Raw genomic sequence first — 72,089 nt, forward strand, 5'->3', positions numbered from 1 at the left:
TGACCTATAAAGGAAGTGTTTTCTCATTATTGAAGGCAGGCCCATGATTGACCTTTAATTTCTTGCATCCGCTTCATTGAACTCTGGTGGATAAGTCACTCATTTACCATACCACATTTTCTTATTTTTATATGATTCATCATTCAAAGGCAATTTCTTTTATTACTGTAATTCAGAAATTATCCAAACTTTTTAGTAATGCGAATAATGTGACTGGGTGAGTATCGCAAAAATAAGAAATCATATTTTGATAACAGAAACATATATATATATCATGTTATGATATATATCTTTATGCAGTTTTTTTTTGTAATCACAATAAGTTGTCCATTCCCTGAAAAATCTGAATTTACAGTATATAGAAGTGGTCTTACCATTTAGGCCTTGTTGTATTCTGTTTATCTTGTTTTGCGCTCATTTCTATTGTAACTGTTTATATTTTTCATTATTTTTCTATATTTCTTGTCCTATAAAACATAAAAAGGGTAAAAACTATTATTAAACATCAGTTTGTGTTTTTCTTTATATGCAGTTATATTTAAAAAGAATGGAATATTTGTGCTTTTTCATTTCACAAACTTTTTGCCAGTCATGACTTTCGCAGACTTTCACCCTGGTCAATAGTTTAAAAACAAACATTCCCATACTTTTTCTTTGTGTTCGTACTAATTTTTCATTTGACAAAAAAGACATGATTCAACTATTCTTCTATAATTTGTTTCGCTTGACTACGTTAAACTCTGAAATATTGTTAACAGTATAATCAGTATGTGTCTCACTCGTCAAAATTTCAAATTAATATATAAATAACCAATAAAAATGCTATGCATGGCTCAGCTTGATACAAACGTACAGGTTGAACCCAGAACAGTTTGGGCAAGTATGGACACAACATTCAAGCTCGATACAACTCTGAATTTTAAATTTTTATTGTGATTCAATAGTTGATGCAGCATAGGTTTCTGACACAGAATGAATGTGGTCCAAGTACTTAAAAAAATTTAAATTGACAATTAACCTCTAAAATGGCCCAATATTCAAAATCTCAATACATGGTTAGATGCAGCATATCAACATGATCAAAGAACCCCAATAATTCATTTTTTGATGAAATCAAATAAAGTTAAATTTTGGACCCTTTAGAACTCAATGTGGACCAATTTGATAATGGGACAAAATATGAAAAATCTTAACGAATGGTTAGATTCAGCATATCAAAGAGCCCCATATAATCAATTTTTGTTGAAATCAAACAAAGTAAAATTTTGGACCCCGATTTGGACCAACTTGAAATTTGGGCCCATAATAAAAAAATCTAAGTAAATATTCAGATTCAGCATATTAATCAGAACACCAAGAATTTAAATATTGTTAAAATCAAAATAAGTTTAATTTTGGACCCTTTGGACCTTAAGGTAGACCAATTTAAACAGGACCAAAAAAACTAGGAATCTTAATACACAGTTAGATTTGGCATATCAAAGAACTCCAATAATTCAATTTTATATAAAATCAAACAAAGTTTAATATTGGCCCCTTTTGGCCCCTAATTCATGTTATTCCTAAACTCTGAACAAAAACTCTGGTCACAAACCTTGTGTTTGAATTTCACAGATTTCTATTAACTTGTACTAAAGTAATTAAGCGGAAACTAAATGTCCTGGGACAACGACGACTACATGATAAAATTGAGAATGGAAAAAGGGAATGTGTCAAAGAGACAACAACCTGACCATAGATTCAAGGGTTGGAATCCTTTTCTTTTACCGACCAATGCATTTGAATGGGAGATATAGTTGGAACCCCTCTTTACTCATGGTTGGGACCCCCTTTGAAAATGGCTGGATCCGCCCCTGAGAAGCATTATTATAGAAAAATCTATAAGCTTTAACTCAAAATAAGGATCATTTTATTTTTAAAGGGCAGGCACAGATCCAGAGGGGGGTTCAAGGGATTGGAACCCCCCTTTTTTTGGATTATCAATGCATTTGAATGGGGACATGTAATTGGACCCCCCCCCTTTTCCCCTTTTGTCCTGGGTTAGAATCCCACCCCACCCCTTTTTAAAATGACTGGATCAACCCCTTAAGGGTCTATAATTAAGTTTGACAACATCAGACATACTACTTTAACAAAAATAAATGCCACATTTCATCCAATTTAATTTCATCTCTTACTTGCTATTTCATCCATAATATTTAAAGAAATATAAATTTGGGAGTACATGTAGTATGATTTTAATTTGCAAGTTATTAACTATCCAAACTAGAGACCTAATCATGCTAATAGAGTAGATATACTTGACTAATTTAAATCAAACTTGGGGTGACTGGGAACAAAGATTTAAGGGAATAGATGCCAGTTTACCTACAATGACCTAGTTTCATAACAATAGCATACATTAATAAAGACTACATGGTCACTCTTATGTTTAAATTTTGGGTGTTCATTTTTTAATGTTTAAAGCTAACAATTTCAACTACATACAAGTATCAAGATTTGATCCTACATTATTTGAATATTGAAAAAAAATAGCTTTTTAAATTTGGATCTAACGTTATATATAATTGTGTATGTCACATGGGTGTATTTTAATGTAAAGCATCCATCTGAAAAATCATTAGCCGTCTCATATTAATTTCAGTTCTTCAAAAGGCAAATTTATATGAGCTTATGCTGAAAATAGAGATTTCTTATTAAGGAGAAATCCCTGCCCCCCTTTTTGTGTGAAAATTTTTGTTGATTACAGAAACATGACTGAGGCAACCATCCCCCATCTGACCCCCCCCCCCCCCCCTCCAAATAATTATGACGTCTTGAAAGGCTATTATATTTTTTTTATACGTCGATGTTAGGCGTCAAAGAAAAAATATATAATAGCCTTTCAAGACCTCATAATTATTTGGACTACCCCCCCCCCCCCCTAATCACTCAGGTCATTGGTGAAGAGTTGTCACACAAAATAAATGATACCAAATATTCATATGAATATGTTTATATGTTTTTAGCTAGTGTAAGTCAGTCAGGAGAGGAGGCATCGATTTGATTTGTAGGGTGAAAAATGTGATTAATCTTGTTTGGTAAACTTGTGCTATAAATAAAAATTACCAATCCATTAAAAAATCCGTGAGCCCAATCTCATCCAATGAAATAGATTATTGTCTGTTTTCGAAGTTATATGGAAGTAAGTTAGTAGTCCAGATAAATATGACGCATTGCAAGGCATTTTTTCTGAGGAGAAGTGTAGAATGGGGAATGGAACCAATAAATTGATCAGATCCGAAATGCCCTTCCCAGTGAAGGAGCACCTATTATTTTGTAGGTAATTATTATTAGTGTCGGTGGTCTCACAAGTAAATCAGAGTGAATATTGCATGCACATTAAAATTAGAAGAGAAGAGACAATTAACAACTTGTGGTTTATTAATTTTCTCGCAGTTATTTACGGTAAATCAGCTATATAGACATAGGAAGATGTGGTGTATGTATATATAACACAAAACAGGTGTTCGGTTCTAGTACTATATAGTGGCTATAGTATATGACTTTTACATAACAATTATCAATTATATCTGTATTCTGTGGCGGGTCGAAGGGGATGGAATCCGGGATTGGACTCCCCTAGCTTTTTGTGAGCAATCATTGCATAAATGATAATCTCGGGAATCCTCTCAAGTTCCTACAGAAAAAGGGAGAAGGTTTGGATCCATTAAAACGTTTAATCCCGCTGCAAATGTTTGCACCTGTCCTAAGTCAGGAATCTGATGTCCAGTAGTTGTCGTTTGTTTATGTTATATATACGTGTTTCTCGTTTCTCGTTTTGTTTATATAGATTAGACCGTTGGTTTTCCCGTTTGAATGGTTTTACACTAGTAATTTTGGGGCCCTTTATAGCTTGTTGTTCGGTGTGAGCCAAGGCTCCGTGTTGAAGGCCGTACTTTAACCTATAATGGTTTAATTTTTAAATTGTTATTTGGATGGAGAGTTGTCTCATTGGCACTCACACCACATCTTCCTATATCTATATACAAGGTGATAGGACGTTCCGTTGGAATAGGTTACCTGTGCATCAGGAAAAATATAAGAACCTTAAATATATGTGAACAGGTCGGTAAAAACTCTCTTTTGACACATAGGTAGTGCACTGTTGCATTGAACACCAATCAAAACGCTAACAATATGTGAAAAGATAACGTTTTAACCTACACAATATATGAATAAGGTATACACTTTTGAAATCTAAATTATATGAAAAGGGTGAGGTAACAGAAACCCAGCGGCAATGACACCCCTTATTTAATGGAGACATGTAGTTGGAACCCCCTTTATTATGACTAGATCCGCCCATGATTTTTACATGTAAATCAAGCCTCGGGTATTTGTTGGCATAACGTACGGTAACCACGAAAGGGGGAGGGCTAATTAAAAGCACGAGGAATTATAAATATACAATTCAACAGGGGTAGAGTGCATGGAGGAATGGGAATTAAAATTGTCTCTTCACGATAATCGAAAAAAGTATCTTGCACGTTATTTTCATCATCTTGTCTGAAACACTCTGAATAATGAGCTTTAAGGCGAAAACAAGGCATGTGAAATACTATAATAACATACACGTCTTTTTTTATACGTTGTATGGACAACCCCATAAATCCCTCAAACAATTTGCTTGATTCATGTCATATAAAATAAATTACAGCGCGGAAAGGTATAAACTTTAATTTAATATCAAACCTATTTTTTTTTTTATATTTTTCAATAAATTTAAAAATCTTAATTAGGCATGCGTGAGTTCCATTTCATGAGACCTACACAGATGTCTATAAAACAAATTAAAAATGATAAATACAGTTTTTCAATTCTTTCCGGCATAGATTAAAAAAATATGTATATAATCTTTATACGAGTTTGGTTGAATTATTTCACTTCATTATAATGATAAATCTTTTAGTTCTTAAATTTTTGATTAAAAATGAATTTATCATTTTGATATCTAACGATAAACTTTTTAAATTGAAGTGACATGGTCAGTAACCTAATTAGTTGCATGGCTGATTACCATCTTACAGGTGACCCAGTAATTTTCCATATGACAGTAGCGTGTGCCCTCGGGGTTATATCGGGGTGTGTATAACTTATTTTCTGGGGAACATCCTGTCCACGTGTAGTACTTAGCATATATTGCAACAGATGACATTAAACAAATTTTCTTTGTAGCATCGGAGGCAATTTCATGTTCGCCGACCACACAAAATATTTCACAAAAAAGATATGATAAAATCAAAAGAAAAAGATAAAGAAATATTAACAAATAAAGGTGAAATTGAGTAAACGGGGATTCGTGTTTTTATGAGCTTATTTTCAGTGGACAACAATAAATGGAAGTTTTTAACGACCTTGTGTGACCTATAGTTGTTGATGTTTGTGTCATTTTGGTCTGTTGTGGATAGTTGTCTCATTGGCAATCATACCACATCTTTTTTTTAATATTGACTGGTTATATACATGATATAATATATATAGCCCTTGCACGGTCGGTCCAGTGGACATATTTCATACTAGATAACTTATACAGTAATTCTTTTTATATATATGACAATAATTGTCCGATCTGATACACGTACCTATAATGTACAGAATTTTGAACAGCTTCAAATATATGGGGTCCGTAGAAACACCGCAAAGGACCTCCTTAGTGCACTAAGAACAAAAATGTGCACTAAGGACCTGATGGAATGATACAACTGTCACAAAGGGTATGGCATATAGAAATAGACTTTGTAAAAGGAGAAGGTCCGGTAAGACACCTTTTAGGCCCCAAAATATAGCAGCTTTACAAAATTGTTAAAAGTAAACTTTTAGTTATTTTTTGGACAGTAGAATGCTTCAGCTTCATAAATATGGGCTTTTTTTGACAATACATGCATGGCACATATATCGGATACTGGCACCATAAAGTCATGCTAAATGGCAAAAACCATCTGAAAAGTGACATTTTCCGGCATATTTGCTGGATTTTTCATATTTGAGCTTGAATCGGATCGTTTTTAATGACAAAATCAGTGAAAATCTTCCACATACACTAATAAATCAAATAAAATAGACACTTAAGTGTTTCAAAAGTGGTCAAAATCTTTCGTCAGATGAACCTGAAATTTGAGGCCAAAATCGGTCCTAACCGGACCTACTCCTTTCATAATTTTAAATTATATCTTTTCTATAATGTTTTCTCGGCACGTACCTCAAAATGTTGATCGTCACCTTTAGTATAATCGGTAGAAATTCATGTTCGCTCAACCTTGAACCATGAATAATCTGCTAGTATACTGATTAAACATGTACTAGTATATGGTATTTCAAATTGTTCTCTATTTTTTTTCATTTATTTGTTTCTGTCGTATTTATTCTGTCTGCTATATTTTTTACTTCTAAAGTAATACCGTATTTTCAACTCTTTTCAGTTTGGGATTTTTTCATCCTTTTAATTTTATAAAGACAAATAATTGTGAACACTTCACGGAAAAGTGAGGATTGATATTTGGTTGCCAATACTTCATTCATTTTTCTAATGTCAGGAACTATGCCATTTATCAATATTTCGATTAAATAATTAAACTTATAGAATTATATATATATATATACACTTAAAAGTTTATTTAGAGTAACCATATGCCGGATGAACAAAAAGTGTGCCATTTATTGAAAAACATATGGTTTGGTATAACAAGAAAACTTCTCTAGTGTTCTAAACATTTCTCACATAACCCCTCCCTCCAAACCCCCACTTCAAGCTCTGGATCCGCGCTTGCCCATGGTGCTTATTACATTATAAAATAAAATGGTATTCGTCTTCAATTGTTGAAATAAAGATGAATTGTTAAAAAAAAAGCATTGACACCAGTTTAAAGTTATCGTTCATAGAAGACAGTTATGATTTATTCTATAATTCTCTTTTTAAAACGTCAAATAAGTTTACCTCTTGGAGTTTTTCTATATTACTTCTGTAATCGGATTTTGAAGAACCCCATGGACACCACATACTCTCAAATGTCTTTCAAGGAATAATGATAGTATGTAAACTCTTGTGTTGTTAGTAAGGAAATAAAATATCAAAAGCCTTTGTTTCTCAATTTGTATATTAATAATAGAGTTTGTTAATTAAAAAAAAAGCTTGCTTAGCAATTTCCTTAAAAACTAAATATATATAACAAAGGCAAAGTTTTAAAACACAAAATTTATTTTTTATTTTTCTTTCATAAACTTGAAATTATACCACGCTAAACCGTTAGGTTAACAACCATTGATTAATCAATAAGTAACGATCAAAAGACAATTGTCTATTGGATTAGGTTGATTGAACATGATGATTCGGGAATCTGCAATAAACCGTTGGTCACGTGGCGAGTGGCACGCGTTTATTAAAAAGTCATTTAACTTCAAAATTACAAAATCTATTGATACCTAACTTTATAGATATGAGGTTTTTAATCATACCCTCTTATATTCATGCTCGCTGTGATCTTAAAACATCGTTTTAGTGTCCTTAATGCAAAAACTTTCTTCTTAGTGCACTAAGAAGTCTTTTGCAGTATTTCTACACACCGAAATATATGGCCTTATTATTGGTAATATACCATATTAGTGTCACTAATGGCTTAACGTGTTACCAAATTAAGAAGAAGAAATAGGCTCAAAACCGCATTTTTAACTTTAGATTTTTTTTCAATCCCAAAATAGAGAAGAGGTCCGGTATACAGACTAATTAAAAAGTCCAGATGAGAAGTTTAACTTTTAACTGTTTCTTGACGCATGCAATAAAAATGCAGTACCTGGTTACAGTTGCTCATTGAGAAATTATCATCTTTCGATTAAATGATCTTCAATCTATATGCCAGGTCTTCATTTTAAAAGTTATAAAATCTAAATGTGAAGTGATCTAAAATGTTCAATATTAATGAGTATTTTCGCTGTGAAATGAATCTAAGGTCGTCTAAAAGTATATACATGTGTATTTGACCCGACTACTGACTACATAGTAAACTATTCATTATGTATGTATAAGGGGGTCTGAGCGAGACTCGGGATTGTCGAGGCGTATTTTTTGTTGTGCCGTGAAAAAGCGAAATGAAGTTTAGCGGGACATGGGAAATTACAAAAATATCAGAATTGTTCACTTATATAGTGTAAGCGTAATGGCATCATGCGGGAATCTAAAAAAATAAAAAGTAACTAAGCGGGATCCGTGAACAGAACCCCCAATGAGACCCCCATTAGTTGTGGCTTATTTTGGTTCTTTTTAGTTCGTTTCTTTCCCCTACATTACTTGACCGTTTTTGTAAAACAACAGCACTCGAGGTCTGACAGTATTTTACAAAGAAATGCACAAAATATTCAAAAAGAAGGCCTTGAAAATTTAAATATTGGTATGCACACATACTCCCCTGTCAGCACAGACAATTATATTTTTGTAAACGCGCCAAACTCGTTTCTAATATTTATAATAGAACTGAAAAGAAAATGGAAATGGAAATGGGGAATGTATCAAAGAGATAACAACATGACCAAAGAGCAGATAACAGCCATAGGTCACCAACATGTTAAACTACATGTCCCCATTCAAATGCATTGATCGTCCAGTAAAGAAAGGGGGGTTTCCAACATGTCCAACCCTCAGCCCCCTGGATCCGTGCCTGTGAGGCATGCTTTAGCTTGCCATTAAACAAAAATGTATACAGTAATACTAGTTGAGTGATAATGGACGTCATACTAAACTTTTCAATACAAAGAAAAAGAAACTAAAATAAAAATCATACAAAGGTCACAAAGGCCATAACTTCTGGCTCCTGAATAAGAAAAAGTGCAAAATGCAGTGGGGATAAAAGCCTTTACTGTAAATTCCTGAAATTACAATTATATAAATCATCTCGCATCTTTGTGCATTTCTTGAAATTGGTCATATTAATAAATGCATGCAATATTTTCAGAAAATTTCAATATATAGGCTTTTTTTAAAAAAGTCAATCTTGTGCATGATTATCAATGATTATACTCGCACAATTAACACATGTGGTTCTCAAAACTCAAAGGTGTCTATGCTATTTATGACAACTTTTATACCCCCGCTTTCAAAAAAGGGGGGTATACTGTTTTACCTCTGTCTGTCAGTCTGTCCGTCCGTCCGTCAGTCAGTCAGTCAGTCAGTCCGTCCGTCCCATGAATATTTTTCTTCGCATTTTTCGCAGGAACTACAATCATGACAATACAAGGATTTCTGAAATTTGGTTTCAGGGTTTATCTAAGTCATTTATACCGTGTGATGCGTTTTCAGATTGATCACTTGTCAACTTCCTGTTAACCAACACTTGTATGATTTTACACATGATACTGAGCCAAGTTGAAAATTTTCGTCACATTTTTCTCAGGAACTACAATACAAGGATTTCTTAAATTTGGTTTTAGGATTTATATAAGTCAGCTATACCGTGTGATGCGTTTTCAGATTCATCACTCGACAACTTCCTGTTTACCGAACACTTGCATTTTTTTACACTATTTATATTATCCACTTGCGGCGGGGGTATCATCAGTGAGCAGTAGCTCGCAGTTTCACTTGTTAATAAGTATAAATTTACAAAATATGTTTAGAACTATATGATTTTTATGTTTTTAAGCATAGATATAGTAGGTCAGGATCTGCCAACTCTCACTGACTGACTGAGCACATAAATTCAACACTAGTTTTTTGGTGTTGCTTAGTGTTTTGTTTTGTTTTGTTTTTCTTTTCTGCATCTTATGTTTTGCCTTGGCATTGTCAGTTTCTCTTTCATTGGCTTTGGGTTTTTTGTTATGTTAAATAACAAGTCACATATAATCATGATAATTAAGGTCCTTTTTAATTTTTAGGGATTTTAAATTTTTAGTACGTATACTATTAATAATGCTTTGAGCAATTTTAATGAAACTTGGTGAATTATTTTTGTATAACATAAACATGATAATTTTCCTTTTAATTTAAAAAAAAAATCTGATTTATGTCATTGTACTATCATGACTTGGGATTAGGATAGTCTCAAGAATGCTTTCACAAATTTTTATGAAACTTTGGTGAATTGTTTTTATATCTTGACATAAACACCCTTTTTATTATTATGACCCAAAGTGGAGGGGGCATAATGTTTAACACTTGATCGTTTGTCCATCTGTCCCAAAGTTGTTTTTTGTTCTCTTACATTACTTTAGTTTGCCTCAAACAAATTCAATTAAACTTTTACAAAAGCTTGTTATCACAATACTCAGATCAAGTTTGAATTTTGGTGATGTCAGTGTTACTGTACTAGAGTATCAGAGTTATGCCCCTTTAGAAATTGGGAAAATATACTGAATTTTTGGTTTCCTGTTTTCTAAACTTTAGTTTGTCTCAACCAAATGTTATGAAATCAATACACAATGCTTATAACCACAAAATACAGATTAAGTTTGAATTTTGGTAGTGTCTCTTTTACTAAATTCTATAGTTATGTTCTTTAAAAATGGAAAAAAAAATTTCAGCCTTCTAACTTTAGTTTCCCTCAACCAAATTTTATTAAACTTTAAAACAATACTTTTTATCACAATTTTAATTAGATCAATTTCAAATTTTTGTAGTAAAACTTTTACCGTTATGTTCCTTTAAAACTTTGAATAATATGCAAGCTGGAGTATCATTCCCTATTTATCATGTATATTTTTTTATAAGATGCAGAGTTAAGGAACTTTAGTTGTTGCAAAGTTATTTAAAATTTGTCCATTTTCAAAATCTTTGAAAGGTTTTAGAAATTTATGTATTTGTTAAAAAAATCGCAGCCTTAAACTTATAGTCACTTGAGAGATCTATAAATTGAGCCAAATTATATACATGTTTTATGTCAATGAATACCACTGTTTGTGCATGTTTTTTTTTTTTTGGAGGGCGGGGGTCTTATTTGCGCAGTGCTCATAGTTTTTTAGTCGATCAATAAAATTCATTTAAAGCTTACAGACCAGCTATAAGGGCAAGAAGCTTATCAAGCACTCATGGTTTAGATTTTTATTAAACACACATTAATATACATATAAATGTACATTAAACAGAAAAAATATTGATGCAATATGTCATTCAACTTTTACTCTTTTATGTATAGGACAAGAACTATAGAAGGTACAGAGAAATAATATACAGCAGAAATGATAGGCAATGTAAAATTTGCAGAAGCCAACTAAACCTAAATGGTAAGGCACCTTTTAATTTTAAAAAGTTATTGAACTTGAAAGATGATTACTAGTATCATGATTACTATAAAAATTCAAAGATGTGGTATATTAAATATGAAAACTATCACGGCTTTGAGAAAGAAATTGTAGGCCTGTTACGACCTTCAATAATGAGAAAATCAATACCCTATACTATAGTCAAAGTATAAAAGACCTAAAGATGAAACATTGAAACAATTCAAACTGTAAAACTAATCATGCTAATTGCCTAGTTTATAACAAAATAAATTACAAAAAATAAATATGACCGGTATGAAACAACAACAACAACAACCACTAAATTTTAGTGTCAGACTAAACTGATAAAAGCTACAGGCTCTGAACTTTGGACAGGCACAATAGGAATATGGCAAGGTTATATAAAAATAAGATGTGGTATGATTACCAATAAGACAACTCTCCACCAGACAACCAATGATGTAAATTTCCTGCAAACATGGACTTGACTACTGTAAATCAACTAATTTTTCGTGAATACTTTATCTTGCATTTTATACTTTCTAGTCAACATCGCAGTTATTTATTTTTCTCGAGTTCAAGTTTACTTAATGTATTTTAATAAGGAAAGATACACATGAAAAACATTTATTGCTGTTTCTCTCTCCATTTATAACATTTTATTTGCTTTTTTTGTGTATTTATAGGTGATCAGACATCTCGGTTTTCATGATCAATAGGTCATTACTGAAGAGGAAACTTTAAGTTGAAATTTATTTACATAGTGCATAATTGGATTAATTTGAAATGGAATGTGTGCTTTCCTGCAAAAAAGAAATAGGAAATTTCAACATGTGATAATGACCATATAAAACAAAATGGAGTTCTATCATAGATACCCGAAAACACTATTGCATAAAAGCAACAACATATCTTAATCAAAAGAAAGGAGAATGCAGAACAAATACTATTTTGTTGTTGAAAAAAGGAACACCAGTTTTATCCACTCATTTACATCGCTCCCTCATATCAAATATACAGAAGAAGATCATTGAAGAACAATTTGCAAAAATGATTTCTCTTAGAATTGAAGGGAATTGTTTAGTGAATGGAATAATGTATTCACTGAATTCTTACATAGTGGATTGAATAACTGTACACAAGCTGACACAGAAGAAATTCTAATTTAAAATAACACGAAAAGTGTTTATTTTATTATTTAATCTGCAAATATATAAATATTTTTTTTAGAACACCACAAATGATATAATGACATTCAAATTGGTTGCTTATTATTGTATCGCATTGAAACAATTACAAAGAAAACAGAAGCATTTGCTCCAAAAAAATTATAAATCAAAGTTAAATTTATATAAAAAGTGTAAACAATACCTAGATCTAAACAGTCAGACTGTATTATTTTCAATGTCATTAAAATTTTGAGTCAAACATTTATTATTAAATTTTTAGATATCATTTGCATCAATTCTACAGTCTTTTAATAATTATATTCATACTGTTTGTATACATGGTGTAGTGAAGAAATGTTTAACAAGTAAAAATAAGGAAAAACATTTCCTTAAGGGAAATTTGATGTTCAGAAATTTCCTTAGAGGAAATTTGAAGAACAATGATTTCCTCAGAGGAAATTTGTTGTCTTGAATTTTCCTCCAAGGAAAAGTGTTTGTCAAAAATTTGCTCACAGGAAAAAGTATTTCCTCAAAGGAAAATGTGAAGCTACAAATTTCCTCACAGGAAAAAGTATTTCCTCAAAGGAAAATTTGAAGCTGCAAATTTCCTCAAAGGAAAAAGAATTTCCTCTAAGGAAAAAGAATTTCCTCTAAGGAAAAAGAATTTCCTCTAAGGAAAAAGAATTTCCTTTAAGGAAATAGAATTTCCTCAAAGGAAATAATTATGCAGCAAATTCCCTAAGGGAAATCATTTTCCCTTGAGGAAAAAACAATTTCCCTTGAGGAAAAATCTTTTTCCTTCAGGGAAATTTGATTTCCCTTGAGGAAAAGTACTTTTCCTCTGAGGAAATTGTTGAAAAAAGGGGCATAACTTTTTCAACAGTGGTGCTAGAGCCAAATTTTTTTAGGACAAATATCAGGGAACCAATACCAACCAAGTTATCAACTTTGTTTTGACTTAACTCTAAAAATTAAGGTGACAACTTTTGCACTCAGCGGAATTGCAAACTTGTCCCGGAGACTGTTTAATCAACTCAATAATATTTCTAATCAATCAAACATGATTATCGGTTGTGTCTATATACCACCTGAAAATAGTAAATATGCGTCAAAAGATGCTTTCGATGAAATAGAAAGGGAGATGGTAACACTTAGAGATGATGAACAGTTGTGTTCACTTATTGGCGATTTTAATGCCAGAACCGGAACCCTGATTGATTTTATCGTTCCAGATGAAAATTTGGTAGAGGTTTTAGATGAAAATTTAAACGACGAATTAATTGATTTTTTATATGATTACCAAAATCTAATTTCATTAAAAATTCCACTTAAAAGATTTTCAGAAGATAAAATGCGTCCAAATTCTCAAGGTAATAAATTAGTAGATTTTTGTAAGAAAAATAATTTGTATATAACAGCGGGAAGGATCGGGGAAGATAAGGGTATAGGAAAGGCTACCACGAAAGACAATAGTTTAATTGACTATTTTATAGTTTCGTCAAATCTTTTTAAGAATATTGAGGAGTTCAAGGTTATTCCATTTGATGCATTATTCTCTGATGTACACAATCGCATACATGTAAAACTAATAACAGAGGCCAATAAAATAGTAGAGGAAAATAAATCACATAAAAAGACCTCAATAAAATGGATTGAACAAGATAAAAATAAATTCACAGAAAATGTAAGAATGAACGAGAAAAAAATACTTGATTTGTGTAATGAATTGGAATCTTTCAAAAAAGATGATCATGACATAAACGGAGTAATAACTAGTTTAACAAATTTTTATTCTCAGACAGCTACAGATTCTTTTGGAACTTTTGTAAATAAAAGTCCTATGAAAAAAGCTAATGGGGTCAAAAAGGGTAATAAACCATGGTTTGGTAAATCATGTAAATTGAAAAGAAAACAGTTTCACTCGGCAAAGTATAAATATAATAAACAGAAAAGTATAAATAACAAGAATTCACTGAAAAGAGCAAGTAAGGAATATAAAAAAGAAATAAACAATTGTTTTCAAAAATACCAGTTAAAGACTGAAAAGGAGCTTCGTAATATATCAAAAAATGACCCGAAAGAATTCTGGAAAGTTTTAAATAGATTCTCTCCGAAAAGAAAAAAGGAAAGTTCAATTTCTCTAGAAGTAATGTATGACCATTTTAAGAAGCTCAATGTGAGTGACGTAAATGAAGAGGGAGAGTTTCAATTACCTAACTTTCAGACTAATGAGTTTGATGAAATTTTAAATGGGCCCATTACCGATGAAGAAATTATCAAAGTCATTAAGACTCTAAAAAATAATAAAGCCGCTGGATATGATGGAATAAGAAACGAGTATATTAAAAATTCAGTGTCTGTATGTTTACCTCTTTACGTCAAATTGTTCAATTTCATTTTCGACACAGGGATAATACCCGAAATTTGGTCAAAGGGAATAATAAACTCCATTTATAAGAATAAGGGAGATCTTAAAGATCCGGACTCTTATAGAGGTATAACACTGGTATCATGTTTAGGAAAAGTATTTACAGCTATACTAAATAACAGACTAGACAAATTTGCAGAAGAAATTGAACTTCTTTCAAAATGCCAAGCGGGATTTAGGAAAGGTCACTCCACGCTCGATAATATTTTTAGTTTATATTGTTTGATTCAACTTTATCTACTCTCTGGAAAACGTTTATTCTGTACATTTGTTGATTTCAAGAAAGCCTTTGATACGGTGTGGAGGATAGGGCTGTGGCAAAAGCTTATTTCTAGTAACATAACAGGCAAAATATTCAACTCTATTTATAACCTCTATTCTAATATTAAATCATGTGTTAGACATAATTCGGATTGTTCAAATTTCTTTCCGTGCGAAGTTGGAGTTAGACAAGGTGAAAACTTATCGCCTTTTCTGTTTTCTCTTTTTATTAATGATCTAGAAAACTATTTTATTCAGCATGATATAACATGCTTAGAAAAGGTGAATGAATACTGTCAAAGTGAACTTGGCATGTATATTAGAATTTTTTTATTACTATATGCTGATGATACAATATTACTGGCAGAATCAGCTGACGATTTACAAATAATGTTATATAAGTTTGATGAATACTGTGTTAAATGGAAACTAAATGTAAACATCGATAAGACAAAAGTAATGGTGTTTGAGAAGGCGAAGCGCAAAAATAAATACAGATTTATGTTAAGAGGCGAGGAGTTAAAGCTCACGGACAGTTATAATTATCTGGGATTATTAATAAGATATAATTGTAATTTTAATTTATCAAAGAAAAAACTGGTTGAACAGTCACAAAAGGCACTGTACGCATTGTACTACAAGTTAAGAAATGTAAAAATTCCCTCAGATCTGCAATTTCGACTATTTGATTGTATGGTTTCTCCAATTTTACTTTATGGCTCGGAAATATGGGGTCATGAGAATGTTGACATGATTGAAAAGGTACACTTAAGTTTCCTAAAGAAGATACTGAATGTAAGATCGACAACACCAACCTATATGGTCTATGGGGAAACTGGCAGATTCCCTCTTATCATTAATATAAAAACTAAATTACTTTGCTTTTGGGCAAGATTAGTGCAAAGCGGTAGTAGAAAATTATCCGGGATTTTGTATCAGTTAATGTATAACCTGCATACTTCAGGCCAATACTCATTTAAATGGATATCTTCTCTAAAACAAGTACTAGATGATACAGGATTTTCTTTTTTCTGGAATGCACAGGGTGGTATAAAAAGTTCAGATATTAAAAAAGAAATAAAACAAAGATTAGTTGACCAATTTGGACAGCGTATATTCGCTGATATGACAAACTCGTCAAGAGGGGAGTTTTATGCGTCATACAAAACTATTTTTTGTTTAGAACAATATTTATTGAATCTTAAAGTGGCAGATCGTTATATATACAGTAAATTTAGATGTTCAAATATCAAAATCCCTATTGAGGTTGGTCGGTGGAAAAATACACCAAAGGATGATCGTATATGCCGCCACTGCGATTCAAATACAATTGGTGATGAATATCATTATTTTTTTACATGTACCAATGAACAAATTATGTCATTAAGAGAAAGGTATATACCTACATATTACACAAAGAATCCTTCCCAATTAAAATTTATTGGGCTATTGTCACATTGTAATGTACCAGTTCTAACAAAACTGTGCTCGTTTTTGAGACATTTAGATAAGATATTTTCATAATTTGTACTGTATGACAATGTAGTATTAAAATACATTTTTATTCACCCTACAATTCAAATTATTTCAAAACAAATTAACCAATTATTATATATTTTAATTCTATTGTATGATATCGCTAATTTATTTATTGTTTGTCTTGCTTGCAAATGTATAATTATGTAATTGTTGATGTATACTTGTTATCCTCTTGTAGCACCATACGTGTGCCTAAGTTGTAATAAATTGTCTTGTCTTGTCTTGTCTTGTCCACGAGAGACCAATATGACACAGATATTAACAACTAGAGGCTACTGTACGACCTTCAACAACGAGCAAAGCCCATACCGCATACTCAGTTTTAAAAGGCCCCGAACTGACAATGTAAAACAATTCAAACCAGAAAACAAGCGGCCTTATTTATGTACAAAAAATGAACGAAAAACAAATATGTAACACATAAACAAACAACAACCACTGAATTACAGGCTCCTTACTTGAATGTTCATAACATACTAAATGTATGTTCATATTGAAATTGATAGAGAATCAAAAAATGGGAATATTGGAAATAAAGGAGGAGGGATAAAAAAAAAACATCTCCTGTCCCCAATAACCTATGACTTATGATACTTTTGCAGAAATTTTCCAGTCATTCAATATTTTACAAAATTCTTCCAACAACACTTTACATACTTTAAACTACGCTCTGAATGCCCGCGATTTCGCGGGTGTGTTCTAGTCTTAATAGTGCAAGTAAATTAGATCGATATATTGAATAGAAAGTTATTTACTTGAACCACTCTGAATTGACGTATTAACGCGATCATAAATTCAAAATTATTTTAAGTAATTACCAATCAAAGTAGAACATAGATGATATAAAACCGATAAAGTTTATTTCAACTTAGTGTAGGCTGATGATGATTTAATTGATTAAAATATTACGTGTGGCAATTCAAAACTTTCCAAATTAAACAATGTTTGATAGAATCAGGACCAAAGAAATTACTTATTTCTATATGACTATGTTGTAGAAACGTGTGTTAATTATCTGAAATACAAAACAATTTTGTATTACCTAAATAACAGGGTTAGTATTGTTACTTTTTTATTTTTTTCATCAGTGCATTAATCGTGTGTGTGTGTTTACTTTATTGTCCAATGGATTTGGGTTCTCTTGTTCTCTTGAGTGGAAACAACTAAAAGGATCTTCAAATTTTCAAATTGGTATCATAATAAACACTTAAGTTAAACTGTACTAAGTAAGTAAAGTAAGTAAATTGTTTATTATAGTGACATGTGTAAGTCAGCATAAATATATAAATTTGTACAAAATATAGTTACATATATAATACACCCGGCCCAATGGACCAATAAGTCACCTTTTACTTTTAGTTCAATATAAATGTTCTAATATCACGTGTAAATTGCCAATTTAAATTTAAATACAGATAATTATAGATTAAGAATTAACGATTGTAAAAGTTCATATAATGATAAATTCATCTAAAGTTTGTAAAAAAGTTTAAGAATGTTAACTAGAGTAAACTGTTTGTTTTCTACGGAAAAGTGACGCTGCTAAGTATTTAGCTATTTTCCTTGGATGGTTCACCATTAGAAATGTTAATTTTCCCTGGTCATCTAGTTGCGTATAGTCAGGCACCATTAATATCTCGCTAAAAACAGTTTGTCTGATATCATTATAAAATGTGCAGTTTATAAGAAAATGTACTACACCAGACGCTTGTATACCATATAACTAATTAGTGACCGATTGAAACGAAACCAAGAAATTTGTAATAGAAAAAATTCTAGACTTTGAAAAATTGTGTATTCATTTTATTCATATGTCAAACGAATCAACATATACCTTTTTGTAATGCGGCTTGAATAAAATATTAAACAATAATTAAAGCGAAATAAATTTTAAGCAAATTTTAATTTTGGAAGATGAATTCTTATTTGTTGAAAATTGGCTTGAACCCTCTTTTTATAACTTGTTGCAGGTAGAATTTTGACTAAATGTTGCACTTCAATAATTATTGACAAGGCAATATCCCAGGAATTCCTTTTACTGCTAAAACTGTACTACTGTTCTATGAGTTTCGTAAAATATGTTATCTTAGAATGGAAAATTCATCTGCACTATCAATTTGTTCATAGGTAGAGTAAGCTTGAGCTACACAAAAGTTAATATGTTAAACTTTTGTGTAGCTCAAGCTACAAAGATATTTTTTGTCATGCATCCGATTTCACCTTGATAGATGCACACGCCCGATGAAGCTAATTTGTTTAGCGAAATATTGCGTGAATAATATATAAAATATAACACCTAATTTTATAACACTCATTTGTGTGTTAAAGTTACATTCTTAGACACTTATATATATATATATATATATATATCCCACGTAATCATAGGTTTGATAACACTGTGCGATGAAAACGACACTTTTTTTATGGACTCCATTTGGTACAAACGTTTTTAAGGTAGTTCAGTGGTATAGAAAAAAAATGACAGAATTTTCTTATACTTTGTGAAATTTAACTTTGAAGTATTGTAAATGAAAAAATGCAAAAAAAATTGGGGGTCACCGGCCATCTAAGAGATATTTTGACCTCTGAAAATGAGTGCAAATAGGTTATATGGAAATATAGGGAAAATGGACAAAAAAACAATTTGATTGAATTTTCAAAGCAAAATAAGTGACAGAAGTTGCTCATTTTTTCATATTGTAAAGCTTGATGTCTCTATTTTATAAAATTGAAATAAAATTTGGGGGTCACCGGCCATCCAAGAGAATTTTTTTACCTCTGAAAATGAGTGCAAATAGGCTAAATATAGGGAAAACTGACATAAAATATCTTTGATTGAATTTTCAAAGCAAAATAAATGACAGAAGTTGCTCATTTTTTCATACTGTAAAGCTTGATGTCTCTATTTTATAAAATTGAAATAAAATTTGGGGATCACCGGCCATCCATGAGATTTGTTTACCTCTAAAAATAAGTGCAAATAGGATAAATATAGGGAAAACAGGCATAAATATCTTTGTTTGAATTTTCAGAGCAAAATAAATGACAGAAGTTGCTCATTATTTCATACTGTAAAGCTTGATGTCTCTATTTTATTAAATTGAAATAAATTTCGCGGGTCACTGGCCATCCAAGAGATTTTTTTTTAGCAAAATAACAGTTGTTGTTTAATGTTCAAATAGGGGTAACCTCTGCGGTTGTATAATGCTGCGCCTTGCGGAGCATCTGATTATTATTGTGCTTAAACCATATTTGTTACAACATATGAAAAGTGTGAGCTAACAGTCCGCTAAGTTTTTATCCATAAGTCTCATTCTGACTCTCTATCTGAAAGGTTTTTATGTGTCAATATTTGTGTTTCAATATAAAAGGAAGATGTGGTATGATTATTGATTGTTAATGAGGCAACTCTCCGCAATAGATCAAATGACACAGAAAATAACAGCTACAGGTCAAAAGCCGTTATCGTATAGTTAACTGTAAAAGGCCCTTCAATGACTAATGAAAAACAATTCAAATGAGAAAACTGAAGGCATATTAATGTACAAAATGATGAACAAAAAACAATATGTGACACAACAAAAGACAACCACTGTCTGAATTACAGGTTCATGACTTGGGACAGGCACATGCATAATGTTGTGGGGTTAATGTTTGGAGGTGACAACCCTTCCCCTTAACCTGGGACAGTGGTGTAAATTGGTACAACATACATGTATGGGATTTAACAATTTGTATTATTCATTTGTGAACTCTACATTTGTAAATCTAGCGAAAAGTAGATTATCACAGATAAATTTGCAGAATGAGTTGCATGAATAGTCGGGACCCTTGTCCTACAAACTTTATGGAGCAAGAAAAATGTGATGAGGTCTGTATGTACATAAAGTCTGTCATAAAATTAAAGATTTCATTATATTCGCATTTTACAATAAATTTTGTAACTGCTGTATTTCACATGTTATTTTTCTTTTCTACTGTAGGATAGTAAGTGGTTCAAATATACATGTATGCCTCTTGAGACTAAAATTACATGCAATAGAAATCAGCCCCCAAAAAAGCAAATGTTAATACAGCTGTAGTATGCATTTTTAAATGTAAATACAATGTATGTGCTAGGGGCCTAAATTGACCCTGAATTATTTCAAGTGTTTTTGGCCTTATACATTTTAATACATAACGTACTATTAAATTATTACATGTAATATACTATGCCATTTGTAATTTCCTTTCTATTTAAAGTACATTTTAAACATACGGGAGGATTCAGAGGCAGCCCTGGGAAAAATTTGGTTAATAATATAGGGAATCACTGGAGCATGCATGACCTGAGCAGGTCCCCTTTTAGGCAGTCAGTGGGCCTCCAGTTATGAAAAATTCTGGATCCCCCACTGGGATAAATTTATACAACAAAAACATTTACGAGGTTTTAAATTGCAGGAAAATATCACCTCTTCATACAAGCCCCCTTTTTCATTCAAAAACCTACTAAACATGCTAAAAGGCACATACTCATACATTTTTATAATTTTGACTTTTGAATAATTATTATACATTCTACATGTCTGATACATGTACATCAAATTAGTCTTTAAAACATTTTGTCTATAATATATATCCTATAAATGCCATGAAACTTGGTCCGTAGGCTTTTAATTTAGTAAGCTCTGGTCACACAAAGTTGGTTAAGATCGGTTAGTTCCTACTATCTTATTAGATAGGAACATAGTTAATTTATTATCCTTTGATTTTATCTTTATTTGCAAAATAAAGACTCTTGTGTGAACATTACCATGCGTTTTACATAAAAATCAATTATATAATCATTTTTATAAATTTGATTACATATCTTGAAAAAAAAAATTCATACACCTTTGAAAAATATGCCTTAAAGAGGAAGTTTTTAAAGATTTGTAATTATACTGTAACTTTTGGTCATGAATGGACCAGTTGGAAAAGGTTAAAAAATGTCTGAAGCCATCAAAAGAATATGACACCCACTTAGCGCAGGTGTAATTTTTAAAAGTTTGCATTTAATGTCTTTAACATATTAAAGAAATGCACTTCGAAATAACTGTGTAGAGACCTAACAAGCTTTTAAATTTAGAAAAAAATAATTTTATGTTAAGACCCCTTTTCCTGATTAGGTAGTAAAAGTTTTGTTTTTCTCTCATGAAGGTTCTGTAGGATCAAATACATTATAGGAGTGTAAGGAAAAGTTTTAAATAATAGAGAATAATGCATGTAATGTTCACAAAACATTTGTACATAAAGAAAATAGACATACATGTTACAATGAAGAAAAACGGGTTGTTAAATTATAAGAAGTACAGAAAAAATGGAAAAAAATAAATAGAGATAAATGGTATAAAGAATTAGATAGGAATGAAATGAAGGACCCTCAATCCAGACCACATCTTTTTTATATAGATGGGTTTTGTTCTAAATGTAACATGTCTAAATTTAAAGTGTGCATGCTTTACCAAAAATGGTTCAACTTGAATCCTGGCAGAATCAACTGCATTCACATTCGAATACACCTTATCGCTAATCTCGGCCGCTTGAACTTTTGACGTATACAACAATCACTTTTCCATTGTGGCGTCAGATATTTTGTATTGTGACGTCAAAATTTTACGGGAACCTGTGTGATATCCAGTAATGACGGACAAATAGCGATAAGGTGTATACTCCAGCTGTACAACAAGAAATTCTGTTTGCATATACATGTATTTATATAAACCCCCTACTTTCATACCTAAATGGTCTGAACCCTATGCAGATGGCATATTTCTCAGGTTCACAAATTTTCAAATATATTACATGATAAAAGTACCATGAGCTATGCCTATGGTTACATTTATAATTAATTTTCAGCCTGAAAAAAGGGGGATGTCATTGTTTTGTTGTTCAACACGGATATTGTTTTGAAATTATTTACGCTTTATACATGTTATTTTTCAGTGGTCGCGAATCGCTCTTTGGACATGTATATTCAATTCATTAGAACTTACTTGTCATTTTACCCCTTTTCATGATTTGTTTACATCATCTTTCGCATGTTTGTTGGACCTTTTCTAGTGTAAGACAAGGGTGAAACTGCTTCATAAGCTACCAAAATAAAGATCGTTATCTATAATTTCGATCTGCATTACAGTATTCATGAAAAGCAGTTCACGTGTTCGAAAATGTGAGTTATTCTCTCTTCATTCTTCTCCTTCGTCAAAAACATGCTCCATATTTATTTTTAGAACAGAAGTACTATTTCAACAATAACAATTATAACTGTAACCAGAGAGCACTAATTTCATTACAAAATTGCTTGTCTCCAGCGGGACTCGAACCCGGGACCTCTGTGTTACAAGGCAGCGCGCTAACCGACTGAGCTAAAGAAGTACTTCCTTAGCTCAACCGCTTACGGCTGACTAAGTATCTACTAAGTTTTCTAAGGGAAGCAATCCCGCCACACTACAATAAATTTGAATAAGTTTTAAAATTGCATTTAAAAGTTATTCAACTCTTGCTCAATGCATTTGAATAAAAAAGATTATTTAAATGATCACATTTTACTGTTATGGAAAATTACGACTATGTACATCACTTACGATATTAATGCGCAACTTTATGCGCAGACGGCGCGAAAATTTAAACCCCCGAACTACCTTAATTTCATGATTCAAAATATTTTCCAATCAATTCCCTCTTGTCTAGACCAAGCAGTGATGTGATCTGTGTTGATAATAGTTAGTCAATTAAGATCTTCCCTAGTGTGGCCACAGGATCTCAAGTGTTGACTAAAAGGAAAGTCTGGTTGCATTCATAGTCACTACGATGGCCGTTCATACGTTTGTTAAATAGCTGTTCTGACTCATAAACAATTAAACTGTTTACGCTATTTAACCTGTAGCAGATACAGAAAATGTGTAGTCTTGCAATTAAAATCGCAAAATAAAGTGTATTCGGTACCAGTGGCGTTACTATTAAAAAGCAAGCAATTCATTGTAAGTTTGCAAGTCGGATATCGCGTGTTTCCAAAACCCTTACAAGAATAGCTTGATTTTAGAGGATAATTCAGCCTTCATCTGCAAGTCTTTGATACTTCTGGGTCAACGTTAAGCTAGCACCGGTGGCTATGTGAAAATCTTCATTAGTGTAGAATGCTTTTCAATTTTTTCCCAGTTTTCGCGGAAATAATGTGATAACTAGTTCAATTTTGGGTGGTAAGTTTGCACAAACAAGACTTTTTTACTATTTTCTATTTTTATTGTAAAAATTCATTCCGACTAATAATTTTAGTACACAAAGTAAAACAAAAATACCGAATGTCAAGGGAAATTCAAAACTAAAAGTACTTTAATGGCAAAAACAAATTTTCAAGCACATCTAACGAATATTGGAAAACAACTGACAAATTCCTGATTTGATTGAGGCATTTCCTTTTGAAAAAAATGGTTGATTAATCCTGGTTTCATAGCTAGCTAAACATTTCACTTGACAGTCGCATATAATTCCTTTATATTAACAGTAATGCCTGAGCTAACCAAACAGATGTAATAGGTAAAAACGTCTTCATGACCATCATTTTTTATTTGTAAAGGGTTGATAATCATATAAATTGAAGTATTCGACAAATATTGTCATTAGAAAGATTGACGATGAAATTACCACACATTGATAACACCGTTTCCAAATAATTACTTAGCTTCTTATTTCATATCTTGTTAAAACAATTGATATGAAAAAAATACTAGCCCTGCCTTTCATAAATTAATTGTTTAGAAAGGTTCAAAAGATTAAAAATGTTCTACATCGCTTAAATTATCCAAAACCTTACATTCAACAACTGAGATAAGATGGCAAATACAATCCTTCCGCTGTGCTTCCAACAATCATTTGTTCGGGGTAATTCCTTTCAATGCTTTGCAAAATGTTCAAAATTGTGTTACTATACTTTACAGTTTTCTGTCGAAGCTTCACCAACGGTAATGCTGTACCACCTGCATTCAGTACAGATGACAGTTGCTATGACATCTCCTTAAGATTCATAACTGAAATAATTAAATGTATATTCATTTAAAACGTTAAGATCACTTTGATAATTAATTATAGAATTTCCATTTATATAGGAATGTTTAGGTCAATGACATAAGAGACAACAGAAGATAAACGATGTTCACCTGCCATATAAAAAAAAGATGTTATTTGATAGTCAATGACACAACTCTTCAAAACATTAATCAGAGACACATAAATTACCAACTATAGGTCATCCTACGGCGTTCAACAATAAACAAAGCCCCTACCGCGAATTAGCAATAAAAGGCCCCGAAATGACACATTCAACATCCAATAGATTTAAGGTAAAAAGTCATAAACACGCAGATAAAACATGACCTTGTACAATGCAGAGAGTCCAAAACAATCTCCAAAAGCTACCAATAAAACAGTACAAGAAGGATAATGTCACAAAACAACAAAATTTAAAAGACCTTGTTTCTAGAATGTTATAATATCTAATAAAGTTTGTAGATTTTGCTTACACAGTCCTTTTATTTGTATAAAGTAACATTCGTTTACAGTGGAAAATTGTTTAAACGTTAATTAAGCTACAATTAAAAATTGCTTGCTAGTCCCTTTCTGTGATTAATATTAGATAACTGTGGTTTATTTCCCAATCAATCTATCATGAAGGCTAGATATATAATTCGACTTTCATTTATAGTCTTTTTTTCAAAAATGATGAACAGTTCTTTATATTAGTATGTCGTTATTAAACGTTTCAAATTTATGAAATTATATTAGTACATCAATGTCTCTGATACACCAATAACGAAAACTGAAACATATTAAATTGATACATTTTGTAATTATTCAAAATTAAATCAGAAACCTATACTTAATTATAAAATACTGAACCTGTTAAAGGGAGACAATACTCGCATAATTTCTTTTCGAATCGGCACTTAATACAAAGGAATGTCGCTGTTGCATACAAATGGCACATCAATATAATTTACTAACTGTGCATTCGTTCTCCACCTTCAATGAAGATTCTAAATTATAGATATAACCGAGATTTGTTAAACTATGGGATAGTGAATACTAATTCAAGCTAACCGACTGTAAAATATTTCTTTGAATTGTTTTTAAATTTACTCCGAAAAATTCTCGAGCCACTTGACTTCCATAGCTTATTATTAACGTTTTTACACACTATTTTAATATAGTAGTTAAATATTATTTGTTGGTAAGACGTAATACATATCGTATTAATTTTTATCAATATCGGTTTTAAACAAATCACAAGTACATGACTATTAAGATCCGACTAAATACCTATCTCCCGATATCGTCGGGTAAATATTCTATATTATGTATCAGTTGTTTTTCTGTAATACTCTGTTGTAGTAGTTTTTTTAGGCTGTCAAATCGTGACTAACAATAATTATTTATATATGTAAACTAAAATTTCATTAATCTAATAAGGAATGTAACGTTATCCATGAATTCTAATCAGTAATCGTTTTCGCTTTAAAACAATTCTGCGAACTAAATTACATGACGCAATCGACAATATACTAATTAAACTTAAGTACAAATAACGTAGGACCTTTGCAAAATGTGAGCCTTAAATGAAACATAACAGAACTCGTACGACTGTGGCGGAGTTAGATTAGTTGCAACTCAACCGCAGAATAATTCGCTCAGAGCATAAATAAAAATCATGAAACTCTTAAAATCATCCCTAAATTTTATGAAAAGACAGAAACACTAGCCACGCCCATTGCCTAGGCGTTAAGTGTGTTATTAGTGCGATATAACGAAAACATTACTTAAAATACTGAATACAACTCTTACATACTAGAAAGTTGTCCCGTAGAATGAGAAGTCCCTGCTACATTAGTGATAGCAGGCGACATATTTTGAAGTTCCTTCTAAGAAGAAGGGTATTTCAATGTATTTCGTTAAGAAATCCCTTATTTTTTATCACCTACATTTGACCGCTCAATCGATTTGTGATTATTGAACAGCGGTATACTTTTACCTTTACTAACAATGCTACGTTCCGTGTTATTGTATGATCACTATATGTATAGAACTTTAGAATTATGAGACCTCCGTAATGCTCAATGACCGTATACTTCTTCCTTGTGGTTGAACATTTCCGACATAAGGAGCTTGATGTGTGTTCATTAAGGGGGTTCGCGGGTCTAAATCATTTATATAGGATTTCTCTATATTTTTCTATAAATGAACTTTATCTTATAGTTAATAGAAAAATAAAATAAAAAAGTGGGGTCACCGTTCATTTGCTCTCCCAATCTGCCTTCGAAAGAAGCATAAAATTGAGAAAGGAAATGGTGAATATGTCAAAGCGACAACCACCCGACCATAGAGCAAACAACAGCCAAAGGTAACCAATGGGTCTTCAATGTAGCGAGAATTCCCGCACTCGTAGAAGCATACATTTTTGTAAAAGTGTTTTTTTTTTCTGTTGAAGTAATAGGTGAAATAAAGTTAATATCGAAATAAAAAAAGAAATTTATTACAGAAATCGCTAAAATTTTACAATAATTTAGTTTAAGTACAGCTTATATGGAAATTATATTACAAAATATAGGTCACCGATGAGTTGAAAAAGATATTTCAATTTTAAAGCCAAAAAATGGCATTTTTCCACCAAAGGGAGATAATTTGAACTTTTTCAATGATGTTTACATTTTAAAAGTCATCTGGGGCCAACACGAATTGATTGTTTTGAATGATTTTTGTACCATATGATAAAGTAACAACTACAAAAGGTAACAAATAAAATTTGTAATGAAAAACAAATGTTTAATTTTTTTCTGAAATTTTTATACCCTCGAACCTCCTTTAATGATGATATGATATTTAAAGAAATCAGGTACCTCTATTTCTGATAAAATCAAAAACAACTCTTTTTAGTACTATATATTGTTACATATTAAATTACAATTAATCTAAAGATATGTGTGCATGAACTACATAAAGCTACTACATGTAAGATTCCGTCTTTTAAATGCATTATAAGTTTACCTACCTGTTCAATCGACTTTGTGTCTATAGTTTTAAATGAAATGTAAACCCTATAGATGTACGACGTAAAAATGAATGACTGTCCTACTTTAATACCATAGATGACCTTGAGGAGTTAAAGCACTTTGTTGTAATCATAACATGATTTAATCAAATTAACAATTGACAGTCTTTCAAACTAATAATTCAGATTTTTTTGATAATACAGATTAGAGTACATTGAAAAAACAACGTGAAATTCTTGTCAATTTACATGTGTTTGTGTAAACATCCGTTTTATGTCATTGATTTCTTCCTCCTATCTCTCGTTCAATCTTTGTTTAGCATTAAGTTATAAAACTATTTGTGTGCACATCATTAATTATATATTTAATAATTGACTATCTTGCTAAAACATGCACAAAGGACTTTTGACGTTTTGAATATGATATATGTTAACAATACAAAATTATGCGTGCAGAAATAAGTAAGTCGATCCGTTGAATTATTTCAATAGACCCGTAGCCATTGACGCGTATAAACGAAAATATTTCCGAAATTACATTAAAATTATATTAATTATTAACATTACGAAGTGGGATATAGTTGTTTTGTTACAAAAATGTGTACAACTATGTTATATAAATGGGTAAGATAATTAAGAATCACCAGGCAAAATAGTGTAAATATACAATCATAATAAAATTATAAATGTGCAAATCAATGACTTAAAATCGATAACGTATATACGTATTACCTTAAATCAAACAAAGACACCAACATCAAAGTTATTGTAGTTTGTAGTACAGCTAAATAGTCAAATACATATGTAACTTTCCCGATAAAGAATATAAATACACTAAATTATACAAAATGAAAATAACACTATGAATGCTTCGTAAGTTCAAATCGAACCATTTGACCCACAGGTCGATTATATTACGGATATAAAAATCACTGCCTCTTTATGAGTTTTGACAATTGCTGTCTCTAAAGAAATGCTTGGATATTTAAAACCTTAAAAAAACATTACAAAATTTGAAAAGTTACATAACCGAGTACTAGAACACACTCACGATTTCGTGGGTCCTTGACTGAATTTAATTATAAAACTATTTATAAGCTTCATTTTAGTATGGATTTTTAGTATTGATATTGTCACCTAATAAAGTCATGCTGATTATAACATGCACAGCTTTCCCTGCTTTTAACGTCTTCCTGTTTGAACCCGTCGACCTTGAACTTATCAATTATTGGTAATATCAATTATTTGGAAAACAAAAGAGCCTTGAATGCAATAATTGGGATCAACAACATTGTCCCTTATTTGTTATAAATAAAGTTGAATTCTTTGATTCGCCGTTTTTTCGTCATGCCGGCTAAAAAAAATGGAAACTGTTCTTATACGCCTTATTTTGAGTCTAGATTTTTAGTATTCGACTTTTCATCTTATAAAGTCATGCTGCTTGAAATACTTCAATAGAAAACAACGTGACAATGAATGAATTTAGTAGTGTAAACCCTGTAAATATGACCCGTGTATATAGCAAATCCTAAATACACCGTTTGGTGGACAGGTGTGCCTGTCAGATGCGGAAAGTACGGATAAGGTATTAGGTAATAGGTGAATGAACAATTTGTATACGTATCGATTTGAACTTGGAACTTGTTTTAAAAATACTGGTATTTTAAAACGGGACCCAAAATTAAAAATTGAAATATACAGTTAAATTGGGCTTATCAATTAATCTCAAGAATTAAATTTTTGATAAAATCAAACTAAGTTTTATTTTAGACCCTTGGTACCTTAATAGTGTAGATCAATTTGAAAACGGGACCCATAATTAAAAATCTAAATAGACAGTTAGATTTGACATATCAAAGAACCCCAATAATTCAATTTTTGATAAAATCAAACAAAGTTAAATTCTGAACCCTCAATGGACCCTTTTAAAAAAAGGGACCCAAAATCCCTAAACTTAATACATGTTTAGATTCAGCACAGAAGCCCCGAAATACAAGAATAAAATTGCATTGAAATGGGTCAAGAAATAAGCAATTTATAAAAAGTTATAGAAAAGTAATGTTTCTTAGTCATGTTTCTCCCTATTGCATAGATATTTCTAATTAAAAGAAAAATGTGGCTCTAATTTTGGCCAATTGATGTTATAATCACTTGTAAGCATTAACATTTTGGTATTAAGTTTAGATTCCCAAATGTTTTTGACTGGAACTGGACAACAGATTGTTTATTAGATAAATACCCCCTCCCCCCCCCTTTGCCAAAAAAAGGGCGATTCTAGATATAGCTAGTTTGAAGGGGTTTAGTAAAACGTTTAAACACAATTTCAAAATATTGATTGAGAAACTGTTGTTGTTGATTTACAAGGCAAAACACTTTTTAATCTGTCTGTCTAAATAATACCTGTGATAAAAATTCCATGCTACTTTTAGAAGTGATGCTGTTTCATTCACATAAATTCTTGCCTATGTTACATCACTCTGAAAAATATAAGGTTTCTGATGACGTCATGTTGAATTGCTATTTCCCCTGGTTAATTCTAAGGAATATGTCAAATAAATCTGGCTTTGAAAAGATAAAAAAAAAAATGAGGAACATTTGTAACTTGCTACAATATAACTCAGCTATGGGCACATAAAATATTGACTCTGACATGTTTGAGTGATCATAGCTGACCTATACTGTTTACTTCTATGTTCTTTGATCTCTAGTAGAGATAATTTTTATTGGCAATAATACAGCAAAAATATATTTTTATTTTTGCCAGTTATAGTTTCTAGGGGTTCAATTCTATGCAATCACTTGATGATTATTTTTTATATAACATTTGCTTTTTGTACACCTTTTCATTAACAGTCTGCATTGATAAAATTTCTTTAAAGAATAAAATTGAGAAAGGAAGATTTATTACAATGATTACACAACCTCAGGAATAATGGATGTCAGCACTTCTGATTGTGACAGATTTTACCTTTTAACTGATGAGTTATGGAACTTTGTTAATTGGAAAATATCGCTTATGTTAGATTTCTTGTTACTTGTGTTTTATATTTGTATATTGGCTGTCTTATATTGTTTATATACTCTGTATGTTCTGTATATGAATTTCAAGTAGTGAGACTATAATAAAATATTGAATCTGAATCTGTCTTAATGTAAGTAATAGCATTGCTCATCAATTGCATAAAATACAAAGTTGATTATAGTTCTTAGTATAAATAGAATCTTCTTAAATGGATTGTTTTGGGGAAATACAGGAATAAATTATTTGGCAAACATTTTTGGGAGAATAAAAAAATTATTAAAGTGGGTTGATGTGGTCTGATAACATACATCTTCTGTTGGTTTCATCTTTTCTGGATATGTTGTCAAATCCCCTTTTCTACTTGTTTATTTAACCTGTAAAATAAATTTTAATTAATACTAACAGGATCTATAATACTAACAGTATCTATAATAAGCTGAAATAGTTGCCCGTAATAAAAATTAAATAGCAAAATATAATTTTAAACAGCAATTAATTCCCTTCATTGTATCTTACTAAATATATAAGGCATTATCCGTATAACAAAATATTTTCTATTTATTGGAAGTACATTTAATTTTGATTATGTAAGAATAATAATTATTTACACAACAATTAAATTGATTCAGCTTATTTAAATGGAGAATAAAAATAAGAATCAGCAATATAAACAGCAAATAAGGTTTGTAATTTTTGTTAAAATGATTATTTTTTCATATTTATTATGATACAGTTAAGTATAATTTTTTAAATAGATTTAAAAAGGTGCAATTTGTGAAAAGGACAAGACACTCTAATATATATTTTTCTAGCCTACCTGTCTCTATCCTTGTTTGTGAAGACTTTGTATGACAAATATGTACCTGTATATCATAGTATTATTGCTAAACACATGCTGAACCTTTGGTGAAGATACAAGGATTACTTTTAAACAATATATTATTACCTCATTTCACCTTCAAGTACTGCATCATTGACATCTATTCTTATTTCTTCAGAAACAAAGTACAACATGCTGGAATAAACGATAGCAATTATTTATAAAACTACAGTTAAACATTGAAACAAGTTCTGTGTTAATCTATACATGTATAGCTGTTCAAGATTTTTTACAGCTAATTTCCTAATGCTTACAAAGTAAATCTTTGATTTTCTTGCTTGCTTTGTTTGTATAATTGTTTATACAAGCTTTATAAATAAGAATGACATCTTTAAACAATTTATTTTGGCATAGTTAAACCTGTATATCATATTTGAATTTAATTGGGTGTTATCCTTATGAGTGTACAATATACAAACAAAGCAAGCAGGCTAACCAAAATTTTATTCTACATGCATTAAGAAATTAGCTGTAATATTGCATACCAATTATTCATATGTTAAAGTCATAAGAAAAGAGTGACCGGTGAAAAATAATGTTCTTTCAATTCTTAAACTAATGCATACAAACATCATAAACTTAGACTTCTGTGCTCGAATTTATAATTTTTTTCGTGTAAATTTCGTATAATCGTCAATTTTTTTTTCAATCGGTCAGTGTTGTTGTGAAAATATGGTAGGTAATTAAAGTTCGTGTTTTGAAGCCGAAGTTTAACGATTGTCACCTGTTTGTCAACAATTGACAAAAAATAAACAAAAAAGCATGGAAATTGAGCATGTGTTTAACATGTAAATTCAGATAATAGTTTATTTTAAGGACATCCAAGCGTATTGTGGTCACCGGATTTTTACGATATGGGTCACACTGAGGTCACCTTGCATACGGAAAATATATCGGGGGAATTGCTTGCTGGAAGGAAGCAATTCAAAGAAAGTAAACTTCTTCTAAATATGAATAAATTAAAGAATTTTCTTCAGAAAAAAGTATATGTACATAAGTTTTACAATGAAAACTATCCATTGAGTTATAAAAAACATATGCAATAATTTTTTTTGATTTGAGGTTTCTTATGACTTTAAAGTGAAAGGTAATAAACCATACACAGATTTTATTTGCAACAGAGTACTCATCTATTTTCTATCATCATACAATTTTTTTTCAATATATTTTTTTTGGGGAAGCTGCATGGTTATTTACAGTTTCAAACCATTGTTAAAAGATACTCATTATTTAGGATGTTTTAAAAACTTGATCAAATCTCAGAGATGGGGAGGAGGGATATATAATCACATCTAATCTTGGGTCAGGGGGTGGGGAGCTTGATATTGAATGCAAATCAAATATTTATATTCACAACAATGGTGTTATGTAAATAGGAGTTTTAAAGTTTTGACAATTCTACAGCTAAAGTACTGTTTTGAAATCAATAACAAATAATTCATAAATTATAAAAATAATAGATTAAACCATGAACACATCATTTAAGAAGCTTAATAGGGTTTACCAAACAAAGAATAATTAATATAAGCAAATAATGGAATTAATAAAATAATTATGAACATTATAATTGGAGATAAATAAGCACACATAATTGATCATAATTAAAATAGAGAATAATGGGATGCAAAAGAATGAAGAATAACTGTGGAAAACAAAATAAGGTAATACAATCAGAGGCGGATTTAGGGGAAGACCAGCCCCCCCCCCCCCCCTTTTTAGGAAAAAAAATAGTTGCTTATGTAGGGAATCACTGAAGCGTGACTGAAGCGGGCCCCCCACTTAGGTCAGTCAGTGGGCCCCACTCTGGATCTGCCACTGACAATATAGATTATAAATCTCAGGATGAAGGACAAACATTAAAAAGAAATCAAATTACTACAGAAATCTACATTTTAATTATAAAATCATTTTCCTTAGAATTGTACAGAATAAGTATTTGTTTTAGAAAATGTGTAAAAAGTAAATAATACATAAAAATTAGAGGACCCCAATTCTTACACTCATGAAAGTCATGAAAGGAGGTACATTGTAAATTATATATCTGTTTTGAAACTAAATAAATACATAGAAAGTGCTCCTGCTTTTCATTAAAAGAAATGTTTGCATTGTCTTAGTAATTGAGAATGTTTAACAAATAATCAATGATGAATGATAATTATGAAAATCTAAATATTACATAAACTAATCCACAATATAAAAAGGGGAAAAAGGGGGGGGGGGGGGCATGTCAATTTCATTTTATCTTCATTACTCACATTCTTGTCTAGTTAATAAGATGAATAAAATCCTTTTCCTTCGGTCCACTACTTGCTAGTTTAAGGCTAGTTCTGTAAGGTAACGACTTGAGTCCAGAATCCTTGATGTGGTCAATATCTGGATGAAAACTTTTTGTTGGCATAACATGCGACGTGCACAATTTGAATTGTTTTTTCTTCTTCATTTAATTGAAATACAATATTGATGTGAAGATCTAGAGCCACTGATGGTTTAAGACCATTCTCAGAAAAAATAGCAAACATTTGGTACATGTATGGACTGCCTGTGTTTCAGTGTTTGGCAAGAGGTTCATCAAATGAGTTTATCACAATCCACAAACTTTGAAGAGAAATTGCACTCCATAGTACTATCTACCTTGATATATCTTATTTTTTCCAACATTATAATGGTTTTATCAGTGTCTGCATTTCGTCTGCACTTTATTTTGGGCATTAATCCTTGTACTTCCTGTTGTTTCTTTATGTTTTCAATGAAGAAGAACCATAAAGGGGAGATAATTCATAGACACATAGTTGATTTTTTCAAGTTTTCAATCCACATTTTTTTTCTTAAATCAAAAAACACATCCCTGAATTTTTTTTAATTTTTAAATGGGGGGTTTATCTTTATGATTTTGACAATATTTTCAAAAAACTATCTCGGATTTTTTTTCAAAGTTTCAATGAATTTTGGTGAAATTTGGTTTTCATTTAGATGTCAGAATCACCCCCTTCTCCAAAAGAAAATAAGCATTTGTCAGCCAAATATGTAATATATTTTAAAAAGGCAAAGGTAACAACTTTTAGATGTGCTAAGTGTCTGCATCATTTACTGTCAGGACAACGGAAAAATAAGCATTGATATTTAGGAAATGTTTTAGAATTTTCATTGAAAAAAAAGCCCAAAATCAAAATGGCCGCCATTTCCATAGTAACAAAGCCCAAAATCAATTTTAAAAGTGTTAGTTGTTAAGTATATTAGTTATGTAGTATGTGTACAAAGAATGGTAAACATCTGTGACATAGGTGTGAACACTAATTTTGGTCCTTACAGAGAATGGCTCTTAAATACTGGTATTATTAATTATGTGGAATACAAATCCGACCTCGTTATTTTAGTATTATAGATAACGCAACCCGTAAAAGGAATCAGAGACATGAAGGGTGATATTTTTCTAAAAATATGTGATAGAATAAGTCAATAAGACAGCTATAGTGTTTAAATATACTTTTTCACTTTTTGGTCTTTTGGAAAATGTTGTTTGTGCTTTATTTAGACCCTTCTTCGACGAAATTTGTTTTACATGCACACGTATAAGAATTGCGGCTTTTATCCAACGCAATCATAGGTTTGAACGCAGTTTTCAATTTAGACGCGTTTATATATATATAAATATATATTCATTAAATAAAATAGTAAAATAAGTTAAAAATTCAATCGATTTCATCCTTCCATTGGGACTCTTCAGGATAACTGATATGGCGTCGTATCAGTTATCCTGAAGAGTCCCAATGTAAGGAAATCGATTGAATGAAACTGTTCACTTTTTAATTTATTTTACTATTTTATTCAAAGAAAATATACATCTGCACATGTGAAAATTATTTTTTACGCCTATAAATATATATATATAATATATTTATATATTATCATTATGTACTGAACTTATATGCTAGTAATACTTTCGAGGAGTATATGTCCACTAGTAGAGTAATCGATCAAGTGGTATCAAAAGTATTAACGGTACAAATTTTAGAGAACCAGATGTGTATTTCAATAATAAATGTTCTTACAGTGATGCTCGAGATAAATATATTTGAAAATACAAATTAATACACACGTTGTAGAACAAAAACAACAGCAGCAAAGCTAACTGGTTGATTGGCAAATTTCCCTGCATGTTTCTTCTAGACACCAAATCATTATAGTTTATTTACACCACATCTTCTTATCTATATATCACTATTCAATTGATTGATAAATATTGCTTGTAGACCTGTAAGAGGAATACTTTTATTTGATGAAAAAATGTAAATAATTCGAAATTTCGAATATCTTAACGTCAAAAACAATTCATAAAAAATCAATACAAATAGTGTACAATAATATGTTGACTGAATAAGTTAACATCTCGTGATGTACAGTTACTTCTACTATAAGACTGAGAGACAGAAAAAGAGAGGCACTGATTAACAGGTTGCTATAAGTATAAACGTGTAAATAAAAAAGAAAAGTATCCACAATTGTTAAATAAGCTAGCTTGTTTCACTCGTCGACAAAGTCTTTTATCAGTAACAAGAAAGTAAAATGTTCAATGCCTAAGTTTCGGGGTAGCATACGGTGTATCAAGTCTAGCAATTTTTGATTATGATCTTGAGTAAGGAAAACTGGTTAATTTAACATTCTTTTCTGGGAATATATATAAGGAGATATGGTATGATTGCCAATGAGACAGCTCTCCATCCAAATCACAATTTGTAAAAGTATCCATTATAGGTCAAAGTACGGTCTTCAACACGGGGCTTTGGCTCATACTGAAGAACAAGCTATGAAGGGCCCCGTATGTAATTGTATATTAATCATTAAGGAGCACAGCGGAAGAATTCCACAACAGACTTAGTCTGGCGAATTTATTGGAATTCACAACGCGTTATTTCGTTTTCAGCAAAATTATTTGCCTTTATCATCTTAGGTCGGAAAAATTACAATTTTTTTTCTGCAGGTGTACACCCGGGACGATCATCTAGGTGACTGAAGTGCTGAAATCTAAGGTACATTTATTTTAAAAAATATTGGTATATTGTTTATCAATAGTATAATATAAACCACTCGATTGTAATCATAGATATCCGAGACAAGAATTTCACAGTAAACTACATGACACATTCTGATTTGTCATAATATAACTTATCTTTGAGTAACAAGTTTCAAAACATGTATCATTGTAATACTGTATTCTTCTTATTTTTTAAGTAATCGATACTGTGTAAATTAGATAAATCAATCCAAACCTCGTTTTCATCACCAAATACAATTGTTTTCATTAGTTTAATGATATACTTTATATAAAGATATGCTACGTTTTGTTTGACAGGGTCTAGCTTAATTGATTTAATTAAATATTTATATGCTGAGCGATAGTTGTGTTGTAACAGCAAACAATAGAAAATGAAATTAAATCCTCTGGATTGTAATTTTGTTGGTATTTTTGAGACGCATTCTTTCAAGTTCTTTAGGATTTTTTTCTTTTTGGCATTTGGCGAGACGTTTTTGACATGCCAAAGAAATTCAAAAAGCAGTCCGTAAATGATTGGATGAAAACTAACTTTTTTCACATTTTTGTTCTCATTGCATTAAACACATAACTCCAAAGCAGCTGGTTTTGGTAAAATTACCACTTCAGAAGCCATAAATGTAACTTCAAAACAACATCCTTTCCATAGATATAAGAATAATAAGTATCCATTAACCTCATGACCTTCTTCTTTGAAATTCTTTAACTTTTCAATTAAATTATACGGGTCCTGATTAATCACGTCTTGATTGATCAGTTTTTCATATATTTTGACTTCCTGCATCTTGCGTATACGTGACATTTTCGAAAATTTCTCCGTAGTGTCTTTTACTAATTGCGCAACAATCTTACTATGGTTTGAAACTGAAAAGTAAAGTTTTTGGTGATTTGTTACATACTGTATAATATTAAGACATTCGTCTTGAGCACCACAATCTAATAAACACGTAGCAATACGAAGGATTGTGTGTGTACGGTCTGCTGGAACACATGCTACCATGTTTTCTAAACATTGTTGTTTAAATTCTGACACAAGTGTTTCCTTTTCATTTCGTAGAATGATGTAATGCAAAACGCCTATACAATTTTGCAAAAGTTTCACAAAAGGTGATGCATACTTTAATATTTTCAGTTTCTCTAAGACATCATTACATCGTAAAATAATATGCTTAACGTTATATCCATTATAAAATGTCCATAACGCATTTCCTCCAATAAGATGATACGTCTGTGCCATCGCTACTCTAAATCTAATCAATGTTTCAATGAAAACATCTTGACTGTTATCGTTCAATAAATGAGGCGGCAAGTTTCTATTGTCATTAAATGTTGATAAAATTACACTCATACTTTTTTTGGGGTTATCAAGGAAATTCTCCAAGAAATCCTTAGTCTTGGTTTGTATTTCGCCTGGAAATTCAGTCAACATGAACTGATTACGTTCCCTTATAAAGTAGTTCGGGAGAAATACTTTCTCCAAAAACTGTTTTAATGTTGATATGAAATACAAAACACATCCATCAAGTTTGATGGTTGCCAAATTATATCTCGTGTTTCCTCTAGGCACCAAAACATAACAGTTTCCATTGTATATGATGTTAGGTTTTTCCAACTGCTTCGGGAAGCTTGGTGTTGTTTTTTTTTAAATCATCAAGCAATGTATCTGTGTTTCATTGAATGACTCAATTATTCGGCTTTATTGAATAAAACTCTTCACTGCACTTCATTCTCCTTATTTTTTTTATTCTTTACTTCCAACTGCGTCAAGAAAATATCCAGATTCGATTATCTCGTTAAATTACTGTTTTGTTGGCTAATTGAAAAACCGTGGTCTTGTCCTGTACTCGGAGGCTTCAAACGGCAATTTTTCGACCCTGATGCAGTACACAAAATCTTTTGACTTTATTTCGGATTCACCTACAAGAGTCTGTTCAAAATCTTCAAGATTAATGTATTGCGCTTTGTGTCCTTCTTTTTCGAGCAATGGCCGAACGTCTTTGTCACTTTTCGATGCAGGACCATGGATGCTAAAATGTAATGAAAATAATTGATTGGACTTTAAAAGTTTTTCATTCATTGTATTCATTTTGTAGTAAAAATGTTCAGTTGAATAAATCCGTTCTGATACAACTAACCGTGCATAACCAGGGCATTTACCGTCTGACTGTTATAGATAATGCAGTAGTTTTGGATTAGAAGCTTTAGCAGTTCTCAATTCCTTTACATTTTCATAAATGTTAAATCTAAAAAATCAATATAATATCTGAATCACTTGAATACGATTGTTCAATCTGTTGATGAGCTACTATTGTTAAACCTTCAGCACAGCTTTAAACCCCTAAAATTTTACATGGTTGTCCGTTAAAAATACTGACACATATAAACTTTCTTCAGGTAAATCTGGATAATCCTTGTCGAAACACATCACGTACATTGTACGGATGATTAAGAATATTTCTAAAAGTCTTCAATCTCACTGTTTAATATTTATCAAGTGTGTGTCTACATAATGTCTTGGTACACATTATGAACATTTCCTTTTCCGAATGATACATTAAAATGAGTATCAAATACACCACAGTGCATATATTACTTTCTTTAAATCCATTATTTTGTTTAACTCAACATTAAATATTCAAACTGCACACACATTACCTTAATAATAGGCTGTCCATGCGTACTATCTAAAAATATACCTTCCATAGGATTTGTTTTCTATGTAACGGTTCAACAAATCGTGTTCAGAATGATTGTTTTATTCAGATAAAAAGAATCAATTAAATCATTTTGAGAAATCACGAATTAAGTCTTATTCTTAAATCAGTCCACAAAAGTTTTTCGTCCTTTCAAAATTAACTGTTAATGTCAGATACACACATAAGTGTACAAAGAAATACCTTAAACATTCTGCGTGACTGCACTTTTCTCGGTTTATCTTCAAGAACGTTCAATATCATACTATAGTTTGAAACTGCAACACGTATAAATACACAAATGTGTCTTTCTCTCCAATTCAAATACCAAAATGTGTTTTCGTCTTTTATATTGACAATTCACCAAATACTAAACCGGGTTATCTATATTTTGTATCTAAATCTCAATCTAGAAAATATATTGTTTTAACTGCCGAGCAATAAACCCAGTTCACATTTTATCTTTAGAGACCTTAAAATGAATTAAGTAACAAGTTATCAAAAAAAAGTGACATGTTTTATCAGAAGATATTAAACATATTAGAGGTATAATTGTATTTTACTAACGAAAATTTTGTGAAAGTGAAGCGTTTTTCTTTTGAATTGTTCACTATCAACGATAGTATTATTTATATTGACATCATGCAATCGTGAAGTCACGTGAAGGTGCCAAATGACAACCTCGCCTATACAGGTCTTGGCATTTTCAGTTTTCAATTAGCAACTTTCAGTCTATATGTGTAACGTTCGTCTAAAACATATAAAACGATTGTTTTTGGAAAAATATATAAATCATGCGTACATGTATAACAAAAACAGATATAAAAAAAAAGATGTGGTATGATTGCCAATGAGACAGCTATCCACAAAAGACCAAATTGACACAAACATTAACAAATATAGGTCACCGTACGGCCTTCAGCAATGAGCAAAGCCCATATCGCATAGTCAGCTATAAAAGGCCCCGAAAGGACAATGTAAAACTATTCAAACGAGAAAACTAACGGCCTTAATTATGTAAAAAAAATGAACTAAAAACAAATATGTAACACATAAACAAACGACAACCACTGAATTAAAGGCTCCTGACTTTAGACAGGCACATACATAAATAATGTGGCGGGGTTAAACATGTTGGCGGGATCCTTATCCTCCCCCTAACCTGGGACAGTGGTATAACAGTATTTCTGTAATTTTAACTATCTTCAATCGGAGATTTTTGAATCACCTATAATCATAGTAATTTTAATTATCAGATCTAATTCATCTGTGTCTGTATTTGAGCGTTCCTGGTGAAATTGAATTTTGAAAAGCTCTTTAAACGCATCATTTGTAGAATTAGGAGATAACTGTATTGTATTTTAAGCTTGGCCTTCGTAAAACGTCGATTTTACTGTCGCAAATTGAGTTTACCTAGCGACGCGGAGCGGAGATAGGTAAACGGATATTTGCGACAGTAAAATCAAGTTTTAAGAAGACCAAGCTTAAAGTACAATACAGTTATCTCCATTCTAATGCCACATATTAACATAAATTTCAGTTAATAAATATTTTGGCTTGAAAATGCCATAAATGAAAAAGTCCGCGAAACTGTTGCATCGTCTTTAGCATTTAAACAATGTGACGTCATATGTATGCTCTTGTTGTCAAACATGAATACTAAACGTATTTCTACCTTTCGTACGCTTCAGAATGGTTTCAATATAGAAAAAAAAAGATTTCGAGGCTCAGAATGTGACTATCTTGTTTATTTTTTGAGAAATTACGAGGAAATTAAATACCCAAAAAATATCGGAATTCATAATGGTGGCTTTCTTAGTTACGGACTGGTAGAACGTGGAATCTAACCCCTCAAAATATTTGTCAACGTCCAATGAAAATTGTCGTTACAAACTTATTGCATTAGAATGGCACTTTAAACTTTCAGATAAGCAGTAATTCATTCTGGTCATTTATTAAATGTAGTATGTCAACAAAGAACAGAAAGAGGATGTTTTACGTATGCATTGACTTTTTCCCTGATTTAGATCCTCATGTGAAAAAGGATTTTCTTAATATTTTGAAAGGATTTTTTTTTTGCTCAGTTGTTAGTGTTTTATTCAGTGTTTTAGTTCTTACGTTATCATGTCGGTTTATTTTAAACGAGTGAGATTCATTTGTAAAAGTCGCTTGTAAAATATTTTTGAAAACAAATTACTCTGAAATTTTCAATGGATTGAAACAAATTTTGTCTGTTTAGTTTCCAGATTTCTACTACGACGTTTGTGATTTTTGTCCATGTTAATCAAGACTCTTTACCGGATTTGTAATCACATAAGCAACACGACGGGTGCCAGATGTGGAGCAGGATCTGCTTACCCTTCCGGAGCACCTGAGATCACCCCTAGTTTTTGGTGGGGTTCGTGTTGTTTATTCTTTAGTTTTCCATGTTGTGTCATGTGTACTATTGTTTTTCGGTTTGTCTTTTTCATTTTCAGTTGTCAGTTTGTTATAGATTTATGAGTTTGACTGTCCCTTTGGTATATTTCGTCCCTCTTTTTTCATCAACTTGATCATCGTGGCTTAAACATGAGGGTTAACCGATAGTTATACGTATTGTGACAAATCTGGACTGATAATTTAACGTATTATTTATAATTTGTATATAACATATATCTATTTGAATATTGCCGGGTGGTCAACTTCTCGGGAGTGCACAATCACTGATAAATGCATTGACTTTCATACTCATGATTAAAACTGTTTGTACTTTGCAAACGATAAGGGCCAGCTTTATATGTTTATCTTGGTAATGTTTACCTATTAAATACTTTGATTATCCCGTCATAAAGTGATTTATTTTGACAAATATCGTCGTGAGATTCAACTTGTTTACATCTGCCATGACACCGTTTTGTACTTTCACTTTGCGATCTCATTTTATTATTTGTTTAAGTTAACACTTTATTAATGCAGATAAATTGTGTATTTATTATGTTTGCCCCCATTTCATTAACATTGTTTATCTGTTGAATGATGAATGTGTATTTGATGTTTATTATATTGAAAGAAGAAGTAAAAATACTACAAAAAATATCATTGCTATGTTTATTACAAATCTGTTTCTCTGCAATGCCGTTGATTCCACTCCTCCTGAATGATGGTTATAAACAGCCTTATACCAACCCTAGGTTTGTTACAGTATTATCCAAAAAGTAAAGTAATAAGAAAATTTAATGAAGACAAAACTATCAGATAAAAAAGTTATTTCTATCTAGATATTTCTGAAAAATAAAAGTTTAAGTTGTTAATAATAGCGTTAGGGGAAAGTTTACAGGTAAACTGCAAAACTTAGTAGCAAGATGAAAAAAGCAGACTAGCACTTTCCACCAAATAACACAAATACTTTAGGGGTAAACATGGTAAAGGTATACATTTTTTATGGATGAAAATTGGCCTCCACGAACAAAAATGAATTTACAATATTTCAAACCATCAACAAGCTGAACCAACCAATATAATACAATAGTTTTAACAAATAAAATCATCTCTTTGCAGTTTATGGATTTTTTACATTCGATAAAGGCCAAAAGAAATGATTACTGTTTATATAAGTTAAACCTTGTTCTGCAATTTGCATATAATACATGTAGCTTGTTTAAATATCAGATATCTTATTGACATGACTTCTATAGAAACATGTAATCTATATCACGCGATTTCATAACAAGGTAGCATAAATCAGAACGAAATAAAGACATGCATTGAACTTTTCTAATTTGTAAAGTGTCATTAATCCTTACTAGGTTTATAATCTGTTAAAACGTCCTTTCTTTCAACATCTCGTCATCATCAAACTTAGAGAGAGGAACAGATTTATAATATACTTGATATACAAATATGCCACGTTTTGTTTGACAGGATTGAGTTTAAATGATTTAATCAAGTATTTAGAGGCTGTGCAGTAATCTTCTTGCAAAGAACAACAATATACTATAAAGTTAAGTCCTGTAGGCTGTTGTCTCTCTGGTATTAATAACACGCCAATTTTCATTTTCTCTATCACCTGCATCCTGTCCGCGTTGTCTGAATCATTCTTCACATGCCAAAGATATTCAAGAAGGAAGGCATAAGAAATTGGATGAAAGCTTATATTTTTTTCCCTTTTATAAGAACACAACTCTAAAGCCGCTGGTTTCGGTAGAATTGTCACTTCTGCTGGCATGAATGTAACATCAAACCAACACTGTTTCCATAAAAGTCGGAATAATTTGTAAGCAATCACTTCATGACCCTCTTTCTTTATTTGTTTGAATTGTTTAAATGTTCTATACGTATCTTGATTAATTAAGTCTTGTTTAATAACTGTGTTGTATATTTCGATTTCGCGAATCTTCTCTCTGCTGGTCATTTGATAAAATGTCTGAAAAGTGGCATACTCTAATTGGATAATAAGCTTTATATAATTTTGACTTATGTATTTAATATGTTTTTCATCTGTTACACTTCGAAGAATTATAATGCATTCTTTCATTGCATTACAGTCTAATAAACATGTAGCTTCACGAAGTCTTGTGTGTGTAAGATCTCCACCAAAACTCAACTTCATGTATTTTAACCATTGCTTTCCAGCACCAGCAACTGACGTTAGTTCGTGAAGTTCTTTTTCTTTCTTCAAACGGATATAATGCAAAACACCAATCGAATTTTGCAAGATTTTGATGACAGGTTGGGCATAACTTATTTTAATCATTTTTTCCAATGCATCTTTGCATTTAGAAATACTTGTGTTGGTGTTATATCCGTCATATAAATGCCACAGTGAATGCACAGAAGAAAAGTGCAGATTGCATTCCATGACTACTTTTATTCTAATCCATTGTTCAATGAAATATGTTTTACTATTAATTTTTAGTTTATGCATATCATATGTTTCATATGTTGGTAAAAGAGAAATGATGCCACCTTTGGGGTTTACAAGATAGACATCAATACATTTTAGTGCATTTGCTTGTTGAGAACTGGTGAATTCACTAGAATCAAACAGATCTCGTTTTCTGATAAAGTAATTTGGACAGAAGCTTTCCTCCACATATGATTTTAATTTTGATATGCAATAACAAAAACAAGAAAGCAGATTTGAGGATTGCCAAAATTCATTTGATGTTTCTTCTAGACACCAAAACATTAAAGTTTTCATTGTGTATGATGTGATGTTTTTTTCAGCTACTTTTGAAATCTCATTCTTCAATAATTTTAAAAGCCAAATGCAATGAATGTGCGTTTCATTGAAAGAGTTAATTAATAAGAGTTCGGCTTCGTTAAAAGATACTCTCCATTGAAATTCTTGTTCTGTCGACGCTTTACATCCGACGCCAGCAAGCAAGTAGCCCGATTTTATAATATTGTCGTAGAGTTCTTTTGACGGCCAATTGAATAACCTCCTTCTTGTGGTCCACTCAATAGCCTCCGATGGCCATGTTTTACCTTTCAAACAAGGAACAAAATCTAAACGTGAATTACAGGATAAGGGCTTGTGTGCTTCGATATCTGCAGCATTCACGGACCTCAAAGTTCCTATAGTAGTAAAAAATGATATTCCATCCAAAAGTGAAATATCAGTTCTCACGGCAGGACCATGAACTCTGAAATGTCCTAAAGACAATGATCTGAATCCTTCATTAGACATTCCTTTAATATTATTTTTAAGGAAATATGCCTCCTGAAAATAACGAAGTTCTGTTTCGGTGCTGTTTGTTGTTAAAATAAGCAACTGTGTATACCCTGGACATGTTATATCTGGTAATCGGAGAACATGAAGTGTTGGATCTAAATCTCCTTCATAAATTTGATCCGTTATATCCTCGTAAACTTTACACGCATCAAGAATCAAAATCATATCGGTGTCACTTGAACACAATTGACCATATTTGTCTTGAATTGGTAAGCCTTCGGCCATGCTTCCAGCCATATGTACATGTGTATCTTCATCCTCTGGCTGGATAATGTTCTTAATCGAAGGGAAATGGTGCACAAACTGTTGTCGTAACTTCACCAAAGGCAATGATATGCAAACTGCATTCATTAGAAGTGACAGGTGTTCATTTTCTAGTGAAAATTCCTGTATACTCATTGCTGAAAAAAATATGCGCATGTTAAATTGTCATGTTTATTAGTATGCACATGTTTTCCCCTTGAGAATATCTCAAAGTAAATGTGGTAAAAAGTGTCTTGTACTGTCATAGTTAAAAGGTTCGTACGTTTTTAAATTTTAAATGATTTTTTACGGATACACAATCGAAACAAATTTAAATCAATACGTTTTAAATTTCCAATAATGACATTCTTTAATTGATACCTGTTCAATTCCAGTTTGATTTGTGGTTCTATATCACATATGTAATCTTTAATATGAATAATGCAATTACTTCACAAACTTTATATAACCTTGCAAGGGTGACCAAATTATATAGGTAATAATAAATCAGCAATGAAATATTCAATAAAACCTACCTTAAGCGGTATTACTATAAACCTATTATCCATGCATCATTGCTAATCGCCATTTAAAGAATGTACCGTAATGAAATAAATCACACAATGCTTCTCTCAATTATATCAATGACTTTGTCACAGTTTATTATAGTGATATTTACTCCTTGTTTGATTGATAGGATGTTAATGTCGTAGCTGGCTTATTTATTTATTTTGGCTATGTTGCGCGACAACTTATCAGTCAGCATATCTACGTCATCTAATTTTCATTAAAAGTACTTATATTGATCGGTACGTTTGTCTAAATGTTTGAAACTTCATTCAATCCTGATTAAAGGTATTTTTCGACAGGACGTTAAGCAACCAACTATCGATCAATCACTCCAAAAAAATTGAATTTGTGTATCAAAACAGGCAGAGATAAACCAAACGTTTTGCATTTTACTACCAGAATTTGTACTTGCGAAATCTCTTATAGTAAATAGTGATTTAAATAAATCTCTACAACTGAATAACACGATGTACACTTTAGATTTATTCAGCAGTAATCGGGGAGCATGATTCATACAGGACTCAATCTCTGGATATCCGTGTTTGAAGCTATCACTTGAACTGAGCGTAATATCTTCTAAACAACCTAGTTGCAATTCCCCTACTTGAGACACATCATAATATTGTGACTTTTGCAACCTATGTCATTGTCATATATCCTAACTAACAAATGCGTTTTTTAGGCGCCAAAAGCTACCAAAGAGAATACCTTTGTGTTAAAAGGTAACGCATTTCTTTCCCTGTCAATCTTAATCTCTTACGCTTTCCCGAGTATGTACTATTTAAGAGAAGCAATCCCGTCACTCATATTTTACTGTATGTATGGATATTGTTACGGAATGTTCTCCGATATACAGATTGACATAAGACAAAATAAACTGACAGCACCATGGCAAAAAATACACAAGCCAATTAACAGTATTCAAAACACAAAAACGAAAACTACAATCTTGGCAACACGAACCAATCCAAATTATTGGGTTAATGGTGCTCCGAAATGATAGAGAGGTCATACTCCATATGTGACTCATGTTGTGTTCCTTGTGTAGTGGTTCGATCATGCTAAACCAACATTATAAATTGTGTTTCTATATAGTGATGCAGTTAGCATAACAAAATAAGATAACTGCTGCATATCAAAGGAATAAGAAAAACTACACCTATCATACATTCATAGTTGTGTTTTATTATAGTAACAAAATAACAATGATTGAAAACATAGCATTTATTTTCAATTCTTAAATCCAAGTGACATAGTGTTATACCTATTTCAAGAATATTGTAAATAATGCAAGCTGTTGCCTGTTGATGACATTGATGATTATGGCTAAATTCGTGATTTATATGAAGAACCATTCATACCATGTCAACATAGTTAAGGCTAGATAGTACAGTAGCAACTATACATATCATGTGATTTTGACAGACTCGACACTTAGTTTCCATATCAAGTGTTTACATATTGTAGATACATACAATTTATAACAGATTATCACATATTTTGTACTGATATGTACGTTTTAGCATGGCTAATAATAGCCGGAAGTCAAGGTTGGTTATCAGCCCTTGGGGCCGATATCGATATCAGCCCTCGAAATCCATATCAAGCCCTCGAGTTTAACTTCCGGTAACCTGTCAATCAAAGGCTATTTGTAAACAAGTTGAACACAATGAAAAGAAATTTAGAAAGTTACAAATGTGCTGTAGATGAAAAAAGTAGAAATCAACAGTGAAAATCACAAAAGTTCCCGTAATGTAACACTTTAAAGTCATTTAATATTTGCATTTCTTAGAATTAATATATTTATTGTTAATCATTTCTGAAACTTTTCACAAAACCTTCTTAACCTACTAGCTGTGATATTATTTTTTTTTCTTTAAATATCTTTTTTTTTTTTGATGAAATATCAAACATAATTTGATGTAAGCTATTTGTTTTCTACTGCTTGAAAATATGTGATAAATAGATTATAACATGTCATTTCCATATGGTCCATGGTATCAGCCCACGACCCATATCAAGCCCTCGGGCTAAAGCCCTCTGGCTTGATATGGGAGTCTAGGGCTGATACCAGGGCCATATGGAAAATGCCATGTGATAATCTATAATTACATACCAATATGTTTTTAACTCCACAATCAAGCTAGTATTTTTGTGATTTTATTTGTATATGTGAATATATTCTTGTATCTTATATTTTTGACGTACGATATTTTTGACGTGTCAAATTAATACTCGTCATACCAGCAATATGGAATGTGCCCAAAATTACTTTCATTCAATATTGTATGTCGTTTCTATGAAATTGTTTCCTTTTTTTATAGAATATTTCATTATATTATTTTTTTCTGTAAAGTAAATCTTTGAATTGAAGATAATCATTACTAATCCTGACATCTGTGCAGTATTTCTTTTACAAGAAATAATATCATATTAAACCATGAATAAAACCTCTTCATATGTAAAATATATACCAGCATTTTGAAAAACTCAAATCCACACAAAATTCGTATTCATATGTCATTTTTGGCAAAAGAGATGAAACAATCTTAACTTTCCTTAAAATTGTTACAAACTAATTTTATCAAGATTATTGATATCTTGATTGACAACACCTTTGTTACGTTTGGAGGACGACGTGTACATTCACAAACTACCGGCACTCCCATGGCAACAAATTGTGCCCATCTTCTTACCGACTTGTTCCTTTTTTCGTATAAGACTGACTTCATACAGGAAATTTTTAGGAAGAAAGAAAAGAAGTTAGCATTATCCATTAACTTACCTTTCCGCTATAAAGATGATGTTCTCTAACTAAATAATTTTAACTTTCGTGACTATGTTGAACGCATCTTCCCCATCGAACCAGAGATTAAGGATACAACAGATACAATTAAATGTGCCTCTTATCTTGACAAACATCTAGAAATTGACAATGAGGGTCGGTTGAAAACAAAACTCTACGACATAAGAGATGATTTCAGCTTTCTAAATGTTAATCTTTTGATTACTATGTAGTAACATTCCAGCAGCGTCTTTTCCGTATCAGATGACAAGTTTAGGTAATACGTTATGTAACAATTTGTCTAGACGCTTGTAGGTCAGAATCGGTATAAATTAATTCATGTACTGAGACAATAAACTAACCATAGACACGAAGCTTAAACTTTTGTACTACAGACACGCGTTTGGTCTACAAATCAAAAGACTCATCAATGATGATCCAATGAAAAGCTACAACTCAAAAGAAAATAATGGGTTCAATATGGAACGCCGACACTGTCTTATTTTGACATTTCTCCTTATGTGATGTTCATTTGACATTATAAGATGTCATGTTACCCTTATATGATGTGCAAATGACATTATATGATGTGCACTTGCCCTTATATGATGTACACTTGTCATTGTGTGATGTAAACCTGTCCTTATATGATGTACACTTGTCATTATATGATGTGAAGTTGTCCTTATATGCTGTCCAAACACATTTATATGAAGTGCAAACATCTTTAAACTGTAAACAGGGAAATTTCCGCGGTAGTTTTTTTTTTGCTATTTTCGCGGTAAGAAGTGAAACGCGAAAATAAAATTACCGCGGAAATATCAAGGAAAAACTCTTTCAATTACATTTACTTTTACAAATTGTGACTTGGATGGAGAGTTGCCTCATTGGCACTCATACCACATCTTCTTATATATATGTATACGAATAGAATATCTATATGGCTACTGCATAACACTGATTTCAAAGACGACAAATATATAATTTAAATAATAAAGGTATCTTTAAATGAAAAGCAATGTTAAAAGTCATGTCTATAACTCAAATCAGTTATTTCACTGAAGCGAACATTACGGATATTGTTATATAAACAACACTCATTACAATTAAAAACCAATTGTTCAGAGAACAATTGAAGGTCTTTCCATCAAAACAATGTATTTTGATATGAAAAGTTGTGAAACTAAGTTTAAAATGTAATTTCAATCGACAAATGATAGCTCCTAGTAAGCTGATTCCAAAAATATATTGTTTCCATACATTTTTTTTAAATAAGGGAGATAATTTGTTACTTCCGGTTTGAAAAATGTTACTTCCGATTATATTTGAATATTTACTTGACACTAATTACAAAAATATCTGGTTCTATATACTTTTATATTAATAAAGTACAAAAAAATAGCTACTTCCGGTTTACAAAAGGTCACTTCCGGTTGTTTTTTTCAAGGTTAAATGGTTTGATACCTTTTTCTAAAAGTTGTATATCTTTATCATGTACACATATTGAATAAAAGCAAAGGTCAAAATCTAGAACGTCAAATTAAGCTATGACCTTGAGATCAATTTCAAGGTCATAAACCAAGGACCTCAAATCAAAAGACCATAGGTCTTAATTATATTTAGTTAATGAGTTATATCACCAAACGCGTATTTTTAAATACAAGATGTGAGAAAACTCCATTTTACATTCAGCGTACCCTCACAATCAAAATTTACATCTTACAACATGTCGTAACTAACAATTTAGTAAAAATAATTTGTTGATATCTGATACAGTCTTTGGATATAAGTGAAAATAAGCCAAATTCAAATATTAGAATATGACCTTGACCTTTGACCTTGACCTAATTTTCATTTTTAGGGACCAAGGACCTCAAATCAAAAGATGCTAGGTCTCTATCACTTATGATTTATAAGATAGAAATTCATATCACTTATATCAGATGCATAAGGGGAAATAACTCTCATATGGAGCGGTCATATCGCTTCGGTCAAAATAGGACAAATCATGCCAAGGATATAACGAGCAATTTTGTAAAATAAATTTGTCATAATCTTTTACGGTTGCGAAGGAGATGCGATAACAAGGAAAACAGTGTTTGGGGAAATAACTCCTACAAAGAAAAGTATTTGTTTACGCAGGGTAAATTTCAAAAGCGCATAAACTGTTCGATATCATATACAAAATATCTAAGCGACATATTGCGAAACAAATGTTTATCGCAAGAACAAAATTAGGCGGAAAAAAAAATGATCAGAAGAAAAACAATAGGTCTTTCCACAGAAAAGTGGAAAGACCTAATTATGTTAATGACACCTGTCAATCAGTAATAAAGGTATCACCTCGTTGAATCTACTACAAAAGATTGATCAGATCAAAAGATCGATAATTAGCAATAATACTGACAGCTATTTTTTTAATTCATTCCTAATTAGGTGTACTTTTCTAGTATTGTGTATGTGTTTTTACGAGCATTGAAACATGCCAAACTTATAATCCACTTTAACATTAACGAACCGAAAACAAAAGATTTCTGATTGATTTTATCATTTGATTTAAGATATATGTAAAGCTGTTTACTTTCCAACTCATTTATGAAAATATTTATTTAGGCCACTGGGGAATCGCGAATTCAAAACGGCGCGAATTAGGATCATGTAAGAAAATTGCGAAATAAAGACGACTCGAAGATTTCCCTGTTTACAGTACCATGTCAATAATTCATTATATGATGTGCTTTCTCCATCATGTTATGTGATTGAGAGTCCTTATGTCATGTGATGCTTTCCTTATACGATGTAGAAACGGCTTTATGTGATGTGCAATCACCTTTATATGATGCCAGCTTGACATTATCTGATGTGCAAATTATATTATATGATGTGCAAATTACCTTATATGATGTGAAAATTATCGTATATGATTTGCAAATGGTCTTATCGGGTGTGCAAATTATCTTATATCATGTACAGATGTCTTTATATTATGTGCAAACTTCTTTATACGATGTAAACTTGTGCTATATTATGACAATGTAACAACATATGGTGTGGTTCGTATGGAACGCCTTAGCTGTCTTATGTGATAGTATTTATTATGAGATGGTGGGTTATGCATTATATGATGTGGTTTAACATTATATGCTGTGGGTTTGTTATTATATGCAGTGGGATTTTATGATATGTTGTGGTTACGTCATTATACGCTTTTTCTTAATGATCACTCTTCTTTATTATGATATCTCTTCTTTATTTTGATCACTCTTTTTTATTATGATCACTCTTCTTTATCATGATGAGGTAAAATTTTCCGGGTCTTCTCTCGTCGATATGTCGTCAGTCATTCATCTCAAAAGGTAACCAAAACCTCTACGCAGACTCATTCATTAGGGATATAGCTAAGGTACTGATGTCAATTCACTACAAAGGCATCTTTGGTAATAGATTTTGATTACCGGATAGTGTCATTTGTATCGAATTTTAATACGTGTATTCTAATACAATGTGTTGGCATGACACGGGTTCAGTTTTCATCGTATAATTCATGATACTAAACCCCTTATGGGAGGGATTTATGTTGGTTTTAAACGGAAACATAATCTCTTGATCAGTTTTACATCAGTTTGTGGCTGACACGTCAGTAATGCTAGTAGTCCTTTTTATCATTGTACTTTTGTTTAGTCTCCTCAGGTTCAAATTCCGATAGTGATTCCTTGTGTGCTTTACATTGGTTCATTTGTATGTTTAGGAGTGAATCCAATGAAATATGACTAAAGGACACCTAACAAGTCTAAGATAAAGATCAATCTACTCTTTGTTTAACTTGTTTGAGTATACTCTGAGTATAGATACCAAAGATTAAGATCAATCTACTCTTTCTTTTAACTTATTAGAATATACTCTGAGTACAGGATACCTATGATAAAGATCAATCTACTCTTTCTTAAACTTAACTTATTTGAATATACTCTGAGTACAGGATACCTAAGATAAAGATCAATCTACTATTTCTTTTAACTTATTTGAATATACTTTGAGTACAGGAGACCTATGATAAAGATCAATATACTCTTTCTTTTACATATTTGAATACACTCTAAGTACAGGTTACCTAAGATAAAGATTGATCTACTCTTCCTTTAGCTTACTTGAATTAACTCTGAGTACAGGATATCAAAGATAAACATCGTTCAACTTTTTCTTCCAAAAGTTACAAATGGTTAGTTTACTTATCTTTAACAATTAATACTTGATTTCAAGGTCATAATTGTAAATATCCGGGATTTTTTTCAGAAACAAAATTTAATGGCCTCACATTCATATTCGTTATACTAGCAAATATTTTCTAAAAACAAACCTAGATATCGGATCATATTCACATTTTACATTTTCTGCTCCATAACATTGTATTGCTGTGACCTTGAATTGAGATGTCGTTTCGGGAACAACTACCGAACACTTTACCCCTGCCAAACGAGATGCCCATGCTGTGGCTAGACCATGATTGCCACTACAGTATACTGTTTGTATGCACATTGAACGACAAATTTATGTGACGTATAAAAAATTTATGACGTCAGACACTCAAGTCAATCCATGTGTTCGTAGATAGATGTTTTTGTGTTCTGTTAAATTGTCCCTTTTAAAATTGTTATGCGATGATGACTGATGTACCCATACTTTGACTATTTTATTAATTGTGACTGTTTATTTAACGCATCATGTAAATATAACGGAATTTGATGAGACTGTTATTAAAGAGAGAGGGTTACCTCTGATTATGGACTTTCCGTATTGATTTTCCTCTGAGTTCAGTCTTTTTGTGATTTTACTTTATGCTACCTTAAAAAGATGTTCACAACTTCATAATTCAAAGTCTTTTGATATGTCTAAGCAAACTCTACGTTTATATATATACTGACTTTTCCGAATGAAAACTTAACACTCACTGGTATAAATTTCTTTGGTCGGTGTGTTGATTCCGTTTTTGTTAAACGCTCTCACGCATTTGAGACATTTATCATTCCGTTTTTGTTAAACGCTCTCGTGCATTAATGACACCAATGTTTTAGTTGACTTTGAAGTCTTTTTGTATTAATAGGACATTTATTCTAACATCACGTCCTATCGAAAGAAGTTGAAATCATAACTTTGAATTTTTGGGAAAAACTAAGGATTTTCTTGTCCCAAGAATAGATTGCCTTGGCCGTATTTGGCACAATGTTTTTGGAATTTTGGATCCTCAATGCACTTCACATTTGTACTCGTTTGGCTTTATAATTATTTTGATATGAGCGTCACTGATGAGGGTTATGTAGACGAAACGCGCGTCTGGTGTACTAAATTATTATCTTGGTACTATTAAACAAATAATCAGTTGTTTGTTTTCTTTGTTACGTATATTTTATTGATTATGCCAAACAGCCTTGTTGTTTTTTATAATCCATACACATTCAATGAAAACAAATCGGCTTTTCAGAATCTAGAGGACTATTGATAATCTCATTATTAGTACATCAACATGAAAATAACGTTATATCATTGGTCGAATTTCTATTGTTTATCATGTTAGACCAATCACAACGTTTTGGTGAACGCTTTCGGAAATATTTACAAGAATGCATTAGATTCTGAAACGGCGAATTATCAATACTTACAACTCCTTTTAGATTAGGATTACTCTTTTGAGTTTCAATATCTGAAATACAATTTTATATTAATGCCTTATGATAAATTTTAACAATAAGTTCAGAAGCATAACAGTAAATATTTTTTTCAAGTTGATATAAAGGGGTCTGTAATTTTTGTTGTAAGACTGTTTACAAAACATTTTTCTCAGACCATACATATGACTTCATACTGATGAAGATGATAACCAACAGATAAGTCATACTTTTATATAAAAGATCTGAAAGTAAAGAGATGTGATATAAGTGCCGAATAGACAAGCTGAACCACCCATCTAAGTTCAAATGAAGTTAATCTACTCAATTATAAGCAACCGTATAGCCTTCAATGATAAATGAAACTTATACCGATTAGTTGTGTACATTGAATAAGCAACACAACTTTGATACATGATTGAAGTCATGAGATGCAACACATCATGTGTGGTCATATATCCAAATAAAACCAAATCATTTAATTTATTTTATCTGCTTGAACAAAATAAAAAAGGACATTTGAAAAATTTGTGTATCACTAACAAAAATCGGAAACACTTTTTATGTTTCAAAATTTAAAATGGAGATGACTTATAATAACTTTTTATTCTTAAATTCTAATCTTGAAATATTCCAGAAAAGCCTGTATATATAATAAATCCTTATTAGTGATATGATATCCTCGAGTTTCCAAACTAGAATGGTTGCTTGATCATTTGTCGATAGACGGCTTTTGCTATTGAATGAATGTTTTAAACATGTCAAAGGGATATGTGTTCCTACTGACGAAACAATTGTCATTATCGTTCCCTGTGGTTTTTATATTACTATCATCGCATCGCAAGCATGCACCTTTTATCAAAGAGAGGACAAAAGACACCAGAGAGACAGTCAAACTTATAATTAAACAAATAACCTGACAAAGTCCAGGCTTCAAAATGAAAAAGACAGACAAATAATACAACACAAACTACAACATAAAAAGATAAGCAACCCTATCAAAACTGGGAGTGATTTACAGCTGCTCCAGAAGAATAAGGAGATCTGGCTCAACATCAAACACCCGCCGCGTTGCTTGAGAGTAAAACCCATGTTTTCAAGAATTTGGAACGAGATTGTTGTAATGACACAATAACTTATCAGTTTTCATCTGTGAAACAGATATTCCATAACAGTCAACCAACTCGTGATTGCGTCCCTTAAACTTACAACGGGATTCTTTCAACTTCACAATTTGGAACTCTTGGTTTAATAGCTTTCTTGGGAGCATCAACCCTCTATCAATGTAATCATGATAGGAAATTAAAGCCCGGAAATATCGTATCAATTGGGAAATATATACTCTGTATACAGGCAGAAATGTTGCTACATAGAAATAGTATTTCTCAATTTAAGAACTGAAATCATCTTTTTTATCGTTAAGTTTTGTTTTAAACCGAAACTTATTATCTATTTCAATATGTAAGTCAAGATATTAGGTTTATTTAACTGTATGTTTGTATTCTTTATCTACAGTTTGATTGGATAGATGCGTTCAACATAGTTACCAATTTTTGATCAACTTAGTGAAAAACATTATTTCTTTAGTGGGAAGTGAAGTTAAAGGATACTGTTACCTTCTTTTTATTTTTTCTTAAGAAGTCCCTGTATGAATTCAGCCTCATTAGATTAAAGGAACAAATCTGCAAGAAAAGGGACAAATTAAGCTGCCATTTGAGTGCCGATCATTTGTTAAAAAACATGTCCTCCAAACATAACAAATCTGATGTCAATCAAGAAATCAATCATTTTGATAATTTCAGTTTCAGAGACTTTTCTGCTTGAATCGGAGTGATTTTTACAAAGGAGAATGTATCCCTCCATAAGACAAGATCTGTTTTATAAAACAAAGCAATACCATGGCTTTGAATTGTGTTTTAGTTTTAAATGGGGAATACTTGTGTAAAGTGTAGAAAAGCTATATGTTTTTAATACTATTAGCAGTTGAGAGAGTCTTAAAAAGTACAAAAGATCTTTGGGATTCATTAGATTCATCTGATACACGCCAAGTCTAGAATAGAAAGTTTCACAATAACTTTGAAGCCCGGTTTTGATTGCTGATAAAATAGAGGTTAATAATTTACCCGGTATCTATGATGAGTTTATTTACAATCCCGAGGGTATCACAAGCCCAGTAGTCAGCATTTCTGTGTAGATAAGATGTTATTTGGGGGCTTTATCTTTACACATATATTCCCATGTGTTCTATATGATGCATTAGGATAGTGAATTAAATACAAGTTATCATGCATGCACTCACCGTATTTAATGCTCCCCTTACTTTAGAAGATACAGTTTTCTGCAAATTTTTACACTTAAAAAGGCTTCTTTTCCAATAAGATTGTTAAATGTTGAATTAGTGTAAACAGGTGTTTTATGAACGAACGGTTTTATCCGTTCGTGTGCTTCATAAATAAAGTCGATAGTTTCCCTACTCGACATTTTCACAAACGGACAACAGGCAATACTTTAGTTTGTGACCTTGTACATGGATATGTCAAAGAATTTTGTCTTCATTCGTAAAAAAAGACACTATTACAGTTTATGACCCTGTATTAAGAAAAGTCCTTCCTATATGTATACGAATTAACGGATACATAAATTCATGGTGTAAAATCGTATCGTGGAGATTTTTTTTCTAGTGACAACAATCTTATATGTCACACTTCTTAGCTTTAAGTTATTTAAATATATTGAGTTCTTTTTTTTCTTGACACTTACAATCAAAATGTTCGTTTCTATCTATGTTGGCGTTTGTTTTTTTCAAATAGCAAAATTAAAAGCTTTAATACATCAAATGTTTCGAAAAAACCTCTCAGATTCCTTATTTGGTACATGTATTTCCTTCAGTATAATATGATGGGTTAAACCATGTTGTGTAACTAGCTAAATCTGTCACGTGTAGGATAGTAGCACAGACCACCATTACATTGACATTAATGTGTAAGCAAGAAACAAACAAACTATCATAGGTCAAGATGTAAACTAAATTTGGTACATTAGTCAACCCTGTGTTATAATCTTAACCTATACATATATAAAAATAAATAACTATTTCAATGAATAACAACAAAATGGTATTAAGACGCTCCATAGACGAAACAAAGTATTCTCCGTGCAACAATTTTGTATCTCACTTTCGGCTATTATTTTTTTTTTATACTGTTGGATTTATTTTAGTTTACATTTTGTATATGTATATGTATATTGATTTAAATATCATACCAGTTTAGATCGGTCAGGACTGTTTATTGGGACTGTTTTTCCACGCAGTTGTTTAACATCTCAACTGTTAACACCTTTGGGAATTTAGAGTTGTGCCAGTTCACATCGTAAATAACTTTTTTTTATTTTTGGCATATTTTTGTAGTCTTTGCGATGTGTTTGAAAATTTTAAAATTGTTCCAGCGTTCGCTTAAATTGTATAAATCAAGATTTTGATAGAGTCTTAATTTGAATTGACATGATTCATTTTTCATCGTGCAATTACCGAAGAAGGATATCTGTTATCCGAAATATCTAACATATTGTTCGTTTTATTATGTTTTTGGTGATGTTGTATTCTTTTAGACTTGTTATATATTATATTATGTAGTGTACTGCATCATGTTTATATGATCCATCGCCCCGTAAGATTTATCGTTGACTATTTATTCAGTCATTTAATATGTATATTGATTATATACATTAAACATGTTAAAGATGCGGTTTGTGGGTAGACGTACATTGTAAATGCATGTTCTCCTAAAATCACGCTTCCGAACAATGTATTCGCTTATTTCGCTGCGATTTCATTTTAATTATACACTGCACTTACAACAAAGTCAAATATATACAAATGTAAACACTATTCGTACATTTGTATCATGTTTCGTAGCGAGCACAGTATTTTAAATTATAGATTTTTTACTTCTAAACAGTCGAATTTTTTTTAACGAAATCAACACGACTCAAAACTTGGACTGCAATGAGAACTCACATTGGACTACGAGTTAATTATTTATTTCTTTATACTACATGTATAATAGCAATTCGATTATTGTCATTCGCTTGCAACAGAACTGGATGCCAGGAGACTATAAACGTATAATAATGCTTAGGCCATTTTTTGTGTATGTTACATTTTATTTTTGTGTCGTTGTTCTCCTCTTTTATTTAATGCGTTTCCCTCAGTGTTAGTTTTAGTTTATTACCCCAATTTTGTTTTTTGTACATAGATTTAGGAGTTATGAACAGCGGTACACTACTGTTGCCTTTATTCATACTATAAGTTTGTTTAATTTTATCATAACATATTTGTAAGGTAGTACGGTCGTTTGCGTGGTGAACTCCAAATAAATGATTGTGTATCTAAAATGAATGATATACACTGTTATTATATGCAGTCAATTACATGTGTGTATGAGATTTTGCACGAAATAAGCGATTGAAATTCAGTGATATGTCTTTGTTGTTGTTTCTTTTTTCTTTCAAAAACTAACAAGTTATGAAATATATATTGGAGGGAAGATAGAAGAAAGTGACATATAATAAAAGCGGTGATTTTTCTTTTAATAGGAAAAGATAACATGTGTATGAATTCTAAATAAGATATATATGAACAATACAAAAAGGTGATGTTAACAATGTTATGCATACATACATTCAATGTACATACGCGTATTATATCATAGCAAATAGTGTTAGTTTTCTATTAACAACATTAAGGAAAGAGTCTTCCTGTTACTGTTTATTATGTGGTTTTCTCTACCGGTTGTACTTTAACCACGCATTAGATAGATTCTCCTGTACACACACAAATATTACATATTGAACGTAAATAAACAACAGAAGTATCATACATTTTTGCCGAAGAGTTGAATATATATTTTTTTTCAAATGAAACTTCATATATTCATAGTAAATGCTCTTTTGTTATTAGAAATATCACAAGCAGCTCCAATTAGACCATTTCAGGACGAACTTTCATTCAGAGAATCTATCCAAGCTAAGAACGCGGATGTAAGTAATTGTTTAGCCATTCCTATTTCATTTTATATAATATAATCAAATAATTTTCAAAACCATAATAATCATATAACATTGAATTCATAAATCGGTAAGCAATATTACAGATGCAGTAAAAGGTGGGATTATAAGGTGTGACTGTTTCAAACACTCATGATATGTATCACCCAATAACAAACTGGCATCAATATAAGGCACATTGACGTGTCCCATTTTACGTAATTTTGCATAAACAGGTTTTAACAATTTTGTAAAATCCTTACGGCTGCTAGATATATATATACACACTTTTGGGGGACGTAAACCTTCTTTACATAAACTTACTATAGAGTTTTGGCACTGGAAAGACTGAATTCCGAATTCTAAATTCAATATTTATATTTGTGACATTTTGTTTTATAGGTATTTTTCATGCGGTTTGGTTACATGAAAAACATGAATACAAGAACAAGACATGTGAACAAAGCTGTCGACAGGAAAGAAGCAATTAGGTTTATTATTTATTTCTTAAATTAGCCTTGAAAATATTTGAAAAAAGTAAAAACACAAAAATACCGAACTCCGAGGAAAATTCAAAAAGGAAAATCAAAAATCAAAAGGCAAAATCAAAGTCCAAACACATCAAACGAATGGGTAACAACTGTCATATTCCTGACTTGGTACAGGCATTTTCTAATGTGGAAAATGGTGGATTGAACCTGGTTTTATAGCTAGCTAAACCTCTCACTTATATGACAGTCGCATCAAATTCCATTAAATTGTCAACGATGCATGAACAAAACAAACATACTCAAAGAGTAAAAATGTCAAAAATAGGGGTACAACAGTCAATATTGTGTTATCATCTTAATATCTCTACATAAACAACAAATGTAACAAAGAAGCACAAAAAGGCATACATTAATTTAACATTCTCATTTTGCTTTTCTTATACGGCTGAATTTATCTATGTAAAGTCTACCCATAATGATAGAAGGTTTCATTACTGGTTTAAAAATGCGCGTATGAAATTCGCACAGGTAGACATAAAAATAATTTTGTCGTATGTCGGCATACATAAATACGGACTCACGTAAAGTAGATATACCAAAAACCAGACTTAACAGTAAAAGTAGTAATAATAAATAAAATAATGGTGTGGTTCAAAGTATGACGGGATACATAAGTACAGTTTCACGTCAAATGTATATCATGAAAAACAGACTAAACAGAAAAAGTAGTATTATTGAATAAAATAGTTTTGTCATTCATAGTATTCAAGATCCTTAAGTAAAAGTAATATCAATCAATGAAATAATTTTGCCGTTCAAAGTATGTGGTTTTACATAACCACTGAGTCACTTCAAATGATTATCTAAAAAAGACTTATAAAAGAATTCTATAATACGTAATTAAGATGATAACAAACGTCAGTACGCAAAATCTACCCTTCAAGACCATCTTGTATTATTTGTGAAGTTGATACGGAATATTTATCAACAAGTTCTGGGTATCTTCCGATGAACTTTTTTAGAAAAAGGACGAGACGTTCTTTGACATACCCCTGGTTCATCAACTTTCTGCTCAGACACTGGTGACGTTTTACAAAGTCTGAATAGGAGCTGCAAGCTCTTGAATACCTAATAAGTTGGGAAATGTATATTCCATATGCAGGTGAAGTTGGTATATTACTACTAAGGTTGGGGAAATTGATAATTTCAAAATTAAAATCGTCTCGTTTGTCATAGATTCTGGTACTGAGATGACTGTGTATGTCAAATTCGAGGTATAAGTCTAAAAATGAGGCAGAGGAAGCCGTGTCTGTGGTCTCTTTAATTTCTAGTTCTGGTGGGTATATTAATGGAATCCAATCAGAAAAGTTCGGATTGTTAATGGAAAGAACATCATCAATATATCTGAAAGTGAAATTAAACAACCTGGCTTCTTTGATCTTCTTGTTTCTGACAAGTGTCTGAAGGAACTCCGATTCATATGAAAATAAGAAGAGGTCAGCAAGGAGAGGCGCACAGTTCGTTCCCATAGGAATGCCGACAATTTGTTGAAAAAGTCTACCTCCAAATTCAACAAATATGTTGTCAATAAGAAATTCCAGCATACTGATCACTTGTTCCTCTGTGTAGTATGTTTTATTCTTACATAGTATTTTTTTGTTTTTAATTTGCGTTTGGAATATTTGAATTAATCATCTAGTTTTAGATTTATTTACAAACTGTGACGTCGGGACTGATATTGGTTGCGTTCTCTGAATTTAATTTTCAAGTAAGTTAGTGGTGTACTTAGGGGAGGTATTAGAATTTGTGTCAGATGTTTGGACTCCTTTGTTTGGTTTTTTTCATACACAACTTGTTCAAATATTTTGAACCATATCACCCATTTATCTTTTCATGTGAGACTTAATAGCTCATAGAAGGTCATTTGCCAAAATTTTAGCAGATTCTTGATTTCTTTTCTTTTGATTTGAAACCCAAATAACACCTATGCAAATATATGGTAAAAGTCCGAGTCAGCCTTTTCTTGCAATATTTTTTAAAATCAAATATTTCGAAAAGAAGCTCCATGAAATATCAATATTTTGAGCTTATGTTGTTCCTTAACTAATGTTCTTCCGACGTCCGATACCTCAATAAGAAAAATGTTTTGCCGCTTCTTAGGGTACCTCTTCTATGCATTGGCAATCAATGAACAGTAAACAAAGAAGTTACAACGATGTAATATGAAAGATAAAAAAAAATTGTGTTTTTTTTTATTATGTCAATATCTTCTTCCTTTTATTATTATTTTCTTGAAAAGGAAATTTCAACAATTTAACGGAATGAATATCACTGGAGAGTTAGACCAAGAAACCATAGAAAAAATAAAACAGCCTCGTTGCGGAGTGGCAGACTTCAACGACTCTTCTCGAGACAGACCGTTGCAGTTTAATGCACCAGGTGAGTATCCGTGTTGTTTCAAACATATTATTCTTTATTTTTATATTTGGGAATGCTTTTATTCTTTATTTCTCTGGGACTATTGACGCCTGTTCTTTTACGGAGGTTATTGATATAGAAAGATACTAAAGCTTAACGCATAGCTATAGATTTCATTTATAAAATTATCCTCAAAATAAGCATATTACTATGCTATTTTTGTGGTGATATCTTGTTTTCTATATTTTTTATTTTGTAAACGAGTGTTAAATTTCGTATAACTGTTTTTGTGACAGTTCATATTGTGTCTACTTATATTTCCCGACGACAAAGCAATATCCTTTTTATGAAAACAAAGTCAACGACGAAGAAAGGATTTACTTATTAAAAACGCTCCGATTCTAGCTTAAATATGAAAAATATATCAAATATACAAAAAAATGTCACTTTTCAGATGGTTTTCATCAAAAATGAAAGTGGCCGAAAACAATCATGGTAAAAAAGATTTCAGTAATTTAGCATGACTAAATGATGATAGTATCCGATATATGTGCACCGTATTGTCAAAAAGAGCCCCTATTTATCCAGCAGAAGCATTCGACATTCCAATAAATAACTAAAAGTTTACATTTTAACAATGTTGAAAAACTGCTCTAGTTTGGGACCCAAAACGGGTCTTGCTGAACCTACTCCTTTTCAAAATATTTTATATTCAACTATTTTTCCGTGTGTATATCATTCTGTTCTACACTTTCGCGTGTTTGTGACGTCGCAAAATATCTAACATGACATTGTGAATCCTGACACGCAATAATCATAATTTTATTAATTATCAACACTTAATTATCAGGCAGCAACACCATTTGAACTAATGTACTGAGGTTGAAGAAAACATTGAATTAATACTATTAATAAAGAATCATTTTATGTTCGTATACAAACATTGCTGCTTATCATATAATGAACAGTTTTTGTTTGAATTTTCGCTATGTAAAAAACACCTTCGCAACGTAATTAAATGCTAATAATATGTCTAAACGAATGTTCATGGTCGAAAGAATCAATGTCAATGAAAAAAATTCATACAATATAAGAAATAAAAGTAAAGTTAATATTTGTTACATTCAATATTTAAAAAAAACTATTTTCAGGTTATAAGTGGAGTAAAAGAAGGATAACATGGAAGCTAACAGGATTTACCAATCAGCTTCCGAACTCGACACAAACGTAATCGGAGTATTAAGTCAAATTATAATGCACCATCGTTTGTAACGTTCATTTTGATTGGATATCGTCACACATTTTCATGGCAGTAATTCACAATTGATGACGTATGACAAATTTCAAATGTATCAGTTAATGTAGTTTTCTGTGATTTTCATTAGAATGGAGATACCAATATTTTATTTTAAGCTCCAACGGCATCGTTTGATGCCGTCGAAGCTTGAAATACAATACAGTTATCTCCTAATTGTGGTTAACAATTTTATTTTTGCGCCTGTCCGAAGTCAAGAGCCTCTTGCCTTTATAAGTCTTGTATGGTTTTTAATTCAGTTTCTTGTGTTCAATGTATATTTCGGAGTTTAGTATGACGTCCATTATCACTGAACTTATGTACATTTTCGTTTATGGGCCAGCTGAAGCACGCCTCCGGATGTGGTAGTTTTAACCCATTGGTGGCCTTCGGCTGTTGTCTGCTTTATGGTCGGGTTTATGTGTCTTTGACATTTGTGTCTTTGACACATTCCCCATTTCCATTCTCATTTTAAATATTTGTTTACCCTTTTTGATATCGGTAAAAGGATACATAAAATGTGCGACGTCGTTTTAACTTATTAACTCACACAGTCGTTCAATCATTCTTCCGTATGTGTGCAAAGATATTCCTCTTTTTTTTTAAATTCACTTCTGCCATACGACACAACTTCTCGCATTAATGTGTATGGTATTATATTATTTATTAAAATCATTTTTGTTTCTATAGATCAGCTTTCGAGAGTGCGTTAAAGAAATGGTCCGATGTGACGCCATTGATATTTGAAAACACAGATAGCTTTCCAGATATAGAAATTCTATTTGCCAGGGGTAACCATGGTGACGGAATGTATAACGCTTTTGATGGTCCAGGTATTTAATGCAGTTTCAATATATAACACATAACTGATTTGTAGATGTTCAGGACCATGTTTATATTTTGACCATGCGCGTATAGTCTGGGTAATACTTTGAACATCACTGTTCATAAAGTACATGTATAACTGTTGTTTCACTCACGGACGAAAACGTTAAAAGGTTATACATGTCAAAGCTAAGGCATTTTAGTTCGTATCATTTGCAGATTTTGATTTGGAGAACGGTCGAAGTGTTGATACAGATGATTTAGAAAATATTTGATAATCAAATAAACAGCTATAAAAATTCATATAGTTCTTCATTAGAAAATGAAGTTTTCACTGTTCAAGTCAAATCAAAAGAACGTACATATATATTTAAAATATTATCCCTCCTTAATGTTCAAAATTTTCGAAATATTAAGGATTTTCTACCCCGGGAAAACACAACTAAAGTTATGTATTTGGCAAAACCTTCCGGAAATTTAGGTTTACCATGCTCTTCACAGATCCGTACTTTATTTAGCCTTTTATTTTATTTCATTCAATATCATTGGTCAGTGTTTAGTAGATTAAACGAGCTTAATAAATACATAATTTAAAAGAGGGACGAAAGATACCAAAGGGACAGTCAAACTCATAAATCTAAAACAAACTGACAACGCCATGGCTAAAAATGAAAGAGACAAACAGAAAAACAATACTACACATGAACCAACATAGAAAACTAAAGAATAAACAACACGAACCCCATTAAAAAAACTAGGGGTGATCTCAGGTGCTCCGTAATCTTTGTATCCATCAATAATTTATAAAAATGACAATAAAATAGTCCAATAGGAAAAAAATAGAAATAAGACAAAATAATTTTCTCGACCTGTTGTTTTCCGATAACTGTTTCTTCTCTTTTCGTATCGACAAACACATAAGTCAATTACTGACCATGCGTGATCCAATACTTACATGTATTTCAGGAAGAGTTTTAGCGCATGCGTTTTATCCAACCGATGGTGACACCCATTTTGATGAAGATGAAACCTGGATTTTTAGATCAGGAACGGGAACTGATCTTGAGGTTGTAGCTGCACATGAATTTGGACATGCATTAGGACTTGGTCATTCGCAAAACACTGCTTCTTTGATGGCGCCATTTTATAAAAGAATGGACCCAGGTTGGCAACTCCACCAGGACGACATTACAGGAATACAATCGCTCTATGGTAATACTTAATTCTACTGTTGCGTGTATTACGATCATTTACAATCCCCTCTTAATGTCAGCATTTTTTACGTCCTGCTTATGGATTCGTTTTAATTGTATACGTCTACTAAAGATACGTGTCCTTACAACATGAACTATATGTAAAGCTTTAGATAGCCCTCGTCTAGAACATTTGAAAAAACAAGTCAGACACAAACACATGTGTAATAACGTGCTAATTCACATCGTTAATATAAGAATATAAGAGTAAGTGAGCTTCCAAGAAAATTCAAAACAGAAATTCAAATGGCAAAATCAAATGCACAATCACATCAAATGAATGGATAATAACTGTCATATTCCTATATTCCTGGTACAGCCATTTTTCCGTAGGAAATGGTAGTTTAAACCTGATTTTTAAGGAAGCTAGCAGTTGAAGGCCGCCTCCGAATTTAACTATTCGATAGGTTTAGACTGAATTTTTAGTATTTGTATCGTATTCTTATATGATGAGCCATACAGATACTTAACATCCAGGCTAAAAACAAGGCGAAGTAACTTTATTTCAATCACGGAGCCGCAATATCGCTTTTGTGTTCTAATAAGTAAGTAGCATTTATTTCGCAGACAAAAACACTTTATTTATTTGCTTTTATGTTAAAAGAACTTTCCAATGTTCATTTAGTGAAAGTTGTACTGTATGAGTAAATTGATGAACTCTTTATTTGTAAGGGGTTCCAGAAGATCAGCTGTCAGCGCCATTACCTTCACCAACGACCACTTCATCCGGAATCAACCTTAAACTTATTCATAATATTAAGTATATTATTACAGCTTGTAAGTACTTATAATCTGTTATTATGTCAATCATATCAGTAACGTCTAAATGTAGATGTAGATAATAAATGCCAAGATTATTTTTTCATTTCAAAACTATATGTATCATTGACGTACATGTATGTTCAACTTATATATTATTACTCCAACAAGTCATCAAAATACCAGGCTAAACTTGCTTCGTCTTCAAAAGATTCAACAATGCTGCCCGAATTTAAAAATTAAAAAATTAGAGTACGAAGTTTAAGTGCATTGAGAAGCCAAAAAGACGAAAATTAACTGTAATGACTTTTAAAAAAAAACAATAAAAGGAGGAAGCCCCTTATTACCCCTTTTTGACCCAATATAAAGCAGTTCACAAAATTGCTAATATATAAACTTTAAGCTATTTATTGGACAGACAAATACTTCTGTTACAAACATATATATATATATATATATATGCTTTTTTACAATACAATGCACATGTATTAGGTACTAGCATCCTTAAGTCATGCTAAATAATTGAAATCTTTGATATTTTAGCTTTTTGGTTTAATGTTTTAGAAGGGTTCCGTCTGAAATAAAAATGGTCGCATTTGTTGTATAATACTGAATATTTAAATGCAAGTTATATTTGATACATAGTGTAAATAAAGGTTAAGAATGAACACTTACATTTTTGATAAAAAAAATTATGAAAAATGACATAGTATGACATATTTGATAGATTGTGCACATCCAAGGTTGAATTTGAGTGTCTTTAATGAATAAACTAGTTCAAATCTTTCGCTTAAACAAATTAAATCGACTGGTTTAGACACTTAAGTGATCAAAAAGTGTCCAAAATCTTTTATCAGATGTACCTTAACTTTGAGGCCAAAATCGGCCCTTGCCGGACCTACTCCCTTTAAACAATGACTAGTAGCTTTTTGTTTAAACGAGCATAGCAAACTGCAATACATGATAATTGTCATGTATTGCAGTTTGCTATGATCGTTAAAACGAAAAGCTACTTGTTATTCTTTAAAGGGAATGTCTTCCTGTTGACTGAGTACCATCTTGTTTGCAATCTGGCTTTCCGTGTCGATCTAGATCACAGCAAGGGGCTCTTTAATGCACATGTTCTAGTTTTGATATGTATGCATGAGATATTGTCCACCAGTGCATTATCATCAAAGTCACAAACAGCAATACATCGTCTTATAAATAAGTCATAGCAAGTTATTTACTAGCGCGAAACCTTTTGAGTAAACCGTAAAACACAAACATATTGTTTTCTGGTTGTTTGTTTTTTTGTAATTTATTGAAATATTTGAGATGAAATCGAACCAGTACTGAACAAGCCATGAACAGGTATTTACACTTTCATCAGACATTTTTAAGAGTCAGGTCAGGACAAAACCTCCTTTTATTGATCGACTTCTATCAAATTTCTCGATCAAATTGCACATCTATAACTAAACAAACTGTTAATTTCCCAATGTAAAAGAGAGACAAGAGATACCATAGGAACATGTACAAGTAATCTTATAAGTCGGATAATAAACTGACAACGCCACGGGGGAAAAGGAAAAAGACCAAAAGGCAAACAACAGTATACAGACCATAACATAGAAAACTAAATACTAAGGCATAAACCGGGGTTGATCTAAAGTGACACGGAAGGGTAAGCAAATTCTGCTCCTAATGTTGCACAATCAAGTTGCTCAAAGCTGTTGTTGTTATATTTAATCGTCACATATATCATTGTTTCAATTTTTGTTTCAGTTGTAGTTTACAGATATATTTTGGGAATGCTGTGAATTATGGTTTGACTTTATGTTCAATGGATAAAATGTGATGAACAGAGACTGTGCAATATATTATTTAGTAAATTTCATGCATGGAATAAACTTATATTCATGTCTCCAGATTATAAAAAGCATGCTGGTTGATGTATATGCAGTCAAAACATTAAACTGAAGAAATAAAGTCGATGCAGCAAAAAAGAAAATAGTGACAATTAGACATTCGTGAAGATCGAACGAGGACATGTGTCGTTTGATTTTCGAAGGATAGTTTTAACTTATGTTTATATTCAATAGATAAACTACACAAAACAAATGCTATACATCTATCTAAAGTAATTTAATATTCATTGCTAGTACTTCAATTTTCATCTGTGAATATAGCGATTGCTGACGTATTATTCTGTGTGCATGCTCTATGGTGTCAATTCTGGCAATGGTGCAGTACCGTACAACTGGAAATACAAATCACAATCATATTAAAAAATTTAGGGTTATTTTCTTCTTGTGTTGAAGCACTTCATTTTGAAAATCATCATTTGTAAAACTTATACAAAGATTTAATGCAAAATTTGTAGTTCATGTTTACTTCAAATCAGTGAGAATTTACTAAGGTATTGCTATTTAATGTTTTGAGAGAGAAACACAGAGAAAACAGAATTGATAAAAGGAAGTTAAAACAATGATATCGTTTACTTACATATGACATTAATGCAGCATATTCGTTGTGTTCCAAACAGTGATTCACTGAAGACAATAAAAAAAGATTTAATAGGATTATGAAAATTGGCACTTTACGGACGCCATCGCGAGTTAGTAAGCCGTTATGAAATATATGTTTCTCAGATGATAGTGAATATTTTCAAATATCCTCAACTACAATCCCGAACCCTTTTCCCTGAATATGACCTACCGAATTAGACTTATTACCGGGTTTGTACAAATATGAACATAATGACGGGTGTCACATGTGTAGAAGGATCTGCCTACCCTTCTGGAGCACCATATGTTCCCAAGTTTTTGTCAGGATACGTTCGTGTTGATCACTTTTGAGCTTTCTATGTTGTATTTTGTGAACTGGTTTTTTTTGTTAGTCTGTTTGTCTGTCTTTTTCCTTTGTTGGAGTTCATTTCCAACATATGAGTTTGCAGTTCCCTTTGATATATCTGATATCATGATTTAAAGTCAACACCAAATAAATCCCTAGAGTGATATATGACTGAATAGTATACCAGTGGCAGTGCATGCACTCATCTCAGGAGACGAGAAAACCTGTTAAATGTACAGCACATCTATCCCATTTTTAGGTTGATGCGATTCCCTCAACCTCGTACAATGAAATCATCTACCTTCATCATTTTTAATGAAATTGAACTCTATGCAACAAACAATTCCCCTTTCGATTCTTAGTTGTTTCTCGATTGGATTATTCTATTATACATAACGGAGACAGATTGCCCTTCAGACAAAGAATCAGAATTGATTTAATTAACTTGCTATGCATGTTTTACTCAGACCTGAGAGAAGAAATCTCCTACGGAACTCGGACAATTGTCTAAATTGCTGTCTGGAGTTAGCAAGAAATAAATTCTAATGAAAATGGAGGTCAATTACATAAGTATAGGAATCTTGAGTCCATTTTACCCGGTTTGAGTTCTGGAGGTCTATTGCTGCATTTTTATGTTTCAAACTGTTTAGAATAAAACAAAAACCTGTTCGATAGTTTTAATACGCGTCATGTAAAAAAAAAAACCTTTAATGATTCTAGATTTTTTTTGTAATTACCATTGTTGTCCAGGCGATGGAAGAGGTCATTTAGGTCGGTACTAGACAATACACCGTCTTTATCCATGTCAAAATGTTGGAAGATGTGAACAACAATCTGGTGGTGCTCCTTATAGTTATGTTGCCATTGGTGAACAAATTCGTGTTCTGCTACAGATCCAGAATCTAAAAACAAATCTCTTATTTGCAAATTTTGAACTGTATTCTCACAGCAATAAAATAAAAATTGAAACCTTGAAATTAAAAATGATTAATTGATTAATTATGGTTGTTTATCATCCAGTGGATGGCAAATATTTCAAGCAATTTCAGGAAGAGATAAGCTTAAAATTGAACAATATGTAGTTCCTATAATAGAGGCCGTTCGGGATGAAGTTAGGAGAAATTTGGAAAGCCAAGAATAATTAGAGATAATCGAATAAGGATAGAAATTTAGCTTTGCAACAGGCCACATACGAATCCATGAAAGAGTTGTTGCAAAGGTTATAAACGAAAAAAGAGAGAGAACCGCTCTTTAAACGAGGCATCGGATTTAACCTTCAAATTCAGTTTCGACGTAACTGCAAAATTGTACATCTTGCACAGCCAAACGAAAGCCAAACTTTGGCAGAGGTATTACTGCCGGTCGGAGAAAGACAAATGGGGACAATATGCCTATCCCTCAGTCACAAAAATGCAATTGCAATATCAATAAGAATTACTTGTGACATGACAAAGAGTGTTGATTGGAGGTGGTTAGTAGTCTCTATAAGATCAATTCACAATTAGAACTTTTAATTTGCTCATTTTCAGTCTTTATTTTGACCATGTAAATGAACGTTTTTTTAGCGTTCTATGTTGGGTTTTGTTGACAGTTATTTGTCTTTTGGTCGTCCTTTTCTATTTTGCCATCACGATTTACTAATTGTTCATTGCTTGAAAGTATTATGTCATAAAGTATTACAAAATGAAATTTTCTAACAAAATGAGAGATGTTCTCAAAAGACGTATGCAAAGGACATTATCCGCTTCACTAAGTTGAAAGAATTATATATAGTGTTTCAGATACAAAACAACACCTTTTTGTTTGAAGATATTCTTCGATGTAAATTAAGGATAATTGTTTAAGCGTTTAGATGCAGCACTTCTGACTTGATTGAAATTTTCAAAATGGCTGGAAAATTATTTTAATTGTATCAATACATATAAAATATTTTGTATTCAAATGAAAGGAGGTTTAATCAACTTTCACACTCTAGAAGACATTATCTCTGCCTCTTTCTTTCCTTTAATATATATCTAAACGATTTTTTTCGGTCATGGCTAGACCCTAAAATCAATAAAATTTCGTTTGTGTTGGATTGATGGCATTAAAAGGTACTCACGATCATGGTCGAATGAAGTGATAAATTCTGCCTGAAATTCAGTCAGTGACAAACAATTGCTGTTGTCTAGATCTGCTAGTAGCCATAGTTTCTCAATAACTTCTGGAACCGTTAACCCACCATGTGGATGGGCGCTGTATGGATATAAAAAAAAGTATTTTCAACATCTACCTCGTGCAATAAAATTGAGGTTGGAAATGGGGAATGTGTCAATAAGACAACAACCCAACCATCGAAAAAAACAACAGCAGAAGATCACCAGCAGGTCTTCAATGTAGCGAGAAATTCCTGCACCCGGAGTCTTCCTTCAGCTGGCCCCTAAACAAATATATACTAGTCCAGTGATAATGAACGCCATACTAAACTCCAAATTGTAAACATCTTTAACATATAAAACTGATCTAGTTATGTGATAAGATTGATATTTTACATGAATGAAACAATCCGGTTAAGACATCATTGAGTTTGAAAATTTGAAAATATTCTAAGTTACATTCTGTATCAAAATAAAGAACGAAAATCATTTCCTATCAAACAACTATCGAAAATTTATCAATCTGCAAATACATACATTGTGCTTCAAAAAATAAGTCTTTTTATAAAATGTTGATTATTTAAGAAGTAAAAAAAAAAACATACCACAAAATAGAACTTATTCCAAACAGAAATGTGAAAACAAATAACTGCATAATGACAGTTAGAATGCGAGATATGAAGATTAACGGAACTTACACGATCTTAA

The 72,089-nt window shown here is 31.6% G+C and overlaps 2 protein-coding genes and 1 long non-coding RNA gene across 3 annotated transcripts in view; 2 read left to right on the plus strand and 1 right to left on the minus strand.

Annotated features, from left to right (window-relative positions):
* The first annotated feature begins 8,085 nt into the window (after positions 1-8,085).
* Positions 8,086-12,735, plus strand: LOC134680714 (uncharacterized). The gene is made up of 3 exons (XR_010100487.1): positions 8,086-8,355; positions 11,160-11,247; positions 11,934-12,735. It is a non-coding gene; the product is annotated as an uncharacterized LOC134680714 (long non-coding RNA).
* A 46,417-nt stretch (positions 12,736-59,152) lies between these two features.
* Positions 59,153-68,442, plus strand: LOC134680715 (72 kDa type IV collagenase-like). The gene is made up of 8 exons (XM_063539914.1): positions 59,153-59,365; positions 59,774-59,862; positions 62,162-62,301; positions 63,432-63,507; positions 64,265-64,407; positions 65,366-65,611; positions 66,325-66,429; positions 68,179-68,442. The coding sequence occupies exons 1-8, from the start codon at positions 59,243-59,245 to the stop codon at positions 68,211-68,213; spliced, it is 957 nt and encodes a 318-aa protein (XP_063395984.1). The 5' UTR covers positions 59,153-59,242; the 3' UTR covers positions 68,214-68,442.
* A 5-nt stretch (positions 68,443-68,447) lies between these two features.
* Positions 68,448-72,089, minus strand: part of LOC134680716 (uncharacterized) — a 3,745-nt gene continuing 103 nt past the window's right edge. Inside the window, exons 2-5 of the mRNA XM_063539915.1 lie at positions 71,348-71,481; positions 69,984-70,148; positions 68,899-68,945; positions 68,448-68,653 (exon numbers count right to left, since the gene is read on the minus strand). Of these exons, the coding sequence (XP_063395985.1) occupies positions 68,615-68,653; positions 68,899-68,945; positions 69,984-70,148; positions 71,348-71,481 (385 nt within the window). The 3' untranslated portion in view covers positions 68,448-68,614. The remainder of the gene's footprint in view (positions 68,654-68,898; positions 68,946-69,983; positions 70,149-71,347; positions 71,482-72,089) is intronic.

This window comes from Mytilus trossulus, chromosome 8, assembly GCF_036588685.1.
Source record: "Mytilus trossulus isolate FHL-02 chromosome 8, PNRI_Mtr1.1.1.hap1, whole genome shotgun sequence".
In the NCBI taxonomy this organism is placed as follows: Eukaryota; Metazoa; Mollusca; class Bivalvia; order Mytilida; family Mytilidae; genus Mytilus; species Mytilus trossulus.

Bases quoted from the DNA above. Each gene is read 5' to 3' on its own strand.
- LOC134680715 (XM_063539914.1), top strand. From the start codon at position 59,243: ATGAAACTTCATATATTCATAGTAAATGCTCTTTTGTTATTAGAAATA. The intron at 62,302-63,431 runs GTGAGTATCCGT...AACTATTTTCAG, and splicing joins GTTGCAGTTTAATGCACCAG to GTTATAAGTGGAGTAAAAGA. The intron at 64,408-65,365 runs GTATTTAATGCA...CATGTATTTCAG, and splicing joins TAACGCTTTTGATGGTCCAG to GAAGAGTTTTAGCGCATGCG.